This window comes from Aquarana catesbeiana, linkage group LG10 (genome assembly GCF_042186555.1).
Source record: "Aquarana catesbeiana isolate 2022-GZ linkage group LG10, ASM4218655v1, whole genome shotgun sequence".
Taxonomy (NCBI): Eukaryota; Metazoa; Chordata; class Amphibia; order Anura; family Ranidae; genus Aquarana; species Aquarana catesbeiana.
Genome location: NC_133333.1, coordinates 203,857,517 through 203,929,605, shown reverse-complemented (window position 1 = coordinate 203,929,605; position 72,089 = coordinate 203,857,517). Strand labels below are relative to the sequence as shown.

The window sequence follows — 72,089 nt, the reverse complement described above, 5'->3', positions numbered from 1 at the left end:
CCGATCCCGGCTTGTTTGACCCCGCTTCTGCCTGCTCCTTTTGTACCTCTGTTGCCAGCCCGTTGCCGACCTCTGCCTGTGTGTGACCAGCCTAGTAAGCTCCTGCTCAGCATCAGTTCCAGCGTTCCTGAGTTCTACCTGCTGCTTGAAAGACCACCTTTCTCCAGGATCCATATACCAGGCCCTCATACCACTCCGTACTTGCGGGCTTCCTGTCTGCTCTATCAGGGGCCCCGAGTCGGATACATAAGGGAGCCTACCCTCTGCCCAAGCGGACTCACCTGTCTGGTAAGTGAGGGACCTGACACTGGGTGTTGGTCAAGGCATGTGGGCGGATCCCTACTAGGCCCTATCTTTCCCGGGCCTGGACTGGCTCTGTAACGTCAGCCGACAGCAGGCTTTAGCCCTCTGTCTGCTGAAAACGGGTTACGTGGGTGCAGAGCAAATTGCACTTCTGTGTTTCACAGGAGAAGTACAGCCAAACGAGCTTTGGCTGTACTGCTCCTTTAATTGAACAAGCTGAAGTTAGAAGCTGATTGGTTACCATGCACGCCACTCTCCAGTTATAGCAAATCAACCCCACAGGTTAGTTGACTCGCATGTAATAAAAACCTCTGATATGGAAAACCAACAATAATAGTTAATTACTTACAGATAAAGAAGCATAAGTAAATTGTAAACTCCGTCATGTTTTCATTGCTGTTTCTGTTCCCACGGGAATTTAGAGCATGTGCCAAAAGCATCAGTTTGGCATCCATTTGATCAATCAGAATTCACTGGCAACTGCTTTTGACCTGCTTCAAGCAAGTTTTGCATTCCCATAGATTTGTATGAGAATGCAACATCTGTATGATAAGAACAAAAACTTGTCGACACAGGCCCTTACTTGGCCTGGTGACCATTGTCAATTGAACCTGAATAGAGTTAAAACTTCCAATGGAGCACCTGTTTCAGTACTAAGAGGATTTTACATCACTTTGGAGAGATTTCCTCTTACTTCTTGTTGCATCCCCGGGACAGGAAGTGAAGAGGAATATGCCTAACGGGGCATAGACAAAACAAAACACAGGGGTCTTAACAATTCCCCACTCAATTTAAATATGGGTTTTGGCTACATACACTTTAAATCAAATAAAAAAATGCCACTACACTACAATTTTATCTGAATGCTCAAGCTATTTAAACTGTGTAAACCTTAAAATATATTTTTGTGCTATCTGATATAGAATATTTCTAGATAAAAATTTGTAAACAAAAAAATATAAATTTTTGTGAAAAAAAAAAAGGTACTCCTTGTTCTGTACATCCATGTAAATATGTTGTATGCAGAAGAACACATCTATATGCACAACCAGTGTTAATTTTGGCATCATATTTCGTTTTAGTTATAGTCTTTTGACTAAAACGCTATTTTAGTTTTAGTCGTATTTTAGTAATCTGTAATTATTTTAGCTTTAGTCGACGAAAATCTGCAGTACATGTTAGTCGAGTAAAATCTCCAGTACATTTTAGTCGACTAAAATCTAATCTAATAATCTTATTATTTATGGTATTAAGGTTTGAACAAACTGCACAGACACACTGGAGGGGGGTCTGAGGAGGCCTGTAATGCTGTACAGGGCTCTGGACCGTGGTCTGAGGAGGCTTGTAATGCTACACAGTGCTCTGGAAAGGTGGTCTGAGAGGCTTGTAATGCTGCACAGTGCTCTGGACAGTGGTCTGAGGAGGCCTGTAATGCTGCACAGTGCTCTGGACAGTGGTCTGAGGAGGCCTATAATGCTACACAGTGCTCTGGGACAGTGGTCTGAGAGGCCTATAATGCTGCACAGTGCTCTGGACAGTGGTCTGAGGGGAGGCCTGTATTGCACAGTGCTCTGGACGGTGGTCTGAGGAGGCCTGCAATGCTACATAGTGAACTGGACGGTGGTCTGAGGAGGCCTGTAATGCTACACAGTGCTCTGGATAGTGGTCTGAGGAAGCCTGTAATGCTACACAGTGCTCTGGATGGTGGTCTGAGGAGGCCTGTAATGCTGCACAGAGCTCTGGGACAGTGGTCTGAGAGGCCTGTAATGCTGCACAGTGCTCTGGACAGTGGTCTGAGAGGAGGACTGTAATGCGCAGTGCTCTGGACGGTAGTCTGAGAAGGCCTGTAATGCTACACAGTGCTCTGGGTGGTCTGAGAAGGCCTGTAATGCACAGTTCTCTGGAAGGCCGGGACTGTCGGGACTCAGTAGACTTGTAATGCACTATGCTCTGGATGGTTGTCTGAGTCTGTAATGCTACACAGTGATCTGGGGGGTTTGAGGAGGCCTGTAATGCACAGTGCTCTGGACAGTCATGTGAGAAGGTCTGTAATGCTGCACAGCGCTAAGCACACCACACCACTAGGCATGATACCTTGCTTGCACTCGCAGGCTTTATAGGCGGAGCTTCAAGGAAACCCGATGTTCATGTAGGTAAATGACCCTCCCTCACAATTTCAATCAATTTTTTTTTTGTTGACGAAAATGGAATTGATTTTCATCAAAGTTTTCCTCAAATTACCAAAATCTGGGATAATTTTCGTTTTGTTATCATCACTGGAAATGTGCCTTTGACGAAAATGATGACGAAAATGTTTACGTCAACTAAATTAACACTGTTGTTAATTTACACTACAGCAACAGAAGACCACATTAGGTTCCACTACTGTCAGCTAGGAACAAGAATATAAGGTACATGGGAGCCCCATAACCGTATGCTTAAAAACTGGAAAATCAATGCCAGGTCTAATACATTTCCATATCTGCTGCAGGAGGAAGGTGTTAGGTCATAATTTTGCCTAAACAGTATGAATTGATTGAATTATATGACTCAGTACTTTTAAATTGAATGATTTACATGATCCTCCCAACCCAGAAGGATCTGGTATGTGTGGCCAAAATTTGATTGGTCACTAGTGCTGCATCATGGGAGGAGGTCACAGGTTCCCCCATAGCCAGAAGCACTGGGTATTTAGCACTAACTGCAGTTGATGAGTACTGTGGAGGTGATGGGTCTGGGGCTGCTTGAAACTGATGGTGTCATTTTGCTATGAGTGGAAAAAACAGCAGTGTCTCCCTATCCCACGGACCTCCCCCATCCCACAAGAAATACTGCCTCTGTGCAGCCCATGTTCCTGCCCCTGCGCTGCCATTTTGAAAACTATGTCTTTTTGCTGTATGATTACACGCATCTGTAAAAAAAAAAAAAAAGAAAAAAAAAAGCCCTCCAGTGAGATATCGGGAAGAGAGTTTTTTTTAACAACAAAACACAGGATGAAGCTCATGATATTATGTGCTTCATCTTGCACATGCACAGTATGAGAATGCTGTGTAATCTGGCAGCTTAGGTACTCTAGCCACTAGCGACATTACTTTCCCATGTGCATTAAATAAGCTACATACCAAGGGTAAGTTTGTATGCTGCCATGGATTTTTGCCAGGACTGATAAATTACGGTAAATATTCGATACAATTTTTCATTTTCCTGGTGCCAACATGGCAGCATACCTGTGATAAATAACTAGCTGACCGGGTCGGTAGATGCCAAAACAGAAAAATCTATTGTAAGGAGAAAAACTCTGATAGCTTTTCCTACCAAAATCCACCATAGACAAGATCCCTGGATCCACTTTGTAATAGCTCAGAAAGGTATAATGCAATGATTAAGAGGTAGCCCTGCAAAATGTCTCCATGGAGATCCTGGAATAAACCACTCAGGAAGCTGCGACAGACCTCGTCAAATGTGCCAACATCACCCCTGGCAGGTCCACTCCTATAGCCCTGTATGCCCCTTTGGGTAAGATCTACAATCCATCCAGCTAAGGTTCTGGAGGTAGCCTTCTTATCTCTGTTCTTCTTGTTTGGTATGACAAACAGCCTCTTTGATTACAGATGAAGCTGTGGCCAAGAGGTTTTTCTTAAATGTTCTGAAATCAAGAGTTTATGTAAGGCACAGATAGATCCCATTGAGGAAATGATCTCATCCTGGGGAGATGGATTTTGATCATGACACTGAGGAACTAGATTACTAGCTTTCTTCTGCCCATTTGATCTTAGCTATTGCTGAGATGGCTGCCACCTGTACCTTCATAGAGGTCAGGCTCAGACCCAGGTCTAGTCTAGTCTGTAAAGAGTCCAGCAGATGTGAAACAGATGGAGAGGTAGGAGTAAAGTCCCTTCCTGTTGCAAAAGCGACGCATTTATCCCAGATTTTAGAATATGTGTTATTAGTAGAGGGTTATCTGAACTTTAGCAATGTCACGGTTGCTTGGGATGAACATCCTAGGCCCTCTAGTCTTTCCCTCTCAACAGCCACGCTCAAAGGTATAGCCTGTATTAATTCGGAGGAGCCAGTTCCCCTGTGAAAGTAGGTTTGGCAGGGCTGGAAGAGGAACCAGGACTTGAGTGCTGAAGTGAAATGTGAGAGGAAACCAGGGTCTGCAAGGCGAGTATGGCAGGTTGGCTTTTAAAAGACCTCCTATTTCATCAGTCTTGACAAGAATATCATTATGAGGGCCAATGAAGGGAAGGCATATACCAGGCTGAAAATTCTCTGTGAGTCAGAAACAGTGTAAGTTTTTTATTGCCCTAGGAACACCCCACCTATGGTTCAATGAAGGAAGACTCATTGGTAGATGCAGTATACAGCAGAGGTGATCAGCTATCACCAAAAGAAAGCTCTATTTGTGGGGGGGGGGAAGGACATCAATTTTATTTGGGTACAGCGTCGCGCAATTGTCAATTGAAGTAACGCAGTGCCACATCGCAAAAAATGGCCTGGTCATGAGGGGGGGGGGTAAATCTTCCAGAGCTGAAGCGGTTAAAGTGTGTCAAGCATTTGGGCATTCATTTTATTGGCCAGAATATAAATTATTCTGGCCATTGAAATGAAAGAACATTTAGGCTCATCAAACGCTCCTCTCCTGAGAGAAGTGAAAGTGATTTTTGTTTCCTTTCCAGCATCTAAACGCTCCTTTTCTAAAACGCCTGTAAACGCCTATGTGTGGATGGTCACAGGGGGTTAATATAGTGAAGCGTTTAGAGGCAGAAAAAAAAGTGTCAAACACCCAATGTACATGACACCTAAAGGGTTCTTCCATGGTGTGTGTTTTTTGTTGTTTGCAAGTGATTCAAAGCCTCCCTCCAGTCAGGATCAGTTCACTACCACATTATACACACTATATCCTCCCCCACTGATTTCATTTTTTTTTTTGCTGACTCTCAGTATATCAGTATATATCAGTGGTGGCTGGTGATAACATTTTTTTTGGGGGGGGGGGCGTAAACAAACCTCTTCAGGTCCTTACCTGCAAACGGAGCCTCCAGTCTGGGCTGTCACTGCTCCCGATACCCTGATTTTTTTGGGCACGTTTTTCGCACGAAAAACATGTCAAAAAGCGCATTTTAGCGTGACGCCCATTAATACCTAAAGTGTTGTGTCCCTGGAATGAAGTGGAGTGTCCCTGGAATGAAGTGGAGTGTCCCTGGAATGAAGTGGCGTGTCCCTGGAATGAAGTGGCGTGTCCCTGGAATGAAGTGGCGTGTCCCTGGAATGAAGTGGCGTGTCCCTGGAATGAAGTGGAGTGTCCCTGGAATGAAGTGGAGTGTCCCTGGAATGAAGTGGCGTGTCCCTGGAATGAAGTGGCGTGTCCCTGGAATGAAGTGGCGTGTCCCTGGAATGAAGTGGCATGTCCCTTTGTCCCTGGAATGAAGGGGAGTGTCTCTGGAATGAAGTGGCGTGTCCCTGAAATGAAGTGGCATGTCCCTTTGTCCCTGGAATGAAGTGGAGTGTCCCTGGAATGAAGTGGCATGTCCCTTTGTCCCTGGAATGAAGTGGAGTGTCTCTGGAATGAAGTGGAGTGTCTCTGGAATGAAGTGGCGTGTCCCTGGAATGAAGTGGCGTGTCCCTGGAATGAAGTGGTGTGTCTCTGGAATGAAGTGGAGTGTCTCTGGAATGAAGTAGAGTGTCTCTGGAAAGAAGTGGAGTGTCCCTGGAATGAAGTGGCATGTCTCTTTGTCCCTGGAATGAAGTGGAGTGTCCGTGGAATGAAGTGGAGTGTCTCTGGAATGAAGTGGAGTGTCCCTGGAATGAAGTGGAGTGTCTCTAGAATGAAGTGGTGTGTCCCTGGAATGAAGTGGCATGTCCCTTTGTCCCTGGAATGAAGTGGAGTGTCCCTGGAATGAAGTGGAGTGTCCCTGGAATGAAGTGGAGTGTCCCTGGAATGAAGTGGAGTGTCTCTGGAATGAAGTGGAGTGTCCCTGGAATGAAGTGGCATGTCCCTTTGTCCCTGGAATGAAGTGGAGTGTCTCTGGAATGAAGTGGAGTGTCTCTGGAATGAAGTGGCGTGTCCCTGGAATGAAGTGGCATGTCCCTTTGTCCCTGGAATGAAGTGGAGTGTCTCTGGAATGAAGTGGAGTGTCTATGGAATGAAGTGGAGTGTCCCTGGAATGAAGTGGAGTGTCTCTGGAATGAAGTGGAGTGTCTCTGGAATGAAGTGGAGTGTCTCTGGAATGAAGTGGCGTGTCCCTGGAATGAAGTGGCATGTCCCTTTGTCCCTGGAATGAAGTGGAGTGTCTCTGGAATGAAGTGGAGTGTCTCTGGAATGAAGTGGAGTGTCTATGGAATGAAGTGGAGTGTCCCTGGAATGAAGTGGAGTGTCTCTGGAATGAAGTGGCGTGTCCCTGAAATGAAGTGGCATGTCCCTTTGTCCCTGGAATGAAGTGGAGTGTCCCTGGAATGAAGTGGAGTGTCTCTGGAATGAAGTGGAGTGTCTCTTTAATGAAGTGGAGTGTCTCTGGAATGAAGTGGAGTGTCCCTGGAATGAAGTGGTGCCTGGCAGTAGTGAACCGTCCATAGGCGCAACCCCCCCAAGCTATTCACAAAAAAATTGGGATTTGTTTTTTCAAAAAAACATGTAGCAGAATACATATTGGCCTAAATTTAGGAAATTGGATTTTTTTCGATTTTTATTGGATGTTTTATAGCAGAAAGTAAAAAAAATTGTAATTTTTTCCAAAATTGTTGCTCTTTAAAATAAAATAAAAACCGCAGAGGTGATCAAATACCACCAAAAGAAAGCTCTATTTGTGGGAAAAAGGGACATCAATTTTATTTGGGTAAAACGCTGCACGACCGCTTAATTGTCAGTTAAAGCGACGCAGTTCCGTATCGCAAAAAATGGCCTGGTCAGGAAGGGGAGTAAATCTTTCAAAGCTGAAGTGGTTATACGGGGACCTGGACAATGCCATACACAGTAGTGGATGAAGGAGAGGGACTGGTGTCCACGTCAGGGACTATGTACTGTGACATGCTGTGTATACAGTGGGGGGAGGGGTCTCTCAGCATGCAGCCAGTGTTCTCCCATGTCTCAGTGTAGCACACACACAGGCACTAGACAGTAGACAAACACACACACTGACTCCTAAGGACTCTCGGTCCCCTCACAGCCGGGTGTGATTGTTCCAGCACTGCCACGGCATTCCAAGCAGGCAGGTTAGGGAGAGGGGGAAGTGGAGAACGTGAGTGAGAAAGTAAGAAGCTCCACACTCATTGCTAGCTTCATTGTTTCACCTCTCTATAGACAGTGCACTTGTTCCCCAATCCGTCACCTGACAATCTTATCTGTCCATTTTGTAGAGAGCAGAGGCTGGCGAATGAGTGGAAACTCCATCATGCATGTTTCTACGAGATGCCCAGTCAACAGCACAGTGAGCCGGGAAACTGGAAGTGACGCCGTAAAAGGACTGCCCACCGTCCTCTGGTCCCCGCCAATAAAAAAAAACAAAAAAACAGGTGGCCAGAAACAAATCATTGAAGAGTGGGAGTGTTTGCGGGCGCATCGCTTGCGCCCACAAACACGCCCTGAACACGGGCAAATCAGCTTCCCAGCTTGCAATCAGCTGATTGCAAGCTAGATAACTTCCCATAGACTGCCGTGTGTCTGGCGCTTGGTCACTGTATAAGGTGACCTTTCTTTTTTTTGTGTGAATAGCTTGGCGGTGCGGCGCCCATGCGCCCCCTATAGACAGGCCGCCACTGGTGTATTTGTTTATTTGCGGTAACTTGTCATTTTAGGGATTTTTTTCTCAGAAAACCTGTTGTAATCTTAGGACAAGCTTTCTATAAGTCTCATAGGCAGGATGTGGCTTTGTAGACACAGGACTCTGATGTAATTTGTGTTACTAACAATAAAACCGCAGTCACTTGAGAAATGTCAGATTTCACAAAGGCTAAAAAAGCATGGGTATTTATGCTTTATTACACCTTCTGTGACCATTTCTTTTTTCTATAGCTCACATTCTTGTTTGTATACTTGTGAGTTGAAGCTATGGAACTGATAGCAGGGAAAATGGATTTGGCATGCATGAAACTGGTAAAAACACATTCAATGGAAAGAATAACTTAGATGGCAACCATCAAACTACAAAAAATAAAAAATAAATTATATATATATATATATATATATATATATATATATATATATATATATATATATATATATATATATATATATATATATACACACACAGGGCTGGTATAGAGCCAAACAATCAAAACAACAAAAAGAAAGGTGTTTAACCACTTCAGCCCCGGAAGGATTTTCCCCCTTCATGGCCAGGCCATTTTTTGCGATACGGCACTGCGTTGCTTTAACTGACAATTGACAAAATTGACGTCCTTTTTTTCCCCACAAATAGAGCTTACTTTTGGTGGTATTTGATCACCTCTGCGGTTTTTATTTTTTGCGCAAGAGCGACAATTTTGAAAAAAAAAACAAAACATTTTTTTAACTTTTTGCTATAATACATATCCAAAATAAATAAATATATATATATATATATATATATATATATAAAAACACATTTATTGATCAGTTTAATCCGATATATATTCTTCTACATATTTTTTGAAAAAAAAAAATCGCAAGAGGCCTATATTAACCACTTGACCACTGGGCACTTAAACCCCCTTCCTAACCAGACCAATTTTCAGCTTTTGGTGCTCTCACATTTTGAATGACAATTACTCAGTCATGCAACACTGTATCTATATGAAATTTTTGTCCTTTTTTTCACACAAATGGAGCTTTCTTTTGGTGGTATTTAATCACTGCTGGGTTCTTTATTTTTTGCGCCGTAAAAGAAAAAAGACCGAAAAATCTGTAAAAAAATAAATTTTTCTTTATTTCTGTTATAATATTTTGCAAATTAGTAATTTTTCTTCATATATTTTGGCCAAAATTTATACCGCTACATATCTTTGGTAAAATTAACCCAAATTGGTGGATATTATTTGGTCTTTGTGAAAGTTATAGAGTCCAAAAGCTATGGTGCGAATATCTGAAAATTGATCACACCTGAAGTACTGACGGCCTATCTAATTTCTTGAGACCCTAACATTCCAGAAAAGTACAAATACCCCCCAAATGACCCCTTTTTGGAAAGAAGACATTCCAAGGTATTTAGAAAGATGCATGGTGAGTTTTTTGAAGTTGTCATTTTTTCCCACAATTCTTTGCAAAATCAAGGTTTTTTTTTTACTTTTTTTTTTTCCCACAAAATTGTCATATTAGCAGGTTATTTCTCACACACCGCATATGCATAGCACAAATTACACCCCAGAACACATTTTGCTATTACTCCCGAGTACGGCGATACCACATGTGTGAGACTTTTACACAGCGTGGCCACATACAGAGGCCCAACATGCAGGGGAGCACCTTCAGGCGTTCTGGAGCACCCAGGCCAATTCTGACATTTCTCTCCTACATGTAAAAATCATCATTTATTAGCTAGAAAATTATATAGAACCCCAAAACATTATATATGTTTTTTTAGCAAAGACCCTAGAGAATACAATGGCGGTCGATGCAACTTTTTATCTCGCATGGTATTTGCGCAGCAATTTTTTAAACGCGTTTTTTTTAAAAAAAAAACTGTTTTGTGCTTTACAAAAACCAAAACAATAAAGTTAGCCTAATGTTTTTGCATAATGTGAAAGATGAAGTTACGCCGAGTAAATTGATATCCAACATGTCACCTTTCAAAATTGCACGCGCTTGTGGAATGGCGCCAAACTTTGCTACTCAAAAATCCCCATAGGCGACGCTTTAAAATTTTTTACTGGTTACAGGTCTAGGGCCAAAATTATTGCTCTCACTCTACCGATCGCAGCGATACCTCACATGTGTGGTTTGAACACCGTTTTCATATGTGGGCGGGACTTACATATGCATTCGCTTCTGCATGCGAGCACACAGGGACAGGGGCGCTTTAAAAAATTTTTTTTTTTTTTATTGTTCATTTTACTTTATTTATTTTAGTTTGATGCTTTTTTCCAAAAAAAAAAAATTTTGACCACTTTTATTCCTATTACAAGGAGTATAAACATCCTTGTAATAGGAATATGGCATGACAGGTCCTCTTTACAGTGAGATATGGGGTCAATAAGACCCCACATCTCACCTCTAGGCTGGGAAGCCTGAAATAAAAAAAAAAAAAAACGATCCTGGCTTCGATCGTAGCGGTGAGTCGGTAGAAGCGTGGGGGGGGGGGACATCCCCTCTCGCCTCCCGTAAGAATGATCAAGCAGTGGAACAGCCGCTATGATCATTTCTATGGTGTAGGGAATTGCCGGCTGAAAAAGCTGATATCTGAATGATGCCTGTAGCTGCACCCATCATTCAGATATCCCCGCACAAAGTCAAGGACGTCGTATGACGGCCGGCGGGCGGGAAGTGGTTAAAACGCTTTTTTTTTTTTTAACACAAAGTTGTCCATTTATACAATATTTCTACCACATAACATGTACATACCAAAAATGACACCCCAAAATAAATTCTCCTAATCCTCCTGAGTAGGGCGATACCACATGTGTGAGACTTCCACAGCCTGGCCACATACAGAGGGCGAGTACAGCTGAGCATGGCTCAGCATGGCAGGGTATGGCGGGGTATTGCGGAGTATGGCGGGGTATTGCGGAGTATGGCGGGGTATGGCAGGGTATGGCGGGGTATGGCGGAGTATGGCGGGGTATTGTGGGGTATGGCGGAGTATGGCGGGGTATGGCGGGGTATGGCGGAGTATGGCGGGGTATGGCGGGGTATGGCGGAGTATGGCGGGGTATGGCGGAGTATGGCGGGGTATGGCGGAGTATGGCGGGGTATGGCGGAGTATGGCGGGGTATGGCGGAGTATGGCGGAGTATGGCGGGGTATTGCGGAGTATGGCGGGGTATTGCGGAGTATGGCGGGGGCATGGCAGAGTATGGCGGGGGCATGGCAGAGTATGGCGGGGGCATGGCAGAGTATGGCGGGGGCATGGCAGAGTATGGCGGGGGCATTGCAGAGTATTGTGGGGGCATTGCAGAGTATTGCACAGCATTGGAGAGTATTGTAGGGGGTATTGCAGAGTATTGCACAGCATTGCAGAGTATTGCACAGCATTGCAGAGTATTGCACAGCATTGCAGAGTATTGCACAGCATTGCAGAGTATTGCACAGCATTGCAGAGTATTGTGGGGGCATTGCAGAGTATTGCACAGCATTGCAGAGTATTGTGGGGGCATTGCAGAGTATTGCACAGCATTGCAGAGTATTGTGGGGGTATTGCAGAGTATTGCACAGCATTGCAGAGTATTGTGGGGGTATTGCAGAGTATTGCACAGCATTGCAGAGTAGTGAGGGATGGCTGAGCATGGATGGATGGATGGCTGGATGTCTCTGTGCAGCGCTGTGGGCACTACACATCCAGCCCACAGCGCTGCAGACATCCATCCATCCCCCTCCCCGCTCACTGTGTACCGATCGGTACACAGGAGGGGAGGAGAGGAACCGGCATCATCAGATGACGCCGGTCTGTTTACATGTGATCGCACCGTCATTTGATGGCGCGATCACATGGTAAACGGCCTCTGGACCCGGCGGTCACGGATGTGTTCGGGTGCGCGCCCCAGGGGGCGCGCGAGAGGGGAATTCCGGGAGGACGTCATATGACGTCCTCCCAGAGTTATCCAACCGCCCTGCAGCCGTCATTCGGCTATGGGCCGGTTGGTAAGTGGTTAATAGGTTTGCGCAAAAGTTATCGCGTTTACAAACTATTAGATAGATTTAGGGACTTATTTTTTTTTAATTGTTTGTACTAGTAATGGTGGCGATCTGTGATTTTTAGCAGGACTGCAACATTGCAGCGGACAAATCTGACCCCAGATTGCACTTTTTGGGGACCAGTGACATTATTACATTGATCGGTGCTATAAAAATGCACTGAACAATGTAAAAATGACACTGGCAGGGAATGGGTTAACACTAGGGGGCGATCAAGGGGTTAAATGTGTTCCCTAGGTGCGTTCTAACTGCAAGGGGGATGGGCTCACTGGGACATGACAAAGATAGCTTTTCCCAATCACTGGGAACAGTAGATCTCGGTCCCCTGTCAGAACTGGGAATCGCCTTGTTTACAAAGGCAGGGATCAAGTAGGAGTGAGGAGGTGATATAACTCTTCCTGTCAAATACCCTCTGAAAAGCGCTGTGACTGAAAAGAGAGAGAGAGCCTGAGATTGGTACAGCGGGGATTTCTCATGCAATGCAGACTTGCTGCAATTGTGCAACAAACGTGTGAAGCCTGTCAAGTCTACCAATAGTTTAGCAAATCATTTTCAAACTTTTCAAACTTGCAGCACAATTGCTTGATATCTGGGAGGAAAAATTTATAAATGCATTATTTTTTTGTTCGGCAAAAAGATGTTTATTTATGTTTTTTTTCTGAAAGATGAACGTATCCTTTATGAATCGAAAACAGGCCTGTAGCATGATCACAGCATACATTTATCTAATTTCTGTAAATCACCTTAAGGCTCGGTTCACACTAGGACGACTTGTCAGGCGACCTAGGTCGCCTGACAAGTAGCGTCCCGTTCAGTACAATGGAACCGTTCTAATCGGAGCGACGCAAGAAAAAAGAAACAGGCACCCAAGGCAGTGCTTAATTCCATCAAATGTATGGGGTTTAAATATCCCTCCCCATGGCACCAAAATGCAGCGCATGACGTCACGCCGCACCGGCACCAAGCCCATACATTCGATGCCTGCGTTGGCAGCTTGGGAGCTCATGTTGAACACGGACGTCGGCACTAGGTAAAACTACAATGATTGATAGCTGGTTCAGTATCTTGCGGTGTATCCAACTGGGAATTAAGCACTGCCTTGGGTGCCTGTTTTCTTTTTTCTTTTTCTCAGATTATCACCAGCCATCTCCTTGCTCTGTTTGGAGCACAGGAGCGGACTATCCTTTGATGCTTATTGCCTTTGGGTTCCTTTCCAGCTGCACCAGTAGGAATATGCTATAGCCTCTTACACAGCAGTGTGATATCTTTAAGGTGAGCATGTGCTCTTAAGGATTCAGAGACACACTACATATATATGTTTTCCATACAAGATATTGATGCAGGCTTATATATACATATATAGTTTCAGAAACTATGAATTAGCTGTGTCCTTTTTCGGATATTCGTATAGATGCATCTTTACATTTGGTATTGTGCCATCAGTCTGCATGAGCTCCCAATATAAATATTTGATTGTTTTTATTGGATAACGGTGAGTACGGTCCATTGACTGGGTGATGCTGTGGACTTATGCCCCCCTCATTCTTAATATATGTTTTTTACTATCTATGATATACATTGCAGATACCGTTATGATTTTTCTTTCTTGGATGGCTTATTAACTACAAAAACACACATCCCTCCCTACGGGTGATCTGGCAACTTCTCTGGACTATAGAGGCAGTGTACTCTGAGGGTTCCCCCTCCCCTCCTCTCCTCTTACCCGACACCCCGGACCCTGCGGTTTCCCCAGAACTCACATTGAGGTATGGAGTTGACGTAGGGGTGGTGCCTGTGTTAGTTTGGGGTTTTTTTTTTTTTTTTTTTCTGTTTTGACGATGATGGAGTCACGGTTGTGCAAGCTATAGAGCTACTAATATGTATAAATACAAATGTTATGTGTTATTTCTATTTAATTATTCATTCTTTGTTTTTTCTTTATACATCCAAGGTTGATCTTATCATGTGTATTGTTATTGAAAAATCAAATATCCTCGTCCATTTTCCTGATGAAGCCTTCCTGGTGAAACATGTTGAAACTTGTGGACGTGGCTACGTTTAGATCTATGTGATTACAGTTTTTCCCTTCATTTGTCAATATTTGGTAATGGATGTTCAGCTTTGACTATGAATATAAACTGTTTTCACTTTTCATTGTCTTTTTTTAAATTGTTTCAATAAATATTTATATCATTTTTAATTAATAGTGTTTTTCATATATTGGGTGTACCTCTAAAGTCCCACATTCTACATATTTTTGCTCTACTATCTTTAGGGATGTTGGTACAAAAAACTTTCAGTATCTTTTGAAAACTGATCTCTACCCGTTCTGCTTGTCTGTTCTGTTTATGTCTGCAGGGGTGCTCTGCATAGAGTATGTGTATTTTTCTTACATAGGCCCTGTTCACACCAGAACACGGTGTGGGAAACCAGTTTTCTGTATGCGTTTCCCACGCGGTGTTTAAAATGCACTGCAGTTGTGATCTGCAGCAAGTGCTTAACAACACCCCAAATTCAGGTTGTAAACACAGTGCATTTGCCTGTACCACATCACATGGTACAAAAGTACCATATGATCTGGTTGCAGTGAGTTTCCAAAAGTAGTGCATGGACTACTTTTGCTGCGGTGCAGTACGATTTGACCCCATTCAAAATGAATAGGCTCAAATAAACCCGCACTGAATCCCATGTGAACTGCAGAGGAACACACAGCGCGTTCCTGTGCGATTCCTAATGTGAACCAACCCGTAGGCTTTCTCTAGCTGCAACAAATTCCTAACACAGCCAAAAATATTCCGATAGATTAACTGCTTTACACCCAAAACTGAGATTGTGTGAAAGATCCACTCTGTAAGCATTGCAGAATCTATTCTCCAAGTCCAGTCTCGTTGGATGCCCCACTATGGAGTCCAAACTTTCCATAGGCTGGACAGGTAAAATATTTTAGGAGTTTTATGTCTTGGCAGTCCCGAAATTTCCAAAAGTACCCAGCTAAGTCATTAAAAGACCATCTGCTTCCTTAAAGGACACTCTCCTTTATAGGGATCAAATACTTTAGCAATTATCTGAACATTTTAAAGATATTATTGCGGAATGACCAAGCACATTTGAGAAATCAGACAAATAAAATGAGCATAACCAATTAAGTGAAAGAAGGATGAGAAATGGGCACTACAATTTAGGAATAGGTTGTGAAAGATGATGCAAGTCAGCAAGGAAATGGGTGAATATCAGTTCTTGGCTTTAGTGAAACTAGACAATGGCTTAGGTGAATAGACAGTGTGAGGTGGAAATATTTAGATTTTATGAGGAAAATAGGGGGAAGTACACTATAATTAAAATTGTTAACTGATCAATAAAAAAGTGAGAAGGAATCTTAGCAGATAAAAATTGCCATATTTTGAACTAATATAAGGGATACACTTAGTGCTACAACCCTATTCAGAATTCTAACCAAGAGGCAAAAAACGCAAACAGCTTTACAGCAGATCGAACAGCATGGAAAGGAGAGTTTCCAATGTGCTAATGGTTGACCTTAAAGAAGACTTATTGCAAGCATAAAACCCTTGTTGAATATCTCAGGGGGCCCATTGATCATAGCACTTAGTCCCGTTTAAATCAATCCAGTGGTTTTGAAATCAAATTACATTTCATTTCTGTCACTGTTGGCTGTTACTCCACCCAAGGCTGAAGCCGAAATTATGGCATTGAGCCCACCCCCTCAACATTCTGCAGCACAATTAGATGAAGACCTTCATCTTAGTATGTAGCCCTGTATTCTCCTCTGCCACCTTCTTTGTACAAAAAAAAAAATACAGCCCATATGACTATAGAGTCACACATACGGGCGTATACACAGTGGTAAATGACAGTCCCTTCCCTCTCTTCTCCTCCATACCAACTAAACAGCTCTACACACTATGGGGAAAAAATATTATATGTTGGTTGATGGAGGCTTCACCTTTCTGTAATTCCAAGGACATGCAAGGCTGGAGGGTTGTGAACCAGGCTGTGACTGGCAGAACCTCCCCCTAGATAGCCCATACTATCTTTTTTCACAAAAATCCTGAAGATTTGAGATCAAATACATATTTATGTGACAATTTAAAACATTTACTTTGTAATTATTATGTATTTTTCCGTTGTTTCCAAGGCTGTTTTTTTTTAACATGTGACCGGCAGCAGAGGACTAGAAGCTCTTCTAGCAGATGTTTCCCTGCAGATTGGCTGCAAAAGTGCTGGGTCACATGACAGCTGTATATCGATTAGGAAAACAGACACTTTTAATATTTTTTTTAAATAAATACACTGTCATTACCCATATGCATAAGGAAAGGGTGATATAAATGAAAAAGTGTTTGTTTGGTATCACTTTAAACAGAATCCGCTAGTTAAACTGGCTTCTGTCGAAAAGGACCTGGCTAAAAGAAAATGAAAAATGAACTACAAGAGTGCTCACCAGTGCCCTCACAGCTCATTGAGAAATACAGTTTACTACTACAACTTCTACATTAAAGGATAACTAAAGGTTTGTGTTTTTTTAAACATACACGTCATACTTACCTCCTCTGTGCAATTGGTTTTGCACAGAGTGGCCCCGATCCTCCTCTTCTGGGGTCCCTCAGTGACACTCCTGGCTCCTCTTCTTTTTGAGTGCCCTGTTGGAAAGTCGCCCTCCCTCAGGGCACTCGTGCGAGCGAGCTCCCATTTCCTGCTGCTGCGTTTATTGACACAGACAGCAGGACTCGGCCCCGCCCCCGGCTCCCCGTGTCATTGGATTTAATTGACAGCAGCAGGAGCCAATGGCTCTGCTGCTATCAATCTATCCAATCAGGACCCGAGACACTTGCTGGAAAGAACGGGTTCAGGTAAGTAAAAGGCGGGCTCTGGGGGGCAGCTGCATCACAGGAGGTTTTTCACCTTAATGCATAGAATGCATTAAGGTGAAAAACTCTGAGGGTTTACAACCCCTATAAAGCTGAAGCTTGTCCTGAAGAATACCCAAGTCCTCAAGTGTACATAGTTCTCGTTTTTGGAGTATCCCACCTACTTCCCTCAACCCCATCCAAGATCTCCAAAAATAAAACAACCACCTGAGACTGGTGATTGAAGAAACGTGTGAATGAGCCTGTGTGCCTGGCTGCAGGGCAAAGCCTGTAGGGAAGACTTGGACAGTAATCCTCTTGCTCCTACAGGAGTAGCACTACAATTCTATCTGGCAGTAATTTTTAAAGCACTGACATTTATAAAGGAAAAATAATTTTAACTTGCCAGCAAATTACATTTCCCTTCCTGCTTCTAGTTGAGAAAACGCACACAGACCCTCACAAATGTAGCGCTACCCCCACAGGAGCCACTGATTTGTGTTCCAGGTTCTTTTCCTTCTATGTATCAGCAGTTAGGCAAACAGCAACATTCACTTCTTTGGCTCAAATAAACAATCTAGGGGTTGCCTTTTTTCCAAGTTTATTGTAGAGTAACTTAAGGAGGCTGTGGGACACTTCAGAACACTGAACAAGATTGTGAGGACACTCTTCACATTGTAGCTACTTCTCAGAACAGTCCCTTGAGCAGGTGTACATGAAGTGGACATCACTGGGACACCATAAGCAATGTCCCAGGCCAGGCAAGCCTCAATACGAGTGTACCAGGGGTTAACAGCAACAACAATCATTAGGATCCCCCTTTCAGGTCTGTACTTGAATGTCCCTAGAACTTAGATGTCTCCAGACTCAGGCAGACAGTCTCCTCAGTGAGCCTCCAGACTGGATCCTTGGTGAAACCCCTCTTTTAGCTCTCTATGACCTTGCAGCAGAATAGGCCCTCCAACTATGCACAGCTGGGGCACAGCTGGGACCTCAGTGAGACTAGTAAGAGCTTTAGGTAAACCCCCAGAATGGGCAGCAGCTTGTCTAGATGGGAAACCTCTCCTCTTAGGGAAGATTACTGCTGTCCCAGGCTATTTTTACACTCTCTTGGCCACAATCTGGGCACCTTGCCCAGGGATTGGCTGGAGCTGCATAAATATTCAGACTGTTAATTTGCTTCTCCCATCCACTATATTCTGGAAGTCTCCAGGAGGTAGCGGGAAGCAATCAAACTTGCAGTCTGCAGAGCCCAGAGCAGACCAAAGCAATCACATGCTGCTCTGCCGATTACAGAAGAGCCACAAGAACTACATTTGCCAAATCCTTACTAGAGGCCTATCTAGGAGGGTGCTACACAAAGGTCCCCCAAATATTAAAGATAAGCCATCCATGAAAGGTCATTTCCTTGTGAGTCTTGATTTGCTGCTTAATGGTGGAGGCAATGCACACCATGGCATACTTTGAAACGCCATCTGGAATGCCAGTCTAGGGTTTTTCAGTGTTTACCAGTTTCAATGACCAGCTATTTAACTGGCTGAATTCCGTATCTCTGGCACAATACTGCTGTTTACATTTTTTTTTTTGAGACCTGAGGCTCCGTCGCTCTTCAGTGTGGTTTGTGCACTATCCTGCAACGAATATTGTAATTGTGAGTATATCTCTTATCCCATGTCCTGATTTGTTCTTCTATGTTTATACAATTGTTGCTATTTTAAGTAAATATACATATATAATATCCATTGTATGTTTTATCATACTGAATTACAATTTTTTTTCTCATTATTAGACATATAACAGTTCGCTTCTATTTAACCCCTGAGGAAGTAAATGGATGTTTATCCCTATTTCCCTGTATTTCTGAAACATGTTGGGATTTTTTTTGATCATATTGTCTGCATGACCCCTTTTTTTAGAGTCCATATGTGATACAAGCAACTGTATATGCATATATATGCTATTCTATGATTTTAGGAATATCTAATTGTATTTTGTAATTGTCATTTTGTAATAAAATGTGTTTGTTTCTTTTTATATACTCTAGTACTTTTTGCTTCTATCCCTTACTCATACTCCTACCCATACAGTCCCTTTAAGGACATCCTCTTTTCCAAATTGTTACAATATGGGATGTGGTAGGAGTTTTTCTGGGAATTAATTCTTAGGTGATTTCTCTTGATTTATTTATTGTTCATGTTTCTCGGGTAGTAGATACCTACAAGTCCCTTTTTGAAATCCCTTTTTTTGAGTTGTAGCATCGATTGTGCTGTTAAAAACAAAACATGGCTGTTGGGGCTGGGGTCTCAGTAACCACCACAGATAACTCGATTCGCTCTCTTCTCTTTTTATACTCTGTAGCTCTTGATGGATTTTGCTTCTAATCCCCTTGTGGAGGCTTCCATTTGTGGATGGACATTTTATGGTTACACAACCTGGTCACATTGCTATAATCTTTTTATATGGACTATAAACTGAAGGACCTATAAATAAATGGTTGTGGAACAAATCATTTGAGTTTCCATTATTTCTTATGGGGAATTTCGCTTTGATATACAAGTACTTTGGATTACAAGCATGTTTCAGGAACGCATTATGCTCGCAATCCAAGGTTTTACTGTATATTACACAAAACAGACAGATGCAATCACTATGTACCTGGGGAGGTTGATTTACTAAAGGCAAGTATGCTGTGCACTGCAAGTGCATTTGCTCTAGATCTGAGGTGAAGATCTGAAAAGAGGGGAAGCACTGCTGATTTCTATCATCCAATCATGTACAAGCAAAGATGCTGTTTTTTGTTTTACTTGCATGTGTTTGGGTATTCTTTGCAAAGTGAAGCTTTACCTCCATTTACTAAGATCTGGTGCAAGCGCACTTGCAGCGCATAGTATATTTGCCTTTAGTAAATCGGCCCCATGGCGTGCATTGTAAATGTGTGTCTGAATATTTTTATTTTTTTTAGTCCAGGAAGCTGGTAAATTCTGAACAATTTTTCAACTTGCTAAACAGATTTAACAAAATTGCTTTCAATTTTATATTTATGGAGTAAGTAAGAGAAGATCATTGTTCGGGTTTGTTAGAAGATTTTGAGTCAATTAATATTTTAAGTGATTTATTTATTTATTTATTTATTTCAGGTACTTATATAGCGCCGTCAATTTACGCAGCGCTTTTACATATACATTGTACATTCACATCAGTCCCTACCCTCAAGGAGCTTACAATCTAAGGTCCCTAACTCACATTCATACATACTAGGGACAATTTAGACAGGATCCAATTAACCTACCAGCATGTCTTTGGAGTGTGGGAGGAAACCGGAGTACCCGGAGGAAACCCACGCAGGCACAGGGAGAACATGCAAACTCCAAGCAGGTAGTGTCGTGGTTGGGATTCGAACCAGTGACCCTTCTTACTGCTAGGCGAGAGTGCTACCACTACACCACTGTGCCAAGTGATAAAAGTTTCTGAAAAATATATGAAACACATGAATGTTATATGTAATTAGTGATGGTCTCTGAAGGTTACAGTACGGAGGACAGAGGACAGAGAGAAATGATTTTGCTGTATAGATACGTCTATTCTGAGCTACTATGTCAGGACAATGGGTGGCGTTATGCTACTTATCTTTAGACTATAACCATTTAAAGCATATGTGCAAATATGGGTGTTACTAGGATATGCTGACATAACATTATGGAACAATATAAGAATTGAGTAGCGTTATGGTAGTTAGGAATGGAAGAGAGGTGAAAGGGAGATGGGAAGTAACCCTACGCTTTGGAGAATGTAACATCCGAAGTCTCCTCCTCCTCTTGAGGCCATCACCATTACCATATGTTGCCAGATGTCTTGTCTTTGCTTATCTTTCTGAACAATAAACAACCTTTCTGGAAGCTTTGCATGAAGGAAGGGTTCTTCAATCTCTACTAAGAAACAAATTCCTAAAAGTTAGTTGGAAATGTGGCCTTGGATAAAGACAGATACATATCTCCTATACACCCTACCCTCTAGGAGAGAGGACACTGACATATAACACAAAGACTTTGCTATACATCCATAAACACCTCTGAGAACAAGAGGATAGTAGAATTATAGTATTTATACTTTTCTTCAGGGTTTTCATTCACCTCAATAGAATATATTACACAAAATAGACAGTTGCAATCTCTAAACATCCGTTGGGTTTCACACACATGGAAAATGTGTTTAGTTAGTTGTACAGCCAGACACAGTTTGATCTTTAATTATAAGATAAGCCAACCACTTGGCATGTTTCTAATTGCAGTGCTGAATGAACCATGGTTATTTGTGCAAAAAAAGGGGATGCAAAGCATTCTTGTGCATAATTGCTCAAGACACATGGGAAGTGAAATGGCTAGGGCAACCAATTTTCTTGTGTTTGAGACACAAAGTACAAAATGTACACATACAGGCTCATTCACCATGGCAAAGACCAAAATACAGCAATCTATAGTAACAGAGGAGGACTAGAACGTTTGGCCTAGAGGACAAACACGTCCAGCTAATCCTACTATGGTAGGACCAGTTTTCTGAGAGCTGAAGAAAGGGCGTCACAAAAAGTGAGTCATGGGCAAACACAACCATTTCATACTTTTATGGTAGGACCAGTTTTCTGAGAGCTGAAGAAAGGGCGTCACAAAAAGTGAGTCATGGGCAAACACAACCATCTCCTACTTTTATGGTAGGACCAGTTTTCTGAGAGCTGAAGAAAGGGCGTCACAAAAAGTGAGTCGTGGAATTGCTGGAAATGGTGGGTGCTGTTTTATGCATCTAATTTTATTGTGAACCAACCTTTTAGAATATATAATAAAAAATGGCTATTGTAAAGAATGCATTGTAAATGAAGTACTGTGGGAACTGAATAAGGGTACTGCTGCTTTGTGAAAATGATACTGATTCCCCGAAAGAAAATATTATGCCATTATAACAAATAATCCCTATTAGTCAGCTTCCGCTAACAAATGAGTACCACGCATTTCACAGTTTTGTCATAGCAATCAGAAAAACTGCTAGACTGTGGCAAGCAAAGTATGCAACAGAAAATAATGTTTCTCCAAGCAGAACACCTATACAGAACTGAGCAAAACGATTAAAGGAGAGGTACAAGTCCCTCTGGACTTAAGCCGCCTCCCCCTTCTCTCTGTTTACATCTACACAGGAGGAAGAAGTTTGAGGGACACAGCACTGTGCATATACCGCGATGTTCTGAGGTCTGTACAGTGTATTGTCGTGCAGATGGACATGTGCAGGGGGGGCCGCTATGGGAGGGGAGAGGGGGGTCTACTAGCACATGTACTGAGGGGGGTCTTCACTGAGGGGGTCTATACTGATAGAGGAGGGTCTGCACTGAGGGGGTCTATACTGGTAAAGGAGGGTCTGCACTGGAGGGGGTCTGCACTGGAGGGGGGTCTATACTGGTAAAGGAGGGTCTGCACTGAAGGGGGTCTGCACTGGAGGGGGGTCTATACTGGTAGAGGAAGGTCTGCACTGAGGGGGGATCTATACTGATAGAGGAGGGTCTGCACTGAGGGGGTGTCTATACTGATAGAGGGGGGTCTGCATTGAGGAGGTGTCTATACTGATAGAGGAGGGTCTGCACTGGGGGATCTATACTGATAGAGGGGGGTCTGCACTGAGGTGGGGTCTATACTGATAGGGGAGGGTCTGCACTAATGGAGGGGCGTCTGCAGTGAAGGGGGGGTCTGCACTGAGGGGTGTCTAAACTGATGGAGGGGGTGTGCACTGGAGGGTCTGCACTGGAGGGGGTCTGCACTGGAGGGGGGTCTATACTGGTAAAGGAGGGTCTGCACTGAAGGGGGTCTGCACTGGAGGGGGGTCTATACTGGTAGAGGAAGGTCTGCACTGAGGGGGGATCTATACTGATAGAGGAGGGTCTGCACTGAGGGGGTGTCTATACTGATAGAGGGGGGTCTGCATTGAGGAGGTGTCTATACTGATAGAGGAGGGTCTGCACTAATGGAGGGGTGTCTGCAGTGAAGGGGGGGTCTGCACTGAGGGGTGTCTAAACTGATGCAGGGGGTGTGCACTGAGGGGGATCTATACTAATGGAGGGGTGTCTATACTGCGGGGGGGGGGTCTGTACTTAGTGGGGGGGGTCTATACTGAGGAAGAGGGGTCTGTACTTAGTGAAGTGGGTCTGTACTGTGGGAGGAGGATCTATACTGCGGGAGGGGGATCTGTACTTGGTAGGGGGTCTATACTGAGAGAGGGGGGTCTGTAATGAGGGGGGGTTATAGTTGGTGGTGGGGGGGTGACACCAACCCTAGTGACGCCACTCACAGGAGTGCAGTTTGTTTTGTACTCCAGTGACCCATTTCAGCAGAGTGGGCTGAAGTCCGCCCTCTGCTGACGTCACAGACTTGGTCCAGGCTTCGCGTCATCACGACCTTGGAGTCAGGATCCGCCCAGATCCCTGTACCGGCATCTGGCTCAGCCTCTCAGCGAGCCGCTGACAGGCTAAGCCGGCTGAGCTAGCTATTCCCACCCCCTCCACAGCCCAGCGCTCCAGTGAGCAAGGAGAGGGTAGAGTAGAGAGCTGCGACTGACAGTCACAAGCTCTCTGCTCAGGGAGCTGTGAGAACCAAGCAATCGGCAGTGTTCGATCGTTCGGTTCTCCGTGTAGAGTGGCTCCTCCCCCCACCAAGTGCCCCCATAGCAAGCCGCTTGCTTTGGGGCACTGGCGCATGCTCACTCATGAGCCATGCTCTTTGTGTTCATTGGCCCCTCTTCACTGGCTGTGATTGACAGCAGCAGGAGCCAATAACTTCCGTTGCTGTTTCTGATCCAATGAGGAAGGAGAGAGCCAAGATCGTTAGATAGAGATCAGTCTCAGGTAAGTAAAAAAGGGCCGGGGGGGGGGGAGCTGCAGGCGGGAGGTCTTTTACCTTAATGCAGAGACTGCAAAACCTTCTACCTTTAGAATCAATTTAAAGGGTTCAGACCTTTGATTACAGTGAATGACAAAGTGAAGCTTTTCAGCACCAACTTCATTTGAATTCAGGGGTCTCAAACTCAAATTACCTGAGGGCCACAGAAACAAGTTTTCATATCCCATGGGGGCTGCATGCAGACTTTCAAACTTCAAAAACAACAATACTGGTGTCAGCGGACGCACTATTAACTCCCAGCACTGGTGTCAGCGGACGCACTATTAACTCCCAGCACTGGTGTCAGTGGACGCATTATTAACCCCCAGCACTGGTGTCAGTGGACGCATTATTAACCCCCAGCACTGGTGTCAGTGGACGCATTATTAACCCCCAGCACTGGTGTCAGCGGATGCACTATTAACTCCCAGCACTGGTGTCAGCGGATGCACTATTTACTCCCAGCACTGGTGTCAGCGGACGCACTATTAACCCCCAGCATTACCCCCTACACCCTACAAATACCCCCTCTTCACAAATCTCACTCAGCCTCAGTGTGATGGCTCACTTAACTCTCCTCCTGGCAGTCAGCTGGTGGCCTGATCTTCTGCCTCCAGAGTCCTCTCCTCCTGTCTGGCTCAACCAAGGGCACCCCGAGAACGCCACGATCTCCCGCCCTTAGGTGACATCAGGACCCTGGATCCGGCACTCTGGTCTACCATCAGTGCCTAGGTGGGCGGGGCAATGGACGGACCCTCCCTCTGCTCTGTTCTCTCTCTGCTCTCCTGTGCGGTGTCTGTATCCAGCTGGGCTGCAGCAGCATGCGGCAAAAAGGACACAGGAGACGGAGAGATAAAGCTCTTCAGCGTGGCGCGGTGCGGCGCCCCCCTTCTGCGGCGCCCCCCCCCGTCTGCCTGCGGGTCATTTGTAACTGGTCCGGCCCAGGGCCGGTACTTTGAGACCCAAGGAGTAAGACCTCTTTAAGGCACTATATCACAGGTCTGAACAGGGTGCAGGTAGCTATATATGTTCAGTTGCTGTCACTGACTACAGATACTTCTCACATTTATGTCTGAATGAGGGGAACACCTCCACTCAGGTCCTCCAGCTCAACACATCTTATTGTAACTGGCTTGATGCCTCATTCCTCCTATCTTCAATAACCAATCCAGCTTTCAGTGGTCTGTTGCTTTGGCTTTGGGTCACTGTACTTTTCACTTCTGCTTTGCCCTTAAGAATTGATAAAATATCAACCAATCAAGCTTCATTTTTTTTTTTTAAAGGAAGCTTAAAATCTGCTTTAAATGCTTAACTTTTGCTCCATTTTCTTCTGCTCATTTACACTGCCTGATTAAATAAGCCAAAAAGTGTTCCTACTATTATACAGCATTTTTGTTTCTACTAGCTCTGTGTCTGTGTGGCTGTGTGGATGAAAGCCATATGCCCCGTACATACGATCGGATTTTCCGACAACAAAACCGTGGATTTTTTTCTGAAGGTCTTTTTTTCTGTCTGTCCTTGTGGATATTTACTATTATAAATATATTGGTAAAATAAAAATGGACTGGTCATTTTCCCAATCAGCACATATTAGAATTATTTGCATGGGACCTTTCAAATTTATATAGACATCTATACAGTGGAACCTTGGTTAACGAGTAACGCGGTTAATGAGCGTTTTGAAAGACGAGCAACTTTTTTCAAATTCTGACTCGGTTTGCGAGTGTTGTCTCGCAAAAAGAGCAGAATTCATGAGGTGTGCAGTACCACATTTGGCCAGAGGTGCGGGGGCGCCGGTGACACTCGGAAAGGTTCAGAGCTGTTTGGAAATACTCGGAAACACTCGGAAATACTCTGTTTCCGAGTTCAACCTAGCTGTCCCCGAGTATTTCCGAGGCTCTCTGGTGCCCCCCTACCTCTGGCCACATGCTGTATTGCATGCAATAGAAGTCAATGCGGAACAAATTATCTTCATTTCCATTGACTTCTATGGGGAAACTCGTTACAAGCATTCTCCTGGAACGGATTATGCTCTAATCCAAAGTTCCGCTGTATATAGATTTATATAGAATGACATTGTATAAATGACATTGTTACAGTCTGACCAGGAGACCAATATGTTAACCAACACTTTTGTAAAAGTATGCTCTGCATCATCTTGATGTGGATAGATTCACATTTATGAGCATTAAAAATCAGTGCATTTTTCCACCACTTCCTCCAAAAGATGTTTCAGTTATGGTGCCTTTTATATTTCCATCTGTAGTCAGGCTCTGTTTCTCTTGCTTTACAGTTGTATTTTTTTCCTGCTGTATTCTTAAATTTGGAAAAATCCAACAGGGAGAGTGAAAGTCCCTTGTAGTGACTAAGCTAGGTGGACAGGCGTGAGAACTCTAGTGCAGAAACCTGGAGTATGGGGGTAAAAGAAGTTGGGTGCTCTATCTCTCTAGCATCTTCTAACATTTTATATTGTATATCGGCTTAGATCTGGATTTGTTGTTTTTTTTGTGTTTTTTTTTTATTGCCGGGAAATTACTCAAATATGTAAAGGTTTCATATGTATTTTTACTTATCATGATCAGGTCCAAAAACCGAATGTCACTTCTCCTGCCTCCTGCTCACCACCAGTTCATTCATTTCATGTACTTATATAGCACCGTCAATTTAAGCAGCACTTTACATATTTATTATACATTCACATCAGTCCCTGCCCTCAAGGAGCTTACAATCTAAGGTCTCTAACTCACATTCATACATACACGGGCCAATTTCGACAGGAGCCATTGAACCTAACAGCATGTCTTTGGAGTGTGGGAGGAACCGGAGTACCTGGAGGAAACCCACGCAGGCACAGGGAGAACATGCAAACTCTAGGCAGGTAGTGTTATGGTTGAGATTTGAACCAGTGACCCTAGTGCTGCTAGGCGGAAGTAATGTCGTGGAAATTCCACTATACGCTGCGCGTGATCCATGTCTCCTGCGCTAATAGAGCGCCCTTTCAGCTTCTTGGTATAATGCATCTTAGTAAACCCCTGTTTCCCGTATCTTCCCAAGTAAACAGACATGACCTCCATCCTTAGCTCCACAGCCCGACTTGTTTCTCCAGAGACTGTGTTCTGTTTATTTAGAGTACTTAACAATAGCGCTTGATGGTTTCACAATCGGCCAATCAAGCAAGGGCATTCCTTCAAACAGGAGGAGTTATACAAATCTCAACCAATGAACAATGACTAGGGGAGTCTATGGGTGTGCATATTGCCCCTTGAGCAAGATACGGAAAACCCCTTGTATCGACACGCGTTGGGGAAGGGGACAGGATGCAACGCTAGGCAGAGGACCTACCGGGAACGATCAGCACACCACCCAGTTATCGGCCAGCTTATCCGGCTAATTCACGCTGTTTTAGAGTGGTGCCCTGACGCGCCATGCTATTGTGAGTACCCTGTGTGGGATTTATTGTGTTTTATAAATAAATGATTTTACATACTATACCATGAAGTCCTCCTCTCTCTATTAATATACCGGGGCACAAGTGACATTCCACTGATACACTGAGGCATAAGTGAGACCAATCCAGGATTCCGGATACACTGCTGAACCCTTAAGTGTTTCTAAGGCGTGCATTGACCAAGCTTAACATCAAGGTCACATGCCCTAAGGTGAGTGGCTAATACCTAGGGCGAAGCACCTGAGTGTGAATACAGTACCTTATTATTGGATCGGTTTCACAGCATCCACTGAATCGCATGGATTATTTTGGAGCACTTATGGACTGATATTTTAAATATTGCACAGCACATCGCAGCACTTTTTATTTTTATTTTTTAAATATAGTATATATTCATTATATATTTATATATTTTTTATTATCTATTTTATATATATATATATATATATATATATATATGTGTGTGTGTATATATATATATATATATATATATATATATATATATATAATTTTTTTTTTTATGGACGTTATATTTACAGAATTTCTCACGTGAATGCACATTGTCACTTTATTTGCAATTTTGCATATTTGTTTATGGACTGCACGAATATCACTTTATTGCTGTTGGTTTATAGCACAATGTTTTTTACTATTTAGATTTATATTTTGATAGCGCAGTGTATTATATATTTGATTTGATTACCCCTGCATGATTTATGAGACATGTGCAACGCTAGCAGCTGATTCAAAATAGAAGCACTGGTTTTAGACATCTCATTGGTCTCAATGAGTGGTGGTGGCTCACAGGACGTTACATTATTTATGTCACCACCTGTGTTCACTGATGCGTTTCGCCTCTCCAACAGGGCAAAGATACCGTTTGATAACGACCCGAGGGAGGGCCGAAACACGTCAGGTGACGGCAGGTGGTGACATAATTTCCGGCCGGTGAGAAGCAAGTTGAAGCGAACTTCTGGTTCTACATTTTGCTTGCATTTTTTCATACACAAGTGAGTGTAATTGCTTTTAAATTTGTTAATTATTTTAATAAATGGAATTACGCTATTTGGATCTCTTTTTCCATCCTCTTTATGTCCGCCTATAGCTAAAAATACTGCATTATGGCATACCACTGGGGAACATAACCAGCAAGGAGGACTACAAGTTTCAGTATATCCAAGACAATATAAAGCACTTGTGACTCTTATAATATAGGGATCCACACCAGTCGGTGAGTGAGCGGGGACGTTGAAGAGGAGCACGATTTGCACCTTATTTAAAGACACAGCCTTTGGCACTTTAAAAATGTGCACGATTGATCATCACATTCTGCATGTATGAAGATACAAGGATATGGACTAATTTATGAATGACATTTGTTTATTTATGTATCTATCCATTCTTTATTTCACATTATTATTTTTTTTCAATTGTTTATTTGCTTATTGCAAATGTATTTATCACAAGTACACAATTTGTTTTTATGTAACACCTACTGTATGTATGTAATCTAAGGGTACAGTACCTTAATAGAGCAGCAGCCGGTTATTTGGTTAATTCACATTGGTTAAAATCCTAAGAGCAGGAACATATAATTAGTTCTATTGTCTAAAACTTGCCTAAAACTTTTTAACTGAAGCCTGTACAGAGGTACGGGCAGCAGACCTGCAGGCAGTGTGTGCAGAAGCCTGGCATTGCAGGCTCCCGTGAAAAAAAAAAGAGTAATAGTCCCCTTCCCTTAATTCTTTTAGGCCTCCCACCTTGTGGTGCATAAATGGGAGATTATGCAAAATGATTCTGCATGTTCTTTAGAAAATGGATCTGGAGATGCATAAAGTTTAGAGTTGAAAAGTAAATTCATGTAGGATTAGGTGTGGGTTTTGAGTGAGCAGACCATTGCTAAGATGTAATTTTGGTGGGACCCTGCTATAGTACCTAGGGGTCAATTTCCTGGCTAAGTGCTGGAATTATTGTCCAGTGTTTAATGTCTATGTCTGGACCACCTAAGGTACTTTTCAGCTATTGTAGTGAGACTTAAATTTAAAGCAGTGCATGTAGGGTCTATTTAACATTTTTTGTGTGATTTTTTAATATATATATATATATATATATATATATATATATATATATATATATAATTACTTTTTTGTTATATTTATACTTTAACCCCCCTAGCGGTATTCCCGAGTCTGGCTCGGGGTGGATTTTCAGTACCAAAAGCGGTAACCCCGAGCCAGACTCGGGATTGCATTGCAGGATCCATGTAGAGGTTACTTAACTTGTCCCCTGCGATGTCTCCCCGCTGTGATCTGCGAGCCGCCATGTCTCGCTAGATTCACAGTGCTGAGCTCCGTTCCCTGCAAGCGCTGCGACGCACGGGGATGGAGTTCGGCGCCAAATTCAAAACGTAAAAAACACAGTATAGATACAGTATACTGTAATCTTACAGATTACAGTACTGTATCAAATAATTACACATCCCCTTTGTCCCTAGTGGTTTGTCCAGTATCCTGCGTGCAGTTTTATATTATAAATACTGTTCTTTCTGCCAGGAAACTGGAGATTGTCCATATCAACCAAAAAATGTCCGTTTACGTCAAAAGTGGCTTTAGACCAGCTAGAAAACAGCAATAATAAATTAGAATCACTCGCAGAATTGAGTGATAGTGATTTGTGGGGAGATCCGTCATCAAACACTGAAAGTAACGAAAGCGACATTTCTGCAACTGAGCAAATTTCAGTGTTTTTGATTTGATTACATTATTGAATATTTTTTAATATTATTATATTATTATTATTTTTTATAAATATTTATAGTTATTTATTATATTATAATTTTTTATTTCGTTTTTCAAACTTTATCATACCCGGGATGTCTACTAGACTCTTGTTTGGACAGATTTAAGTGAGTTATTCCTAAGAATTACAGGCCTACGATATAAAACGCCAAATTTCCATGCAAAATAATTGTACCGCTTTCAGCATCAAAAATCTGAAATAATCATACCGCCAGGGAGGTTAAAGCTAGTATTGTTGCCCTTTACAGTGTTGATTATTTTCTGAGATGCACCCCCAAAAAACAATCTACATTTGACAGGTTTCATCTGAGTTGATAGACTTGTCCTCTCTAATGCCCCGTACACACGGTCGGATTTTCCGATGGAAAATGTCCGATCGGAGCGTGTTGTCGGAAATTCCGACCGTGTGTGGGCTCCATCGGACATTTTCCATCGGATTTTCCGACACACAAAGTTGGAGAGCAAGAGATAAAATTTTCCGACAACAAAATCCGTTGTCGGAAATTCCGATCGTGTGTACACAAATCCGACGGACAAAGTGCCACGCATGCTCAGAATAAAAAAAGAGATGAAAGCTATTGGCCACTGCCCCGTTTATAGTCCCGACGTACATGTTTTACGTCACTGCGTTTAAAACGATCGGATTTTCCGACAACTTTGTGTGACCGTGTGTATGCAAGACAAGTTTGAGCCAACATCCGTCGGAAAAAATCCTAGGATTTTGTTGTCGGAATGTCCGAACAAAGTCCGACCGTGTGTACGCCCTATTACCATGGGATGTGGTGAATGGTAATGACACACTCCAGCATTTAAAGGGTAAATAACAGCTACGCCAAATATGCAGGAATTCTCGTTGCATTCTTTGTAGTGAGGGAGGGTGTCAGCATCGGGTTTCAATGTAAATTGTGCTTAGAAATTCCACGGCAATTCACAAGTAGGACGCCTTCAGCTGAGCAGTGCGCACCAAATTGAGGTAAGGAAGCCATTCTAAAACCAACACCAAAGGATTTTTTTTTTTAGAATCTGAAATGCATCAGTCCACTCAGAAATTGCACTTGTTATATTGTTTACAGTTTTGCAACATTTAACTTATCAAGTGGTAACTGGTGCATTAGTAATAAGTAATAATGGATTGTGATTCATTTTTTTTTAATGCAGACCTAAGCATTAAATGTATTATTAGAGGCATTTTTGTATGCCTTTTATATTGCCCACATTACATTAGACCTAACCAGATGTACGGGGTATTTTTTTTTTTTTTTTTCTGTTCACAATTTCATTCAATATTTTTGGTGGAATTTTTGCAAAATAACACTTTTCTCAGTTTGACTAAATTGCCTCTAGAAAAAACATTTTTGTATTTTTTTTTTTGTTAAAGAGGAAGAAAACTCAGCCACTCAAATGCTCCTTTTTAATAAATCCAGTGTATTTAAGCTTTCCATAACATTCTGCATTATTCTTCCCCTCCAAGAATGTTTCTTACTTTTTTTGCAGTTGATTTGTAATTCCTACTTCCTGGTTACAGCCAGCACCATTGTTTCATCAGATTTGGTGACCTGCCAGAATGTGTAACGGAAGTAACGTTTCATCACCGCCATCTTGCTACACCTCACACTCCTCCATAGTAAGGATACACTGAGAAGAGGGAAAGTGGACATCTTGTTAAACCCACCGGAGTTTTGCATTTTAGAAATATTTTCAACAGTAAACTGAGGTTATATCGTGAAATACAGTACTTGGAACTCCATATGAATGTTTAAATGTTGAATTTTAAAAGCAGCGAACTTCTGTCAGATTAGCCAACCTGTGAGATGAGCAGGCTTGCCGCTGCTTTAAAAATTCAACATCTAAACATTCATATGGAGTTCTAAGTACTGTATTTCACGATAAGTGTAAAATGCAAAACTCCGGTGGGTGTAACAATATGTCCGCTTTCCTCCTTCTCAGTGTATCCTTACTATGGAGGAGTGCGGGGTGTAGAAAGATGGTGGCGACGGAACGCCACTTCCGTTACATTTTGCTAGAATGTGTCAGAATTTTTGTTACTTAGTGTAAGATTACAACACCGCACAGGGCCGTTTTTAAGGCAGGGCAAAAGGGGCAGCTGCCCTGGGCCCTGTCATTGTTGTGGGGCCCAAAGCAGCTGCCTCATACTTGCCGACTATCCTGGTTTAAATTCCCTCATCCCTTGAGGTTTTAGTCCCGTGCTGTGTCCCAATATCTCAGTGTGAAGTGCTGCTACTAACGCTGCCCAGCTCTGCCCTTTTTGTTGTGTACAGATGACTCACCTGCAGATCTTGTGTTTACATGTAAATTACCGGCATTCATATGTAAATAGTGGTGGCATTCATATGTAAATAGCGGCGGCCGGCGGCATTGATATGTATATCATGCCCTCCCTGAGGTCATATCCACAGGAATCTCTAGCAGCCAATCAACAAGCAGAAATCATGTGCTGTAACCTCTAGCAACTAATCAGTGAGCCATAATGTGTGCTGTAACCTCTAGCAACCAGTCAGTGAGCGGTAATGATACACTGTAACCTCTGGCAACCAATCGCAATCGCTGCCTGATCTGATTCAGCAAACTGATTTTAAGTCTAGCTGCTATTTATTGTATGTCTCAGAGCAGGTGGAGAGCAAAACTGCATGGAACAGGGGGCCCCAAGAAAAGTTTTGCCCAGGGTCCAATCAATATTAAAGACGGCCCTGACACCGCATAGAAGGCTTACAGCAGAAGTCTTTTAGACTTAGGCTACTTTCACACTGGGGCATTGGTGGTAAAGCGCCGCCATTTTTAGCGGCACTTTACTGTCGCTTCTGCGGAGGTTTTTGGTTGCTAGCGGGGTGCTTTTAACCCCCCGCTAGCGGCCAAAAAGTGTTAAAACCGCCCGCAAAGTGCCGATGCAGCAGCGCTGCCCATTGATTTCAATGGGCAGGGGTGCTTTAGGAGCGGTGTATACATTGCTCCTCGAGCGCTGCAAAGATGCTGCTTGCAGGACTTTTTTTACCGTCCTGCCAGCGTACTCAGGCTTTCACATTGGAGTGAGAGGAGAGGCTCTTCAGGAGCTATTTTTAGCACTATAGTGCCTGTAAAGCGTCTCCAGTGTGAAAGCAGCCCTAGGCTGTCATTTCCAGGTATTTAGCAGCGGAGAATCAGCTCTTTCAACTCTTTTTCTTTAAATCTCTGACTTATTTTTCAGAGAGATGCAGAGGCATTGCACAGAGACAAAAATATGACTCTCTTCTTTCTCTGATCACTGACAATAATTATTCAACAATATGAAATAATGCTCTAAGGAGCAGGGCCCTCGGATTCCTACTGTATTAAAGTGTATTGTATTTGTACTTGCTACCCTCAAGTTGTAAAGCGCTGCGTAAAATCCTGTATAATAATGAAAATGAAAGTAAACCGTCACAAAGGAGCATGTATCCACTATCCCTCAGCGCTCATGAACCTATTATAGTAAAAGATCACAGACCCTTAAGCTGCTACTATTAAATCAATCTAAATGTAATTGATATGCTTAAACCCCCTAAGGCCCCTTTCACACTGGGGCGGTGGGTGCGTCGGCGGTAAAGCGCCGCTACTTTTAGCGGCGCTTTACCGTCAATTTTGCAACGCTATTCAGCCACTATTGGGGCTATTTTACCCCCCCGTTAGCGGGCGAGAAAGGGTTAAAACCAGCCGAGAAAGGCTTAAATCCACCCGCAAAGCGCTGCTGCAGCAGCGCTTTGCCGGCGGTATAGCCGCGCTGCCCATTGATTTCAATGGGCAGGAGCGGTATACACACCGCTCCTTCACCACTCCAAAGATTGACTTTTTTTAGCGTCCTGCCAGCGCACCGCTCCACATTGGGGAGACAGGAGCGGCTCTTTCAGGGCACTTTGCAGGCGCTATTTTTAGCGCTGTATCGCCTGCAAAGCGCCCCAGTGTGAAAGGAGTCTAAGAGAAGTGTAAACATCAGCAGTGCTAAACACCTTCCCTAAGTATAAAGTGAAGGGTGTGGAAACATTATTGAACACTTTATACTTGGTGAAGGTGTTTACACTTCTCTTAGGGGTTAAACCCCTATCATATCATTATCAATTACAATTTTTCAACAATACTGCATCCTGTGTGAACTTGTTGTTACACTGTAACCTATATGAATACCAACACTGATAGAACCTGATGTACTAACATTGGGGTTTATTTACTAAAGATGGAGACTGCAAAATAAGTCTCACTTCTGCAGAGAAACCAAACCGCTTCTAATCTCAGCTTGTTCAGTTAAGCTTTGGCAATAAAAGCCTGGAAGCTGATTGGGTTCTATGCAGAAGTGAGCCTGATTTTGCACTCTCCATCTTTAGTAAATAAATCCCATAATGTGAGAGTTTACATTGATTAAGTAAAGGTATGTGTTGTGACAGGGCTGCACATTTCCAGTGTTGGAAGGGGTATATGTCACACAGGGTTCTCAGTGATGCAGGTCGAGCAGCTCCAGGATGTCCATTCTGAGTGGAGAAACTGGTTTTGCAGGTTTTCTCCAGGAATGGTAATTCCTGGATTGTGTTCTGGAGTCTGGAGACTTTGAGGAGTTTTGTGAGGGATGAAGCCTCTAACACTGTGTCCACATCTTACTGGAGATCAGTAACCTGTAATTGTGCAGGTGTTCACAGCCTTGAGGTGCAGTCTATGGTTCAGGACTCCTTCCCCTATAGAGAAAGTGCTGCTGGAGGAGTGCGTGCATGAAGAGACACTAGGAGAGTGTCTTCGGAGAGGCTATCTAATATGATCAGACTGTCACCCACCGGTGGAGCTTGAGGGGTCGCAGGGCTTGCAATGGCAACTTCACCAATGCTACAGGGGGCCCATGTGGCCTCCCTGTTGCATTAGGTTTTACACCAGATGTTGGGAACCCATCAATTGCGATCTATCCCTCGATCATGGGCAGGCGATTGGTAGATCGCTTCCCCTCCTGGCTGACCCCTGGAACCTGGACAAGAGGGCAACAGGGGTAGAATTTGCTGGAACCTTTCCCCTCTATTTACCTCCTGCAGCAGCTGAAAGGTGTCTTCTCTTCCTCCCTCCACATTCAGCTGCTGCAGGAGAAAAATATAGGGGAGTAGTTGCAGTAAATGCCACCCCCGCCGCTCCTCCTGTTCAGGTTCCCCTTCCTTCTCTTGTCCGTGCCCTGAGTGATTCTCAATCTCCCTTCTCTGTCTCAAAAGTGAGACTTCAGGGGTCTAACTATTTCACCAAAGCCCCACCAACAGGGATGTTAAAAACAATTGTAAAAAGATAAAATAATGAAACAATAATTTAAAAACTACTGACACCATCCACTGCCCCACTGACACATACCTCTAACCTACTGACACCAAACACTGCGCTGCTGACACCATTCACTGCCTTACTGATATAGTTCTCTACCCTACCTGCAAAGTCCACTACTCTACTGACACCATCCACTGCACTACTGACACCATCCACTGCACTACTGACACCATCCACTGCACTACTGACACCATCCACTGCACTACTGACACCATCCACTGCGCTACTGACACCATCCACTGCGCTACTGACACCGTCCACTGCATTACTGACACCATCCACTGCTCTGCTGACACAGTTCTATACCCTGCTGACCCCATCCACTGCGCTACTGACACCATCCACTGCTCTACTGACATCAACCTTTGCCCTACTGACATGTCCACTGCTGTACTGACACCATCCACTGCCCTACTGACACTATCCACTGCCCTACTGACACCGTTCACTGCTCTACTGACTGACAATATCCACTGCCCTACTGACACCAACCTTTGCCCTACTGACATGTCAACTGCTGTACTAACACTGTCCACTGCCCTACTGACACAGTCCACACACTATCCACTGCCTTATTGACACTGTCCACTGTTCTGTTGACTGACACTGTCCACTTTTATGGTAGGCTAAGATTATATTTTTACAGTGACATTTATTTTATTATGTTTTTCTAGAATTTCTTTACTATTTATTTAGGTCTTGCTAGTTAATTTATTTTTTACAAAAAGGGTGCCAAACCACGATGATCTTTGATCTCTTTCAGGTTGTTCAGGTAGATCTTGGACTCTCAAAGGTTGCCTACCAGGCTGCACACTGTGTTGCTGGGGAATAGCGCTTGCTATATCACCCTGTGTAGGTAATTCAGTAAATTAAGAGGGCCCGGGCTGGTTGGGCAGGGGCCCACGCAGGCCCATCCCAGGCCCTCTGAGTTTCTGGTTTTACCTACACAGGGTAATGGGGGAAGCCCTTTCTCCCAGTGGAACACTCTCTGCTCAGTCCAGTACAGCCCCTACCTCCCCGCTCTGCTCAATTGTGCACGTGCACGCAAGGTGGGGGCAGGCAGGCCGCACCCTGAACTCCTGGGTAAAAGCAGTGGGCTAACTTGTATGTGGATCTGAATTCAGAAGACCCACCCGGGTGGTAGTGGGAAGTAATAGAGGAACCCCTGGTTGTAGTGGGGATACCCCTGGTAATAATAGGGGAGCCCCAGGTCACCTTTTGCATCAGGGCTCACAAGCATAAAGCTACGCCTTTGCTGTAATCTGAAGGGGTACTAAGAAACTGTGAGAAATTGGACAGGAACCTGTGCAGCCCAAGTTTTTTTTTTTAAAAAATCAGGATTTTATTTTGTAAAAGAAAACACATAACAAGACATGTCCAACAGTCTATGTAAAGGTAAGAACTCCGACCTCGCAGGGTCTCTTATACATAACTAGGTCAATTAAACTGGTTGAACAGGGATACATATCACAAGAGCAAATGTTTCGGGTCTCGTGTAAAATAACCCAATGGTGTGTACCGGTTGGGGAATTATTTGGAGGTACAGGGAAAGTAGAGTCTAGGATAGCTGTGGAGACACGAAATGTTAGTAGAGTGTTAGCCTGTCATGTCATGGGCAGAATAGTTACCAGCAATGAGCTGGGAGGTGGGCCGTCTACCAAAATGGTTTGAGTATGCGGTCCCCCGGCCTGCGATCAGGGCAGAGGGGGGGCCCAATGGCCTCCATCAAACCACCCCCTGCCCCCCACACGCCGGCGGCACCGAAAAAACAATGGTGTGTACTTCTAACGGATCCACCAGTGCCCCTTTAACTTCAGGGGGCTATCCCGTGAGTATGGAGGTTTTGTGTGATTATGTCTACCAACAGCGGGTCAGTTATTTCCCCAACCGGTAACAAAATAGTAATGAAACGTTCAACTTTTGTAGAGTATAGAAGAGAGACAAAAGAAAAGGAAAGGGGGACATGGAAAAAAGGGGGGGATTAGTGGAGGGAGCGTTCTAAGCGTACCTGTGATCCAGGAGGGAGGTTCGTCTATTTCCACATCGAGCGCACCGCGTCATGACCATTTCCTCTATTCGGCCGAACTCAGTTTTTGTAACTCATGAGTAAGTTGGGTCTCAGCCCTCTAGGGTCCTGTTGGCCTACGGGTTTTGAGGGAAGGGTCTGCTAGCTCTAGTAGGGCAGTATCTAAGCTGGAGGGAACCCAGTTTGGGTCGGAAACAAATTCAATCCAGGGTGCCCAGATCATAGAGCACCGTTCTTGTGAACCTCGGCAGGTCGCTATCCAGTCCTCAGCCTCTCGCACCACATTTACCCCATTAATCCACTGTTCCCGGGTAGGGACACTGGATTTTTCCAGTAAATTGGGAGCAGGTGCATTGCTGCGTTTAGCAGATGGGGCAGCACAATTTTTTTGTATTGGATAAGTGAAGTTGGGGGTATATGCAGAAGAAAGTGCTTTGGAGAGAGAGAAACTTCCGTCCCTGTTATATTTTTTATTTGGTATCGTATGTCTTCCCAGAAGGGTTTGATTAAAGGGCATTCCCACCATATGTGGATAAGTGTACCTCGGTGTCCGCAGCCGCGCCAGCATTGTTCTGACATAGTTGGATAGATACGGGCTAAGTCTGCCGGTACCCGATCCCAACGAGACATTATCTTAAAGTTAGTTTCTTGCGTTTTGGAACCTTTAGAGGATGAGTGAGTTAGGTAATATAAGTGATTTAATTTTGTATCTGTGAGTTCCTGTCGTTCTCCCACCGCCAGATGTAAATGGGTTTAAGTTGGGGAGCAGCAGAGCCCAGAAGTTGATACAGTTCCGACACCATATGAGGGACAGGTTCTTCGTTGGTGAAGAGACGTTCATATGGGGTGGGGGCGGAAAGGTCTCTAACTGTGCGGCTATGTTTCTCAAAGAAATCATGTAACTGTCTTTATCTCCAAAAGTTAAGTTGTGGGCCTCTGCGCCCTACTGGTAGTTCTTCATAGCTCATGAGCTTATCGTCTTTCATGAATTTACCATAGCTAGCATTTCCACCATCCACCCACAGCTCAAAAAAGGCCATCTGTTTGCCTGGGGGGAACCACTGGTACCCACCTAGCGGTGCCAGCGGGGACATAGGGGGGGCCAATTTCAGCAATGGATTAATCCTGTCCCAAACTAACAGCACCTGAGCCGTCAGTGGGGAGGTCGTCTCGGAAAGCCCCCTATATTCCCGGGGCAGCCATGGTGCATAAGCCAGGTTCCTACCTGCCAGGCACTTCTCCAGGATGACCCAGAGTTTCGAGTGTGTGTGGAAACGCCAATTAAGTATCCTCTGAAGGACTATGGCTCGATAATATCATTTTATGTCCGAGATTCCCAAGCCCCCCTCCCGCTTCGGGCGCCGTAGTATTCTTAGTGCTATTCTGGGTTTGCGGGCGTTCCAGATGAAATCGGATAACATGCTAGACAAAGGGTCAAAGAAGGCTCTGGGTAGGGGGATCGGTAACATCTGTAAGTAAAAAAGTATTCGGGGCAAAACATTCATTTTTATAATGTTCACGCGGCCCAACCACGTGAAGGCGGTCTGCGTCCAAAGCGAGATGTCCTCCTTGACCGTGGTCAGCAGCTGGGGATAATTAGCTGCATACAAGGTGTCAAAACGATCTGTGAGTCGCACCCCTATGTTTCATAAGAATGATGTGGCCCAGATGAAGGGAAAGGCAGATGGGGAGAATTTCTGACTTTGTGAGATTAATTTTAAAGTTGGAGATTGACCCAAAAAGCTTCAGTCCCTTCATTAGGTTGGGCAGTGAGAGTGAGTCATTCACTTTGACCTGTGCACATGGCGTAGAGTACAGGGCCCAAATCAACGTCAACATTCCCAGGCCTAGGCCTAGTGACTCAAGTACTGCTTTCAGACAGGATCAGTCAACGCGGTCGAAAGCTTTTTCCTCGTCTGTAGATAGAATCAAATAGGGCTGCGGGTCTGGAGTGAATGAGTGAATGAGCTGGACCGCTCTAGGGCGAGTTGTTTTTATACAAAGCTGGATATGATAATGTTGTGAATCTGTGCAGAGACAGGCTCAGGGACTACAGAGCTTGGATAACCAGGAAGCTGGAAATTTTTCAGTTTTGTCGTTGTGATGCTGAAAACCCCTGTGAGGCTAACCCTGTGTGAGTTCAACCCTGGTTATATAAAAAGCCCACTCTGGTTATAAATATGCTATGATTCATGGTGAGCAATTGCCTATCCTCTGTGGCAAACACCTTTTCAAACTGGGGTGATGAACTGTCCAAACTGCTTACCTAAAACCTATATGTATTTTTTTGGGGGGGTGGGGGTATGGTGTTTAGCATTTGTACACAGGCAAGGGCATTGCTAGGATTGTGAAAGATCTGAAACGCTCTTAGACTTATCGCACTGTGGTGAAAAGTAGGTGTGACCACACTTAACTAACAGTAGGAGGGGCCTAAAAGGGTGTGGTTACATAGAACCTGGACCTACTCACTGTATACGTGGTACACATATTCCATAGTTCTTTTACTCTGAAACTTTGCTTTAATTACTGAGTAACAAGAAACAGACACACATAAACCTCAGCAAATAATTTTTTTAAAAGGGTCTTTAAATACATGTAGCGGAACCACTGTGAGGGCTGCTGATTGACTCTATACCCCACTGGCTACCCCGACTCTGCAGATCCTCTCTTACCTCTGACACCTTGGGTTCCATTCTGCAATAGGATGTTATCAATGAGAAACTCACACAATGTCACTGAACCACTCAGAAAGTTTACTAAAATGAATGATAGAACACAATGAACAATGTGAATAAACACAATCAGTAAATGACAGTTGGTATAATTCAATTTAGATAAGCAAACTGTTGACTGTAAAATCACCGCTGGGAGTATATGTAGACAGGTATACAATGGGATAAGTGTTCAATATCCTTCAATACCTGTATTAAACACCTTCTCACCGAGGCCTCAATACACACACCAAATTTCAGTACAATATTCTTTACATTCAATAACACAATGCAATGTCTAATATGTACTCAATGGCTCCCCCTAGGTGGTAATTCAAAGTTCAAACCACAAATAGAGTAACCGTGCCTGGTAGAAAGAAAGGGAAAGGGTGCCTGCACCGAACAGGTAGGGGGATCGCCGCAGCGTGGAACAATTACAGGAACCATACCCTGTATCTGTGTCCATCCAGCAGCTGAAAGCCCTGCCATCGCCCCCCTTCCCCGCTGAACGGACACAGGTACAGGGTATGGTTCCTGTAATTGTTCCTCGCAGCCTCGTCTCTGTCAAAGTCTTGTGTCAGGCGGAGTCTTCTCTGCCCGACACATCACATAAAGTGTTGCTGATAAAGAGAACAGGACCTGCGGGCGGAGGTAGCGGGACTCGGGAGCCCTGGAAGAAGTACATGCACAATAAGTAGAGGGCTGTGTGTGAGTGATAGAGGCAGAGGCTGGGCGTGACTACCGGACTACAATCTCCAGCAATGTCTATGGAGGAGGAGCACATAGTATGAGGCTGGAGGTGAAAGCATGGTGTATCAGTCCCACTTGCAGTGTAGGTGAGATCACATGTGTCTGGATGGCAGGAGGAGGAGCTTAGAACACACATATATCTGCAATCAGTGGTGGCTGGTATTTTGTTTGGGGGGGAGCGGCAAACAATCCACCCCCGCCTGCCCCTCAGTCCCGTCATGTCACGGATGGCACAGAGGCCCCCCCTTAGGTTGCGGTCTGCACCCCCAGGTCGGTCAGGTTAGTCAGTTAGGGTCTGCACTCACCCCATCTCAAAGGCAGCGACAGCGGCTTCTCTCCAGGCTGCGGGCATCTCATCCCTCTGTTCCCCAGCATCTCCTCCCTCTTCTTCCTTTCGGCCAATTGGGTGATGGGTCTCATGACCCACTTCCTGATTGGCCGGGAGGAGGATCAGTGTGAAAATACAACTGGGTGGGCTTGGAGCGCAGTGCTCTGTGCCCCAAGACCACCCTTTTTTGAAGTCTATCCTCCGGGTCTAATCATGTGCTTCAAAACCTGACATTGGAATCCATGCATTCAGCACTGGGTATGTAGATCAGGGTGCTGGGCACACGTATAGGGGGGCGGCCCCTCTGCGCCTGTAATGAATGGGCCGCCACTGTCTGCAATCCTACAGTGGTACAACACTGCCCACATATCCTAATTATCACATCAGCCCCTCCCCCTTTTCTCCTTCTACCTCCCCTCCTACCTTGCCCTCTATCCACCCCTCCCTCTGCCCTCTAACCCTCCTATGCCCCTTGCTTTCTCTTCTCTCCACTCTCTCCCCCTCCCGCTCTCTATCATTCCCCCCCATATCCTCTATTGTTCCTTCCCATGTCCTCTCTACCCCTCCTTCTCTCTATCCTCTCCACCCTCCCCCTCTCTCCCCTCTCCCCCCTCCTCTCTATCCTCTCCCCCTCCCTCTCTCCCCCCCTCCCTCCCTCTATCCTCTCCTCTCCCACCTCCCTCTCTCTCTCTCCTCTTCCCCCCTCCTTCTCTCTCTCTCTCTCTCTTTCTATCCTCTCCCCCTCTGTCTAACCTCTCTCCCCTCCTTCTGTCCACACTCCCCCCCCTCTACCCTCTTCCCCTCCCTCTGTCCACTCTCTCCTCCCCACCTCTCTCTGTTCTCTCTCTCCTCTCTCCCTCCCTTCTCTTTCCCTGTCCTCCCCCCTCTGCTCTCTCTCCCCCGTCCTTTCTCCCCCCTCCCTCCCTGTTCTCTCTCCCCCTCCCTCTGCCCTCTCACCTCCCCTCCTGTCTTCTTTTCCCTACCTATATCCTCTCTACTCCCCTTTTTCTGTCCTCTCCCCCCTCCCTCCCTCCTCCTCTGGGGGGCGAGGGGCATATATTGTGTAAAGACCACAGCCTTTTACACCGGAAGCATGGGGTCTCATGGGCACTATTAACAGCGAGGGTCAGAGGGGTGGCCAGGATACTGGGAGTTAGTTCAGCTTTTAATTTTTTGTGAAAAGGTGAACTTGCCCTTTAAGCCTTCCAAACTATCTCAGGGCATAAAAGAGGTCCTATAGGTGCTGTTTTCCTCTTACCTACCTGGTGGAACATTCAGGAGACCCGAGTCCCCAAAAACTCTATTATATACAGATCTAGACCAGCCAGAGGACGTGGTAAGGCTCCAATGGTTGTTTTTGGCTTCTAACTTTGATGGATGGCCTCCTTTACCAGTAGGGTGGAGAGGACGGGCCCAAGCTTTCTACAACAGTGGCTGGTCAAGATTTGCATAATGGAGCACTCAAGGTTTAGGGGTTCTGAGGTATGTGACCTTAAAACTGCCAACAACAGATGGGATATGGGAACCTGTGGGTGGTGTCACCGCTCCAGGCTTTACCATCCATTGTCAAGTGCTCTCTCCTCTCCCCTGCAGCCACCGCTGACTGAAACAGGGGATCATGTGACCAGACTGGAGCTAAAAGTCCACAGATAAGGGGGCGCAAATTACTTGCCTTGCCCCAGGCGCTGACAACCCGTGCTATGCCACTGGAGGGGAGAGCCCAGCATCGGGAAGAAGGATGGCGCTGCCACCTTGAGCTGTCAATTTTATCTCTATGTGTCGCTCCCAAATGGCGATCTGCTGACAAGACACATCCAGGGGAGAGCAGAGTACAGCCCGGGAAAGGGAGGAACGGTCTGGGTGAGCTCGCTGGTGTGATATGATCCAATAACAAGCTGGAATCCTTGAGGACTGGCCATGGGTGGATTGCCTTCAGTTTATTGTACTCTGTACATTGAAATGTAGTATTCATTTTTATCACTTTAATTATTCTTCCAATTATGGGCGTGAGAGGGCCTCATGTCCATGAGTAGCCCATTCTACTCTATAGAGCCCACTCTACTCTTTTTTCCTGGCCCACCTTACGTCAGCACACAACGGGTTAACACCGCCTCCAGAGCCCCACATGACCATCTGTATCTAGCTGAATAAAAGACAGCCCCTCCCCCAACTAAGATGTTGTTCCTTTTTGGTCTGCTCCAGGCTACCTGTTGATTGCAGTTGGTAAGTCATTTGTTTGCTGCATTCCCCCCTGCCGAACCTGCCCATCCATGTTCAGCATCTCATGGAGATTAAGACCCTGAATGCAAATCCTTCCTAAAACTGGGTACCTTGTGCCAAGGAACGTGGGCAAAATGATGCTTAAAGAGCATTGATATTGTACAGGTTGGGTATTATAAGAGCTCTGCACTGTCATCATTGCCTCTCTCTTGGGTTTTTTTCCTGTCTTTTTATATGCAGCGCATTGCACTGCTCTCCTGGCTTTATTGTCAGTCTGAGAGCGGCTGTGAATGGTGTCACAGGGTGCAGGGAGATGGACAGCACAGGATGGGAACTGCCAGACATCATGCAATGATCTTGGAGGTCTGCAGTTGGGAGGTGTGACGGGAGGGCCCGTGGAACCCAGAATCCCTTGGAAAGGTTGGGAAACCCTTGTTTCAGCTCCCCATGCACCTCTTATGTCTAAGTCACCCTGTGCCATCCTGGCACAGGGTGACTGAGAAAATATATCTTGGATTACTTAAAATGAGACAGTAATTTTTATCCACAATATCTCCCAGGATATATGTAAAGACTATTCTTGGTTTGTTTGATTCTGAACTCAACATGTTAGTTAAGAGAGCTGATCACCTTGGCCTCTGTACAATGTAGGAGACGGGCCGACTCCCGCTGGAGCTCCTGCTATTGTGAGAAGGTGTCCTGTGTTTATACTTATGATAATGTATAATCTACTGTGTGAAGCTCGGTGACAACAAGTCTGACCTATAGTAAAATCCTGATTAATCATAACAATGCTCAGGATTGCACAGAGTCACATCGGCTGCTTTAGGGGATTAGTTAATTAGCCCATGTTAATTAGGTATTTGTTACAGGTGTATTGTTAGAGTAATATGGGCAGGAGGGGGGGACCTCCTCTTCCATTGTATATAAGACTTGTATTTTGGTTCTAATAAACAGTTCATGTTCAGCAACTAAACAAGTATCGTCTTGTTTTGTGCTTGTGAGTAGTTGGAATATCTGATATCTATATTCAGACTGGGAGGAAGCAGTATATGACGAAAGCACTCAAGTGGAGTGTGGGATGTTACGTTACAGGTGGGCTTCACTTCCTCTCTCTCTCTCTCTCTCTCTCTCTCTCTCTCTCTCTGCAGTCCTGCCAGGTAAAGGACTTCCCTCAGATTCTAACTGAGTCTCCTGTCTGTCTCTGGATGTGCTGCCCTGGCTCACTTGCTATGCTGTGTACTTCTGTGGGTTTGATAGTCTGGCTGGTTTTTGTCTCAGACTCTAACTGTGTCTGCCTTTGGAAGTGCTGCCTGAAGCTCAGACAGTGTAACTGTTTTTTGATAAGAGGTAATATGCTTTTCTGCTTTTATTTTCTGCAAATATGACCTTGCCACACCTGTTAGTGGCACAGCAGATTAGCAAAGGTAGGAGGGGGAAATGTGGGACATGGTTCTTAAAAGAGTGCCCAAGGAAAATATGCAAATTAAGGTGTCATGTAATATTTTAGGAGCAGAAACCCTGAACGCAAACGCTCCAAAAAACATAAGACCGGCCAACGATCACAGGATGACGAAACCTAACAGGTTGTCACATTCATTAAGCATGTGGTCAATACATTCTAAAGGAGTTGTTTCCATATGCCCTGTGAAGGCACAGGATCCAGCAAATTGGCACATGCATTTATGCCAGCATGATAGAAAATGCCTTGCCAAGCTCAGGGTGCATTTTTGCATGCAGTCTGCAGTGGCAGAGAAATGAAATTGCACAGGTTGTCTCACAAGGATGTGGTTTGTGCAAAATTTAAAGCCCTATTAAGGTGGCTATAGCAGAAAGTATGCTGCAAATATCCACGCCACAAGCAACACCCATAATGATAGAGCGTAAATCGCTCATTGATGGAGGATGGTCTTTTCCCACAATAATAGAGTATAAAGCCTCGTCAGAAGACCAATTTACAGTAACAGGTTCTCTAAGCTTTATCCAAATAGGATAGCTGATGTATGTTTATGCACTGCACTTCCAGGGGTGGATGCTGCCCTCTAGTATCTGGGGCAGCGAGTGTTTTTGCCTTGGCGCTAGAGGATTAGACGTCAACACGCATCAGCTGGCTGGCGTGAGCCGCGGCTGGGTTTCTTTCGCTCTAAAGTGCCTGCTTTTTTCTATGTTTGTGTGCAGTGTTACAATAAAAAAACACTCTTTTTGAAAAAAATTACTGCACCATGAAGCCCTCCTTTTTGTTACTCTGAGTTATCCCTTGGAAGCCCCTATTTCCACTTGCTGAACGCGGGTGCTACGGAACATATTTGAGTCTGATATATCAGTGGATGAGGGGATCCGGACGAATGTGTGAAGTTGCCGCCCGTGACTGACTGTTCCCTCCTGTTTGTGCCTATTAGACCTCCGTAATAGGGGTCCTACAGTTCTGGTAAGCGTCCACCCGGCCTCCCCTTTTTTCATTCCTTGACCATTCTGTGGGACCATTTGCAGAAAAGGATTTATTGGGGCTCTTCACTGGAATAATCCATTTCTATATTGAATGCACTATGGACTTCTCTTTGTGTTTTTGCTAGCACTGAGGTTTTCCTCCTTTTTTTCTTTTCTGTTCCAGCACAAGTTTATTCATATGTATGCGGATAGAATTTATTTGAGATTCATCCGGACATTCACTATATTTTTATAATATATTTATATATTTTATTTCATTTGCTTTAATTTTATCATTCAGGTGCACATATTTCACCTTTTTTGTTTTTTGTGTCTTTGTACACATCAGTGCTTCTTTCCTTTTTTTGGTTGCGCTATTACTTACTTTATCCACATTTACAAAATTGAATATTCCAGTTTTCTTTTAGATTGCAGCACCATTGCATATATATATTTTTAAATATCTATTGCATATTTTTAGATGTTTTTATATATTGTTTTTTTCATTTTTGCACCTTCTGGGGTAGCGCGGATTGTCACATTACACATTGGATCTGAGAGCACCCGTTGCTCCAATAGGTTTCATTTCCATTGAAGTACCTCACGGTAAAACTTGTTCTCCTGACAGCAACTACTTCAGACAGATTGTAACACTTTCCTGCAAGGGCCCTTTGGTGTCCTTCCCTTTTTTAACCAGAGATAGGTATACCATGTCTATCTCCAAAGTTCAATTTTAAAATGGTATTCAGTTTCCAGAAAAAAACACGAAGTAGTCCGTCTGAGCTTCACACGAGAGTCACTGAGTGCACGGCAGGAAGACTTCAGTTTTCTTACACATGGTCGAGTTATTAACAGTGTATTTGGTCCAGTGTTGCCAACCTACCAAATTGAAATTTACTGACATAACACCCAAAATTTACTGGCACAGTCACGTTTTTACTGGCATATCCAAAAAGTTACAAAATGACAGTTTTAAGTGCAAATTTCAGAATTTAGGCTACAAACAAGTACAATATGCAATTAGCAAAGTGATTTAAGATAGATATTAAGGCAAAAACATATTTCTTATTTTATTTTCGATATAGTAAGTAGCTCAGGGACAGGAATCAAGAGGGCAAGAAATTAGAATGGGCGGCACACACACGAAATTGACTCTCAAAATGACACTGACAGCAGTGTGCAGCAGCACAGATGATGATGGCACCTCGCCAACATGACACGCAGTGGCGTCACTAGGAGGGAGCGGAGGGTGCGGTCCGCACCCGGGTGACACCCTCCAGAGGGGTGACGCGTGGCACTGGATTGAGAGAGGTGCCGGGGCTCTCTTCTCTTCCTGCATCCCCTGAGCACTCCCGTATCTCTGCTGTGGCTCCTTAGCTCCCCGCCATGTTCGGGGAGGAAGGAGGAGAAAGATGAGGCAGACAGCTCTGCAGTCCCATAGCCCAGTGCCCCCGGCGCCCGCATGTCCTCTGGGAACCAACACTGCAATCACCTATTATTGTGACAGGCAGGCGGGGAGAGGTGCTGGATGCCTATCACAATTACACTCCTCAGAGCCTAGATGGAGGGACATTTGTGTGGACAGAGCCACGCTGAGGTCTGTAAATGTAGGAATGGGAGATATACATGGGGGGGTTACATTGGGGGAATTGCACGGGGGGGTTACATTAGAGGGATTAGACGGGGGGGGTTACATTAGGGGGATTACACAGGGGGATTGCATTAGGGGGATTACATGGGGGGAGAGGATTACATGGGGGGGAGGCTTACATTAGGGGGATTACACGGGGGAGAGGGTTACATTAGGGGGGATTACACTGGGTGGAGAGTTACATTGGGGGGATTACACGGGGGGAGGGTTACATTAGGGGGATCACACGGGGGGAGGGTTACATTAGGGGGATTACACGGGGGGGTTGCATTAGGGGGATTACACAGAGGGGAGAGCTGTGCTGATGTGCTAGCCTGGTCAGTGGCCCCGGGGGGGGGTGACACCAAATTTTACCGCACCGGGTGACACCAACTCTAGTGACGCCACTGATGACACCTCCCCTCCTGAGTCACAGTGACCCTCTCTCTGCATGCCAGGTGATCCCTTCAGTCCACTCCCGGCTTCCCGTTCCACAGACCTGCACATGTGGCTCCGGCTACTCCATTCCCTTGCACTATGACTTCACATGAAACACTGCCGTTCCAGTCCGAACACACTGTAGCAGGCACTCGGATGGTCTCGGCCAAGCGTCACAGCCATATTTTTACTGGCAACATTTTTCTTTCACTGGCATTTACTGGCAGAAGAAAAGTGCCCATTTTTTACTGGCTGCCAGTAAAAATACTGGCAGTTGGCAACACTGATTTGGTCAAAAGAGGAAAGTGTACAATCTTTTCATTTAGCCATCAGGCCCTCAAGAGTCATCCACTCTTGGGTTACCAGGGTGATTAGATTGGCATGCAGGAAGCGTGCTTTTCTGCTCTGAAACAATTGCAAGCTTATTTGACTAGAGAGGTGGCAGCCTTTTGGGGCAGTTATGCCAGGATTGCTTGAAAGATGTAGGTAAGGGCTAGCTTGAATGTCTGATGTGGCCTTCATTCAACCTTACAAACTAAAAATGCGACCAGCAAATTTGGGACGAGATATCAATTCTTTCTGGCTTCATCAGCTTTTTTTGATTGTCAGTATCTCTTTTCATTTGTTCTCTCCCACCCTTTATTAGCTTTGGTATATCCCGTTGTGTGCTGACGTGGGGTGGGCCAGGAAAATTGTTATCACATACTTACTGTAATTTTCCTTTCCTGGCCCATCCTCATGTCAGTCCACGACTCCCTCCCTAGTGGCCTGTCGCAGGCTAAGTTATCGAACATCTTAGTTGGGGGAGGGGCTGTCTTTTATTCAGCTAGATACAGGTGGTCATGTGGGGCTCTGGAGGAGGTGTTAACCGTTGTGTGCTGACATGACGATGGGCCAGGAAAGGAAAATTACAGTAATGCCGCATACACACGATCGGAAATTCCGCCAGCAAAACTCAGATGAGAGCTTTTTGTCGGAAAATGCGACTGTGTGTATGCTCCATCGGTCTTTTGCTGGCGGAATTCCAGCCAGCAAAAGATTGAGAGCAGGTTCTCTATTTTTCGGTCGGGGAAAGTTCCTATCCGAAAATGCGATCGTCTGTACAAATTTTTATAATATATTTATATATTTTATTTCATTTGCTTTAATTTTATCATTCAGGTGCACATATTTCACCTTTTTTGTTTTTTGTGTCTTTGTACACATCATTGCTTCTTTCCTTTTTTTGGTTGCGCATCTATTACTTACTTTATCCACATTTACAAAATCGAATATTCCAGTTTTCTTTTAGATTGCAGCACCATTGCATATATATATTTTGAAATATCTATTGCATATTTTTAGATGTTTTTATATATTGTTTTTTTCATTTTTGCACTTTCTGGGGTAGCGCGGATTGTCACATTACACATTGGATCTGAGAGCACCCGTTGCTCCAATAGGTTTCATTTCCATTGAAGTACCTCACGGTAAAACTTGTTCTCCTGACAGCAACTACTTCAGACAGAAGGATGTTGAAGATTGCAACACTTAACTGCTAGGGGCCCTTTGGTGTCCTTCCCTTTTTTAACCAGAGATAGGTATACCATGTCTATCTCCAAAGTTCAATTTTAAAGTGGTATTCAGTTTCCAGAAAAAAACATGAAGTAGTCCGTCTGAGTTTCACACGAGAGGCACTGAGTGCACGGCAGGAAGACTTCAGTTTTCTTCACATGGTCGAGTTATTAACAGTGTACTTGGTCAAAAGAGGAAAGTGTACAATCTTTTCATTCAACCATCAGGCCCTCAAGAGTCATCCACTCTTGGGTTACCAGGGTGATTAGATTGGCATGCAGGAAGCGTGCTTTTCTGCTCTGAAACAATTGCAAGCCTATTTGACTAGAGAGGTGGCAGCCTTTTGGGGCAGTTATGCCAGGATTGCTTGGAAGATGTAGGTAAGGGCTAGCTTGAAGGTCTGGTGTGGTCTTCATTCAACCTTACAAACTAAAAATGCGACCAGCAAATTTGGGACGAGATATCAATTCTTTCTGGCTTTATCAGCTTTTTTTTGATTGTCAGTATCTATTTTCATTTGTTCTCTCCCACCCTTTATTAGCTTTGGTATATCCCGTTGTGTGCTGACGTGGGGTGGGCCAAGAAAATTGTTATCAAATACTTACTGTAATTTTCCTTTCCTGGCCCATCCTCATGTCAGTCCACGACTCCCTCCCTAGTGGCCTGTCGCAGGCTAAGTTATCGAACATCTTAGTTGGGGGAGGGGCTGTCTTTTATTCAGCTAGATACAGGTGGTCATGTGGGGCTCTGGAGGAGGTGTTAACCGTTGTGTGCTGACATGACGATGGGCCAGGAAAGGAAAATTACAGTAATGCCGCATACACACGATCGAAAATTCCGCCAGCAAAACTCAGATGAGAGCTTTTTGTCAGGAAAATGCGACCGTGTGTATGCTCCATCGGTCTTTTGCTGGCGGAATTCCAGCCAGCAAAAGATTGAGAGCAGGTTCTCTATTTTTCGGTCAGGAAAAGTTCCTATCCGAAAATGCGATCGTCTGTACAAATTCCGACGCACAAAATTCCTACGCATGCTCAGAAACAATTCAACACATGCTCGGAAGCATTGAACTTCATTTTCTCGGCTCGTCGTAGTGTTGTACGTCACCGCGTTCTTGACGGTCGAAAGTTCAGAGAACTTTTGTGTGACGGTGTGTATGCAAAGCAAGCTTGAGCGGAAAATCCGCTCGTGTGTGCGGGGCTTTAGTATTTGATAATAATTTTCCTTTTTGCGGATCGGATTGAAGGTAGGAGTTTGTAAACGGACACAAGTCCATTTACATCTGCCACTCCTTAGAGGTGAATGGAGGGTCCGATTGGGTTGCACCGACTATGTGAAAGGGGCTTAAGGCTGCTTTCACACTGATGCACTGTTGTTTACCTGCAACGCGAGTGCAGCACAGCAGGGCCGTCTTATCAGTTGGGCACACCCATGAATAGGTGCAGCCACTGGCAGCTAAGATCTGCAGGAGGTACTGCCGTTACAAATTGCACCAGCCCTAATCACCACCAGTGTGGTGAATGTAGCCTAATATACACTATATACAATGACAGATGTTTTACTGGATTGTAAAATGTCTGTCACGTCAGGGACACTCGGGAAGCAATTGTTTCTTATGTGTCCCATTCACCCTGCAATGCAACATATGTCTGCACTTCAGCATGCTGCATTTTATCGCAGCACACCATGCCAAATCGCACTGCACTCTACAGCAATGCAAGGCGTTTGACTGCTGTACATTGTCCTGAATGAAGTGTACGTTTTTTACACTTCAAATAAAGTTCCTACAAAAAAAAGGAGTAATGTGATGCACTAAATCACGCACCACACTGCCCAACCACAGCCAGAAACGCAGAGCTGCCAGTTCAGTGAATCGTTCTGGCAGCTCTGTATTGTGTGTGATTACAGCCTGAAAAAGGCTGCCACTCCTCTGAAAAACAATCCACACATGGCAAAATCACCTCTTCACCACTTGTTATAACTCCCTAAATGCTGCATCACCCCACCACAACAACGTGCATTGCACACGGTTGCGGGTAAATTGCAGCACGGACCTATCAAATCTAATAAATGAATAATCTAATAAATCTATCAACTTTTTATACTTTAAGAACCCGTTCACATTGGGCCGATTTGACATGTCAAATGGCATGCCAAAGCGGAGCATATTGCCAGCAATGGCACTGTCTGAATTGCTGCGACGCGGACTTTGCGGCACCGCATCGATTTCCAAAAGTAGTTTCTGCACTACTTTTGGGGATGATTTCAATCGACATCTGTGCATAAACCCGCACAGATGTCTCTCAAATCATCCCCAATGTCGGGCTGAAATGCCGGTTTGAGCTGAACTCGCACGATTTCAAACCTGCTCTCAGTGTGAACCTGGGCTTATTCTGGGGAGTAGGTGCAAAAATTGGGGCAGGCTTGTAGGGGCTCCAGTGCATTACTTTGCCCAGGGGCCCATAATTCTATTAAGATGGCCCTGCAGCACATTTCCCCTGTGGCTTTCCTGCAGGTTAGCTGCACTTTGCCATAGACTTCTAATATATCTTGTAGGTGTGGTGCTCTTTCAGAAAGCACACCAAACTCGCAGGTAATAGAAGTCTATGGCTCAGTGCAGGTAACCCGTAGGTGCACTGCGCTGCACCTGCGGATCAGTTTAAAAGCAGCCCCGTAACCACTGCAGAATAGATATGCCCATATATACACTGTGATTTTAGTAATAAACTTACCTGTTAATAACCATTATTCTAATCCATCCCAGAGCAGAAGGGTGCAGGCCACATTACAGGGCTCCGCGGGCCACATGTGGCCCCCGGGCAACTGGTTGGGCACCCCTGGCAAAGAGATTAGGGTAAAGCTTAACTCTAGACAAAAAGCTTTACAGTTGATATACAGTGGGGATCGAAAGTTTGGGCACCCCAGGTAAAAATATGTATTAATGTGCATAACGAAGCCAAGGAAAGATGGAAAAATCCTCAAATGGCATCAAATTACAGATTAGACATTCCTATAATATGTAAAAAAAAGTTAGATTTTATTTCCATCATTCACACTTTCAAAATTACAGAAAACAAAAAAATGGCGTCTGCAAAAGTTTGGGCACCCAGCAAAATTTATAGCATGCACTGCCCCCTTTGCAAAGCTGAGACCTGCCAGTGTCATGGATTGTTCTCAATCATCGTCTGGGAAGACCAGGTGATGTCAATCTCAAAGGTTTTAAATGGCCAGACTCATCTGACCTTGCCCCAACAATCAGCACCATGGGTTCTTCTAAGCAGTTGTCTAGAAAACTGAAACTGAAAATAGTTGACGCTTACAAAGCTGGAGAAGGCTATAAGAAGATAGCAAAGCGTATTCAGATGTCAATATCCTCTGTTCGGAATGTAATTAAGAAATGGCAGTCATCAGGAACAGTGGAAGTTAAAGCAAGATCTGGAAGACCAAGAAAAATATCAGACAGAACAGCTCGCAGGATTGTGAGAAAAGCAATTCAAAACCCACGTTTGACTGCACGATCCCTCCAGAAAGATCTGGCAGACACTGGAGTTGTGGTACACTATTCCACTATAAAGAAATACTTGTACAAATATGGTCTTCATGGAAGAGTCATCAGAAGAAAACCTCTTCTACGTCCTCACCACAAAAATCAGCGTTTGAACGTTGCAAATGAACATATAGACAAGCCTGAGGCATTTTGGAAACAAGTTCTGTGGACCGATGAGGTTAAAATAGAACTTTTTGGCCGGAATGAGCAAAGGTACGTTTGGAGAAGAAAGGGCACAGAATTTAATGAAAAGAACCTCTGTCCAACTGTTAAGCATGGGGGTGGATCAATCATGCTTTGGGGTTGTATTGTAGCCAGTAGCACAGGGAACATTTCACGAGTAGAAGGAAAAATGGATTCAATAAAATTTCAGCAAATTTTGGATGGTAACTTGATGCCATCTGAGAAAAAGCTGAAGTTAAAGAGAGGATGGCTTCTACAAATGAATAATGATCCTAAACACACCTCAAAATTCACGGGGGATTACATCAAGAGGCGTAAACTGAAGGTTTTGCCATGGCCTTCACAATCTCCTGACTTCAACATTATTGAAAATCTATGGATAGACCTTAAAAGAGCAGTGTGTGACAGACAGCCCAGAAATCTCAAAGAACTGGAAGACTTTTGTAAGGAAGAATGGGCAAAGATACCTCAAACAAGAATTGAAAGACTCTTGGCTTGCTACAAAAAGCGTTTACAAGCTGTGATACTTGCCAAAGGGGGCAGTACAAGATATTAACTCAGGGTGCCCAAACTTTTGCAGACGCCATTTTTTTGTTTTCTGTAATTTTGAAAGTGTAAATGATGGAAATAAAATCTAACTTTTTTTGACATATTATAAGAATGTCTAATCTGTAATTTGATGCCATTTGGAGATTTTTCCATCTTTCCTTGGCTTCGTTATGCACATATTAATACACATTTTTACCTGGGGTGCTGAACTTTCGATCCCCACTGTATATATATTTGATATATATTTTTTTCTCAAACAATAGGTGCTGGAACTCAACCACGACCGCCCTAAACTCCTCCCCCCACACACACCCTACAAATCACATCAAAAAGTGGGTGTGGTCAGATTTCACAAACAGCAGGAGGGTCTTAAAGGGGCATTAAATACCAGGATTGCATTACAGAGTGCAGAGTTCAGGTTTGTTACAATCAGAGTGCAGAGCTGTCACTTGTAAACACAGAAACCAGACTTCACCAAGTTCCACCTGAAAAAAAGCCATATATATATATATATATATATATATATAGGTCCATGTGCATAGCTCCCAACTGCCCCTGATTTGGAGCAATGTCCCTCTTTCCCTCTCATTTGTCCCTTATTTTGGTCTGATCCTCATAGTTGTATATAAAATGCACTTTTTATCTTTCAAATGTGTTTCCCAGAGCTAAACCTTTCATCTAAATTCTAAATTGCTGCATTTGTATTTTTCTAAAGCCAATATAAAGGAATAGTAGTGGTAAAAAAAAAAAAAAAAAAAGCTCTTATGGATTTAATTAACTTTTTTTTTTTTTTTTGTTCCTTTAATTCTCCTTTAAGGGGGTGTGTCGTATGCCTACATACGTTTTCTAGTAGGTGTCCCTCATTCCCATCTCAAAATGTTGGGAGGTATACATGTGTTAAATTTTCTTTACTGAAATTAGGCAATAGAACTTGGTCATGTCCCACTCCATCTCTGATTGGACCGAGAAGGAGCAGCATCACCCTTATCAGGTCACTGCCTGTTTTTTGCCATGTCAGGATGTTCCTAGTGCATATATCTGGTCTGATTGGCTCAGAGTACTTCCTCTCTGTGTCCCATTCTGAGTTCTGTGGTACATTGAATTACAAGAGGCTGATATCAAAATATTGGTTTGCATTTTGAAGTATGCTTTATAACGTATAATGAAAACAAAACTGCATTAGTGTTTTTATATAAATCTAGATTTCAACTTGAGGGTTAAGAATCAGGCCACACAGGAATTTTTTTTTCACTTTTTGTGGTAGTAATACCCCCGGGCTGAATTCTACTTTTGGCACTGGAAGGTATTGGTCTGCAAAAAAACGGACCCACAGACAACAATAAAGTACCATACCCTGTACACGTGCGGTTGACTCATTCTCACTTTTGTACACACAGGGTGGTTGACGAACAACATGGAGGTTTCATCAAGGTCAGAATATCAGGAAAATTACAATGGTTTTGACCCAAGAAAGTACCTAAACCAGTTTTACGCAGTAGATGAAGAGCATGAAATGACAGAGGAGGCCATTTTCCTGTTCACCTTTCTGAAAAATGCATTTTCATCTGGTAAGTAATACTGTTGCTGGATGTAACCATAGGAATTATTTTAGTTTTGAAATGTCCCATTCATTTATTTAAAACTTAATCTCCCCTTCAGCACAAAAAATCAAATTCCTTCATAAATCATGCCTAATGCCCCGTACACACGGTCAGAAAATGTTCGATGGGAGCCCTTTGTCTTAAATTCCGACCGTGTGTAGGCTCCATCGAATATTTTCCATCGGAATTTCCGTCGCACAAAATTTGAGAATCTGGTTCTCAAATTTTCCAACAAAACCAGTTCACGGAAATTCCGATCGCGTGTACACAATTCCGACGCACAAAGTTCCACGCATGCTCGAAATCAAGCAGAAGAGCCGCACTGGCTTTTGAACTTCCCTTTTCTAGTGCCGTCGTATGTGTTGTACGTCACCACTTTCTGGACGTTCGGAATTTCCGACCAACTTTGTGTGACCGTGTGTATGCAAGACAAGTTTGAGCCAACATCCGTTGGATTTTGTTGTCGGAATGTCCGATCGTGTGTACGAGGCATAACATTCATGACAATCTTAATGTGTATAATATTTTTTTGTAAAAATGACTCACCCCTGCGTTCTGGATATCCCATTTTTGTGAGTCATTTCAAAAAATGCACCGAAAGCTTCTCTTCTTCTTCTTCCTTCTGGCAATGCCTTCTGGGATTGTAGTTCACTGAACAAATAAGAAACTACAAGTCCCATGAATCATTGCCTTTGTGGCTGTATAGGAGGGGCTGGCACCAGGGTTGCCAACCTCCCGCAGCATTTTTTTACTGACAAAACATGGAAAATTTACTGGTGGAGCACATTTTTTACTGGCAACCTGAGAAATTACAGGACTCCTATTGAAAACTAACACAGTGAATATTTAAACAGTATAAGCATGATATGGAAACACTGACAATACCTAGAACAAAGTAATTTGCTTGATTTACACTTAAAAAGTCAACACAGCATGAAATGATCAGCCCCTGCTATTTACTGGCAGTTGTAAAAAAATCACAGATTTTTACAAACTGTCAGTAAGTTCACTGGCGGTTGGCAACCCTGGCTGGCACGTGCACTAGCATTTCACTGCTCAGCTTTCTCCTCCTCCTGTGAGCTCCACGCTGCTGTGACTGGGGGAGGAGAACCGGAGGAGACGCAGATATTCTGTCTCCGCAGTCTCTGATTCTAAAAAAGAATAAGAATAGGGAGTTGAAATAAATATAAGAAAAACTGCAAAGCCCCATATACACGTCTATATTGGTGGCGGCCGAGGGAAAATTTTTTTTTTGGAGGGGGGCGGCAAACAATATAAAACCACCCCACCCCCCCTCCAGTCGGTAGCACTTACCCAATCAACTGGGTGGGATGGGAGCGCATTCTCTGTGCCCCAAGCTCACCCTATTTTGAAGCCTATTAATCAGGTGCTTAAAAAAAACCCTGTCCGCTGTAATTCATGCGCCCGGTGCCCCGAAAAGGGCTGGACACATGAATAGTGGTTGCGGCGGCCATGGATAGATTCATGCTATGCATGAATCTATCCATTGAATATAGGGGGTGGCCTGGAGAGAGGGGGCGGAGCCCAGGCATCTCTAATGGACGGACCGCTGCTGATCTATATATATTGGATATCAAAACTATTTCTGCTCTCTCTCACTCTTTCTGTATCTGCCTCTCGCTCTCCCTCCATATCGCTGTCTATACCTCTCTTTCCTCCTCTCTCCATTTCTCAGCCCCCCCCCCCTTTCATATATACCTCTCTCCATTTATCTCTATTTATAGCAACATGCATTATAATAACAAACATACAAATCCCATGTGTTTTAGTGTCGGTCCACACACTTGTGTGATGCCAGACATCGCATGTGATTCGCACCGGATTGCTGTGCAGATCACATGCGATGTCTGTGAAATCGCATCACATTCCCACCAAAATGGTGCAGAACCCTTTTTTTGGGCCGCACTGGAATCAGATCACATGGGTGTTCACACCTATATGATCCGATTCCAGCACCATTTCACAGTTCGCACTGCGATTTGCGATCTGCGAACCGATCTGGGGGTGTCATTAACTTAGTATTGACACTTGCAGTCAGGGCTGGACTTACCATTGAGCTTGACTGGGCTCAAGTCCATGGGCCCCGGCCAATAGGGGGCCCCATGGGCCCGGCCTGTTTCGAAAGCCGCTGAAAGCCCCCCGAAAGCCGCAGAGAGCAGCCGAAAGTCGTCAAGATACACAGGATATCCGGCTCTGTATCTCGGCGGCGCCATTTTTAAACTGAAAGGCTGCAATGACACTGGAGCAAGGCTACACAGACAAGTCCGCAAATGACACTGGGACAAGGCTACACTGACACTGACAAGGCTACACTGACACTGACAAGGCTACACTGACACTGACAAGGCTGCAGATGGACACTGATAAGGCTGCATTGATGGGCATTTAAATGTTTTTTTCCTTAAACTTCCCTCCTAAAAGTTTTTTCCTTAAAATTCCCTCCTAAACTTGGGGTGCGTGTTATACGCCGATAAATATGGTAATTATCATTTTATCAATCTTTATTGCTTTTATTAATCGTGGACCCAGGATTAATACCAGTACAGTATCCCCCACTTATACGCTTATATATTATCTACTTTTGTGAGTAGCCATTTGGCTGTTTTGTCTTATCCAATTAAACTGAAGTTCTTTAATACTGCACTGAGTCTGGCGCACCTTGTCCTTTTCTATTTCTGTTTTATAGAGCTGTGCATATGTATAGAAGGGTAGGGCCCGAAAGTGACTCAAGCCCAGGGGCCTCCACCACCCTAAGTCCTGCCCTGCTTGCAGTGGTTCACAGATCTCAGTGTGAACTGCCGGTGATTCGGGTGCGATGCAGGAACCCACACAGGAATCGCAGGGTTTAGAGCCTTAAGGCCCATACACACGATACGAAAATCGGAAGTACAATTTCGTCCGACCGATCTGACGATTTTCGGACTGTTAGTACGGTGCTTTCAACAGCCGATTCAGATTTTTCGCCCGACAAAAGCTGGATGTGCAGACTAGAAGATTTGTGTCTCGTACGTGAACTCAATGTCTGATTTTTAGTTTAATTAGTACGGTTTTTGTCTGAAAAAAAAGGTAAGAGCAAGACTAGGCATGCTCAGAAACAAAAGATTACATACAAAACTATTCAACACATGACGTCACTTCTGACATTGTGTTCTGTCTTACGAGAATTTTTGGTATGGTAAGTAACCTCTTCATTTTGAGACTAGCATGTGACAAAAAAACGGATGAACGGTGTGCGAAAATCTGATCGTGTGATCGAGGCTTTAGTGTATACATATGTGCAACATCATCTAAACATAAATTGTGCAACGTAATGGGTGAGACTACCCAAAATGATTCCCTTTTCAATTAGTATGTGGAAAACACACACACACATACACATACACACACACATACACATACACATACACACACACATACATACACGTACACACACACACACATACACGTATACACATACACACACACACACATACACACACACGTACACACACACACACACACAGATACACACACACACATACACGTATACACATACACACACACACACAGATACACACACACACATACACGTATACACATACACACACACACACATACACATACACACACACGTACACACACACACAGATACACACACACAGATACACACACACACACACACACACACACACACACACACACACACACACACACACATATATATATATAGAGTAAACCATTTCCCAGTAATCCTCTTAAAGTGATTAGTAAAAAAAAAAGGAAATTAAAATACAATGTTTGGGAATGCTGATATAACCAGAAAAAAATCCCTCTTCAACACACCACATACAACAACAAGGATATGTGCTCACACCATTATAAGAGGACTGAGAAGTGCCTGATATATCAGTGTTACCAAACACTGGATTTTAATTTTCTTTTTTTTCACTAATCGCTTTTGGAGGATTATTGGGAAATTTGTTACTGTATATGTGTGTGTGTGTATTTCTTCCACTTACTAATTGAAAAGGGAATCATTTTGGGCAGTCTCACCCATAACGCTGCACAATTTATGTTTAGATGATATAGCACATATGTATACACTTTAATACATGAGATTTGTATGTTTTTTTCTTATAACACATGTTGCTACAATATTTTTATTTTTTGAAGATTAGGTAGTCTCCCTATTTCTCTTTTCATATATATATATATAATATTTTTTTTTGTTTTTTTGTCTTTCTTCTGTCTCTCTTCCCTCTTTCTCACCCCATCTCCTCTCTCTTTCTCTCTACTCATTCACAATGAATGACTTTTTAGCTGCTGCATAGATAAGCAGGTAAACACACAAGCTGTTGTTCCATGCTGAGGGGGGCATCAAGTACAGGTGTAGGAAAGGTGACAAACACACAGAGGTCTCAAACTGGCGGCCCTCCAGCTATTGTGAAACTACAAGTCCCATGAGGCATTCCAAGGCTGACATTTACAAGCATGAATCCCACAGGCAGAGGCATTATGGGACTTGTAGTTTCGCAACAGTTGGAGGGCTGCCAATTTGAGACCCCTAGATGTTTGTGAACGAGCTTTGCTGTTCTGGTGCGGAAGGGGTGGGATCGTCACAGAAGTACAGAACGCGCAGGAAGAGAGAGAGAAGGAGAACAGCAAGGCATCATGGGATGCAGGAAATCCCACAGAGAACAATCTAAAGGCCCGTACACACAATACGAAAATCGGAAGTAAAATTTCATCCGACGAACGATCTTCCGATTTTCGGAATCGTTAGTATGCTTTCGACAGCCGAATCTGTTTTTTCGTCCGAAAAAAGCTGGATGTGCAGACTATAAAATTTTTGTCGTACGTGAACTAACTTCCGATTTTCGTTTAATTAGTTCAGTATTCTTACGAAAAAAAAAATCGTAAGAGCGAGACTACGCATGCTCAGAAACGAAAGAATACATACAAAACTATTCAACACATGACGTCACTTCTGATGTATTCTGTCTTACGAGAATTTTCGTATTGTGAGTAACCTCTTCACTTTCGACATGAGACTAGCATGCAGCAAAAAACGGACGAATGGTCGGCCCGAAAATCTGATCGTGTGTACGAGGCTTTAAACGTACAGCGTGAGGAGGTGCAGATCAGGGTAATCTAAATGCGTCTTATATGATAATGAAAGAAGCTGTTTTTTTTTTTAATCTGCACAGTGCTTTTTGTTGATATGGGTCCTCTTAATTTGAACATTGGAAGTTTTTTAAAGGTGAACTAACTCTTTAACTTTGTCTTACCTTTTCTGTTTTTTATTGAGTTTTTACATGTTAAAAAACAATGCTTAACCACGGAGACAGCAAAAGACCTGGCATTAGTCAAGGATACAATCAAACCAAATATGTCAATACTTTAAGGCCTGGTATAGCCACATCAGTCAGATCATCAGTACAACTGGTACATTAATTAGTTAGTGTGGTGACCCACCTGCCAAGTCATCGTCATCTTGATTAGTTCCAATAGGTGCAAATGGTTAAACAGTAGATTGTAGGACACGAAAAAAGAGAAAAGGTAAAGAAAGATGTACATGAGGGGTGAGAAAAGTTTACAAAAGGAAAGGAGGGAGGGAAAAGACTTCAGGACTGGGGAAGCCCCTTGGATTTTTAAGGATTAATTCAGTTAAAGGCTGTTAAATAGTAAATAGATACTACGAAAGATAATGAGTTATCTATGGGTCCCAAACTTTTCAGAAGCTTTGCTTGAATTCCCCTAGTATGGCTACATAGTATGCATGAATTCCCCTAGTATGGCCACATAGTATGCATGGATTCCCCTAGTATGGCCACATAGTATGCATGGATTCCCCTAGTATGGCCACATAGTATGCATGGATTCCCCTAGTATGGCCACATAGTATGCATGGATTCCCCTAGTATGGCTACATAGTATGCATGAATTCCCCTAGTATGGCCACATAGTATGCATGGATTCCCCTAGTATGGCTACATAGTATGCATGAATTCCCCTAGTATGGCCACATAGTATGCATGGATTCCCCTAGTATGGCCACATAGTATGCATGGATTCCCCTAGTATGGCCACATAGTATGCATGGATTCCCCTAGTATGGCCACATAGTATGCATGGATTCCCCTAGTATGGCCACATTTTCTGGGTACTCAGATTTCAAGTCATTTTGTTCTTGACTTAAGCTATGGTAAGCTGAGCAAACAACCAGGCTTTTGAGTCATTTCCTTTGACTCATGCAAGCTTCAACACATAGATTGAGGAGGGTCTCATATGGTCTTTCTATGTGTGCCCCTGTCTAGTACTGTGTATACCATATAGTGGATGTTGATCCAAAAACATAACATTTTCAGACGGCCCCACCACGTGTTTGAGGGTACCTGACTCCCTCTGAAACATTGATCTGATGTATCAATAAGGTATTTAGCCAACCTCTGAGGGACCATATGCCAACATAATAAAGAAAAATTAATTGAGCCATAACCAGAGTCTATTTTTATCTTGCCTTTTAAAATTGCTACACTTATGTCAGGGTGATATCTCACAGATGATTTAATGGGGATAGCTTACTAAAAATAGTTAAATATTACTCACAAAGTAAACCTTCACTTAGCTTAGTAAAAAAATGTCGAAGGTGTGTTCACTTCGATTACGCAAATGTGCATGGAATTTTTTTTCCAAAAATTACTCTTTTTCTCCTATATGACTGGGTCATTGAAAAAAAACACAGCTTTGCCTTATTTGTTACACTAATGCCGCGTACACACGATCGGAAATGCCGCCAGCAAAACTCCGATGAGAGCTTTTTGTCGGAAAATGCGACGTGTGTATGCTCCATCGGTCTTTTGCTGGTGGAATTCCAGCCAGCAAAAGATTGAGAGCATGTTCTCAATTTTTTTGGTCGGAAAAAGTTCCTATCTGAAAATGCGTTCATCTGTATGCAATTCGGACGCGCAAAAAAATCACGCATGCTCGGAAACAATTTGACGCGTGATTAGAAACATTGAACTTCATTTTCTCGGCTCGTCGTAGTGTTGTACGTCACTGCGTTCTTGGCGGTCGAAAGTTCAGAGAACTTTTGTGTGTCCGTGTGTATGCAAGACAAGCTTGAGCGGAATTCCGTCTGAAAAACCATCCAAGTTTTTTCTGACGGAAATTCCGATCGTGTGTGTGCGCATTTATCAACATTTACTTTGCAAAATGATCAGTCTGTAATCCTTCACTACATCCACAATGCATACTGAAAGAAAAAACAATGGCATATGAGGAGATTAGTTAAAAACGACTGAAAATTTAAGGTAACACAAAGTACAGAGCATATGTTTAAAAGTTCGTGATTTTTTTTTTTTTAATTTGTGAAATAAAAAATGGAGTCCAATTTGGCATTTGTTTCTGTTATTGTTTATAGTCAATTTACCTGCATTTTTGCGTGCAGATTTGTCCATATTTGAATTCAGAATTTTATTATTCTGCAGAGAATGAGTGTACCTATTTACGATAATTGAAAAAATATATATACATTGTATTGTATACATTTAATACTCTTTTTCAACGTAATATTTGCAAATTATAATGTATATTTTATTCAAACTTTCATATGTATTACTTGATTGGTATATTTTTATGTGCAATAGCAATATGTCTCTTTGGTCCTAAATGGTAAGAATACTGGGTTCACAAGGAGTCAGGCAAAGCCATTTCTTATAGCATGTTCTTTTTTTGCCCATGCAAGCAAAGTAACAGGTTATTTTGATTCTGCTGGTGATACCAGTAGCACAGCCCATCCTTTTTTATTTTTTTATTTTTTTTCATTTTTTGCTCTCTCATTATTAAACTATCAGAAGATAGCTGAATAAAGCCATGGAGAACAAAAAAGGTGCTACAATGAAATCTGCCTCCTATTCTCCAAAACATAGAGAATGCAGTAGAGGCAGAGAACAAGTTATCAGCTGTCAAAATTTCAAACCGATATGAAAAAAAAAAATATTTTAATGGTAAATGTAACAAACCAAAAGGAACCAAATAACATAAGTTCATTGTTGGGGTTTACATGTCCTTTAAAATTGTGAGCATGTTTGATTTCTTTTTTTAGGTCATGTGGAAGGCAATATTCTTATAGAGATTGGTGCTGGTCCCACCATATGTCACATTCTGTCTGCTTGTGAAAACTTCAAGCAAATATACCTTACAGATTATGTAGAAAGAAACCTGCAAGAAATAGAGAAATGGCTAAAAGGTGATAAGGAGGCCTTTGATTGGTCTCCACATCTGAAGTGTGTCTGTGACATTGAAAACCACAGGTATGTACTAAACATCTATTAATGCAAACTAGATATAGATGAGTTCACATGAGTCTGGAATGCCAAAAGAGTTGCTCATTCCATCAATTCGCTGAAAAATCTGAAAACTTGTATTTTATTAAAAGTTTTTCTTTTCTCCCTACAATATTAATCAAGTGCTCTCCAATCCTATCCTGCTGCTCCCTCTTGCCTACATGCATTTTTGCATATTGACAGCTGATCTGATAAATTATATAGAATATGGTACTTTAATCACTGATCTAATATCATACGTTTAGGCACTTCCATTGGCCCCCTGATCACGGCGTGATTTTGCTGCGATTGTCGCCCAACATGAGGTCAGGCACTGATGTTGGGCGAGAAGGCCTGGCTCGCAGTCTGCGCTCTAATTCATCCCAAAGGTGTTCTATTGGGTTGAGGTCAGGACTCTGTGCAGGCGAGTAAAGTTCCTCCACCCCAAAAATACACTGATGGTTGGCAGTGATGGGCACTGGTAGGTGCAGGGCTTTTTTTCAGCGGGAACGTGGGGAAACGCAGTTCCGGCACCTCCAGCACTAAATGTATGTAGTAGCATGGGGTGTGTGGAGTATGCTGGAGGGTCTATTGATATTGGCTGCTGGGGAATCTATTGTCACTGGTGGGGATCGGATTTTGTGTGAGGGTCTATTGTTGCTGAAGGGGGGTCTATTGTTGCTGGGGGGGTCTTATGTTGCTGGAAGGGATCTATAGTTGAGGGAGAGGTCTATTTTTACTGGCTGCTGGAGGATCTATTGATTCTGGCTGCTGGGAGATCTGTTGTTGCTGCTGGGGGTCTAATGTTGCTTGGGTGGATGTTTTGTTACTGGGTGTGATATTTTGTTGTGAGTAGTTCACTGTTGCTGCAGGGAATCTATTGTTGTTGGGGTGGAGTCCATTGTTGCTGGGGGAGTATATTGTGTGGGGATCTATTGCTGGGATTCTATTGTCCCTGGCTGCAGGGGATCTATTTTACTGCTTTTCTTTTTATCATCAACATGTTCCATACAAATGATTTAGCACCACAAAATGATACTTGGTTTTGTATTCTCTAAACGGGACAGTACTGGTAGGGGGTGAAATCAAGGGACGGTGGTCAGAGGTGGGTAGGGGGCAAAGACAAAGGGTGACTCAGATAGGGGGGGGTTCCTGCACCTATTCTTCGAGAAAAAAAGCCCCGGGTAGGTGACACTGATAAGCAGCACTGCTAGGTGGCACTGATGAGGAATTGATTGGCACCACTGGTGGGCATTGATGGGTGGCACTTGTGGGCATTGACAGGTGGCACTGGTGGGCACAGATGAGGTGGCTGTGCCTCTTCCTCTTCGGGACCGATGTCCCTTACACAAAAGCCGGTTATTGGCTTTTCTTTTTCTCTTCACGCTGTCAGTGTGAGGAGAAAAAATAAAAAACGATTACCGATCTTCTGTTTACATCACGTGATCAGCTGTCATTGGCTGACAGCTGATCATGTGATATGGCTGGGATCGGCCCCTTACTCCGATCTGTGACCACCCGAGTCTCATTGAATGGGTGATCACAGTGCGCGCCACACAGCCTCTTGGCAATGTAGGTCCACACTGTAGCCGTCATTCGGCAAGAGGTTAAACAGTGGGTGATCACATAAAAGTGGTTCTTTTTATTAGTAAACGTAAAAACTTCGTCGCCATTCCACGAGCATGCGCAATTTTGAAGGGTGAGATGTTTGGAATCTATTTACTCGGCGTAACATCTTTCACATTTTAATTCATGAAAGTGTCTTTTTTCCCAAAAAATTGTGTTTGGAACACGGCTGCGCGAATACAGTGTGACATAAAATATTCTCTAAGGTCTCTGCTAAAAAAAATAAATATAATATTTGGGGGTTCTGAGTAATTTTCTAGCAAAAAATGCTAATTTAAACTTGTAAACAACAAATGTCAGAAAAAGGCCTGGGCCTTAACTGGTTAAATTTGTGGTACAAGTAAATCATGGCTCAACAGCTGTATTCTGTATACTAACTACATCTAAGGAAGCTGTTTTTAAATAAAGCTCAGATATTCATTTTAAATTTGTTATATACGTTGTGAGACCTTCTTTTTTTCAAACAGAAAATGATTGGTCAGGTTATGTGTAGATTTTCTGACTAGTTGTAAAATCCCCATGAGTCATAATGAGAATGAAGCCTTTTTTTTCACCTGCTAATGGTACCCCCTAAACACCCCCAATGTTGTATAAGTATCACATTGTACAGATCAAAGCAGGACCTAGCCCTATAAGCAGTGGCGGTGCGTCCATAAGGGCGTATGGGCGCCGCCCCCTCTCTCCAGCCACCCCTCTATGCCCAATGGATAGATTCATGCATTGCATAAATCTATCCATGGCTGCCGCTGCCACCCCCTATTTAGGTGTCCGGCCCCTGAATTACAGCAGCTGGTTTTTTTTTTTTTGAAGCACCTGATTAGAGCCATAGGCTCTAATAGGCGTCAAAAAAAGGTAAACAGCGAGCGCTATGCTTGGCGCCCGCAGTTCACTCAGCTGTGTTAGGAAAGCGAATGAATATTTGCTTTATAACACTGAACCGCCTCTCCGCCAATCAGGTGCTCGGGTCTGTTACCTGTCAGCTGATTAGCTGAAATTGGACGCCTATCAGGAGGAGAGGATGGGAGATGAGGACGGCAGGAGACGCATAGAGGACCCCGCTTGTCGCCGTCACCCGCTGCCCCACCAAGACAAGGTAAGTGCCCTGCAGACGGCGAGCGGGCGGGGGTCACATTCAAGGGCACAGTGACAGTGTTTGATGGGCACAATGACAGTGTTTGATGGGCACAGTGACAGTGTTTGATGGGCACAATGACAGTGTTTGATGGGCACAGTGGCTGCAATTGATGGGGTTTTTTTTTGTTTTTTTTTTGCGAGCCCCCCCCCCCATAAAAAAAAAATTGAGCACCAGCCGCTACTGCCTATAAGACCAATCATTGTGATGTATTTATAATTCAGTCCCCTCTGTCTGTCTGAATTGATTGATTGATATTCTGACATGTGGTAATCGGCTGTATAATATATGCTGTAATTGGAGTTCCTTGCTGCATTTGCAAGATCTTATACACATGTCTAATACAACATAAATAAAACAAATGAACCTTTTTACTGTGCTTCCATTACAGATATGTTGCAGAAAACAATATGTGAAAACCAATATGCAATAAAATCTTGTGTTTCTGTGACAATAAAGTACCTGTTTCACCCCCAATAAACAATCATCTCAAAACTCATAGCATCATCTGTATATCAAAAGTCCAACAATCCAAAGTGTGAATGTTCTTAGAAATCTTCATCACAGTCCGATGCAAAGACTTCGTGTACTCTTATAAACAGTTGTGTTTCTGCATCGCGGTGCGCTCCAATCAATCAACCACCTTCCAACCGCCTCTCGTATGAGTACAGCGGCAGAGTGCCTCTCCTGTGCCGAATCACATACCTAGTACATGATCCGGCACTTCCGGGTAGGGGGCGCATGTGTGCGGTGCTGCTGTTCTGTGATTGGACACAGCACAAACCGATCAGTGGGTGCCGGCCGATCGATGTCCGCTGGCACCCGCTGATCGGCGGGGAGGAACACAGAACAGAACTCTGCCTATGTAAACAAGTCAGAGCTCTGTCCTGACTGCAGGGATATGCTGGATTTTGTTTCCCTGCAAAGCGGAGAATAAAATCCAACACATCCCTTAGTAAAAAAAAAACAGCACATAGTAAACACGAAAACACTGGCTAGGCACACATTCAGCCCTTTGAGCCCCTTCCCTGCCAGTGTTATTAGCACAGTGACAGTGCATTTTTTTTAGCACTGATCGCTTTATTAGTGTCACTGGTTCCCACAAAGTGTCAGATTGTCCGCCGCAATGTCGCAGTCCTGCTATAAGTTACTGATAGCCATTACTAGTATAAAAAAAAATTACAGTATATACCATAGTTTGTAGACGCTATAACTTTTGCACAAACCAATCAATATATTCTTTATGAAGAAATTCGATTATTTAATTTTTTTTTATTGGATGTGTTTTATACTGTAGAAGAAAGTAAAATATATATATTTTTTTCAAAAATTGTCGGTCTTTTGTTGTTTATAGCGCAAAAAAAAAAAAAAAAAAAACCCAGAGGTGGTCAAATACCACCAAAAGAAAGCTCTATTTGTGGGGAAAAAATGACAAATACAATTTATGTACAGCGTTGCATGACTGCGCAATTGTCAGTTAAAATAACGCAGTGCCAAAAAGCAAGAAATGGCCTGGTAATGAAGGGGGGTAAATCTTCCAGAGGGCAAGTGGCTAATGTAAATCCCTCACCTTGCCCACATAAAAAATTCACAAGAATGAAGTAACCTTTTAAAAACAAAAAATAAAAGCACTTGTTAATGCTTCTCCTGGGCTTTGATGAAATGTACGGACAATTCACAGAACTAAACGACTATTAATTAACCACTTGTGTACCAGACTGTATTTACCCCTTTATTGCCAGGCCATTTTTCAGTTGTCAGTTCTGTGATATTTTGACTGACAATTACTCAGCCATGCAGCACTGTATCCAAATTATTTTTTTTTTCATAATTTGAGACAGACATTCTTTTGGTGGTATTTCTATAGTGGAAAAAAAAACAGTGGTTATTAAAGGAAGAAACTGGTCTCCTTTTACTTTTGTTATAAAAAATATCAAATAAAATTGCCAGAACAGAAGGAGCACCCCTGACATCACCCCTTTTTGAATGGTAGACACCCCAAGATCTAATTGTTAAGCCACATTTTTGGGAAATAAAGAAACCTGTTGGCATTGAGGTGGATAAAAACATGAAGATTGGTAATAGTGCACTGGATACAGCAGCGTCGTAGGTCATACACAGAGGGAGGAGTGGAAGGGGTCAAGGTACTGGTCACATACATGGAGATGAGAGGTTTAATGTTCAGATGTGCAGGATAGGGAAGGTGAAGGGTTAACCTCCTTAGCGCTATTCCTGAGTGTGGCTCGGGGTGGATTTTCAGTACTAAAAGCGGTAACCCCGAGCCACACTCGGGATCGCATTGCATGATCCAGGGAAAGTTACTTACCTTGTCCCCGGGATCCTGCGATGTCTCCCCGCTGTGTGTGCGAGCCGTCCTCCGCTCGATCTATCACAGTGCCGAGCTCCGTTCCCTGCGAGCGTTGCGACGCACGGGGACGGAAACCGGCGCCAAATTCAAAAAGTAAAAAACACAATACACATACAGTACACTGTAATCTTACAGATTACATTACTGTATCAAATTATTTCACATCCCCTTTGTCCCTAGTGCTCTGTCCAGTGTCCTGCATGCAATATTATATTATAAATACTATTCTTTCTGCCTGGAAACTGGAGATTGTCCATAGCAACCAACAATTGTCCGTTTACATCAAAAGCGTTTTTAGACCAGCTAGAAAAAGCGATAATAAATTAGAATCACTTGCAGAATTGAGCGATAGTGATTCGTGGGGAAATTCGTCATCAAACACTGAAAGTAATGACAGCGACAATTCTGCAACTGAGCAAATTTCAGTGTTTTTGATTACATTATTGAATGCATTTTATTATTATATTGTTTGTTATAATTATTTATAGTTATTTATTATATTATAATTTATGAGTTTGTGTTTCAATCTTTATCATACCCCTGATGTCTACTAGACTCTTGTTTGGACAGATGTAAGTGTAATTCCTAATGCCACGTACACACGACCGGTTTAGGCGACGGAATTCCATTCAAGCAGTCTTGCCTACACACGGTCAACCCAAAGTCCGACCATCCAGTACGCAGTGACGTACAACATGTACGACGGGACTAGAAAAAGGAAGTTCAAAAGCCAGTAGCCAATAGCTTCCGTCTTGTACTTGCTTCAGGACATGCGTCGTTTTTGGTCCGTCAGACCAGCATACAGACGAGCGGTTTTCTTAATAGGAATTGGGTTCGTTGGAAATATTTAGAACATGTTCTATTTCTAGGTCTGTCAGATTTTTGGAAAAACAAGTCCGATGAGGCATACACACAATCGGTATATATGATGAAAAACTTCCATTTGACTTTTTCCGCCGGACATTCCGCTCGTGTGTACAGGGCATTAGAATTACAGGCCTACAATATTAAATGCCAAATTTCCATGCAAAACATTGTACCGCTTTGAGCATCAAAAATCTGAAATAATCATACCGCCAGGGAGGTTAATATACAAGTCAATAAAGACAGGATGGATATCAGATTTACAGGGTAGGAGGGGAAGGTGAAAAGGTTGAAATAAAAAAAATGATCCCACAATCGCCCCACCCCTTAGACCCTTATGCAGCGTACACACGGTCAGACTTTTCGACCGGACTTGTCCGATGGACGCCGACGGACCAAGTCCGGTGGACAATGCGATCGTGTGTGGGCTTCACCGGACCTTCAGTGGACTTTTGCAGTCGCAAATCTGACGGACTTTAGATTTGGAACATGCTTCAAATCTTTACGTCGTAACTCCGCCGGACCCAGAAATCCGCTCGTCTGTATGCTAGTCCGGCAGGAAAAAAAACAACGCTAGGGCAGCGATTGGCTACTGGCTATCAACTTCCTTATTTTAGTCCAGTGTACGTTGTCACGTACGAATCCGTCGGACTTTGGTGTGATCGTGTGTAGGCAAGTCCGTTCGTTAAAAAATCCATCGGAAGTCCGTCAAAAGTCAGTCGAAAGTCCGCTGGAAAGTCTGTCGGACCAGTCTGGTCGAAAAGTCCGCCCGTGTGTACGCGGCCTTAGATGTAAACAGTAATACTGTTTTACATACAGTATCTGGTTCACGGCTCAGTTCACAGACTGTGTACAGCGCAGCTCTGCACCATGTGATTGCTGTGGTGACCAATCACAGCAATCACATGATACAGAGCCGCTCAGATCAGCTCTGTACACTGTGTCTGTGAACTGAGCTGTCTGATGATGATTCTGTTCACAACGAGTGCAATGGCTGCCAGTGAGTGATTTCTGGAGTAACATTTATTAACTTATGATGATACAATAATAATTCATATTGCTTTCCCATTATCAGTGCTGGATTTAGTGCACAAATCTATCTTTTGTGTCCGGTTGCCTTGATAAAATAAATTGGTCAACATGGCCAGTTTTAAAATACCTGTAGTGATTCTGATATTCTTAACTCTAGGTCCACAGAGGAGGAGAAGGCAGAGAAGATACGCAGGAAAGTCTCACTTATGAAGTGTGATGTCACCAAATCCAATCCTCTAGAGCCAAATTCCCTTCCCCTGGCAGATTGTGTGATCGTTGCCGCGTGTCTTATCTGTGCTTGCAAGAATGCTGAAGAATTTAAAACTGCCCTGAAGAACATTGTATCTCTGATCAGACCCGGGGGTCATCTACTTCTCAATGATTATTTAGGAGCCTCGCATTACTTAGTTGGCGAGGCAAAGTTTTCAGTTCTGTCACTTGATGAAAATATTGTGCGAGAGGCGGTGGCTGAGAGTGGATGTGAGATTGAGGAATTTACAACATGTACTGACTTACAATTTCCAGAAGAGGTGTTTAATTGTAACGTTTCTTTCTGTCTTCTAGCCCGAAAACATTAAAGCCATAAAGGGAAACAATAAAAAGAGGCAAAATTAACTTCAATGTCTTTTTTAAGTTGACTTTAAAAGAGAACTGTGGGAATTAAACAAAGCAAACATACATTCCCACCTGGATGGCTGCACCCGAGCTGCAGCTGTCCTCTGCTGGCTCTACATTGAGAACTGAGTAATCAAAGACTGCTGATCGCTCAGTTCAAAGGTCTAGTCTGAGCAGAGAGTGGTGACTGTCAGTCAATGCTTTGTGCTCTGCCCCTCCAGTGCCCACTGAAGCAGTGGGCTGTAGAGGGGGTGGGGGTGGCTGGGTCAGTCTCCCAGTAGCATGCTGAGAGGCTGAGCCAGCTGCCGATCAGGCATCTGGGGAGATCCTGAAATTAATTTTGTGATACCTACAGAGCCTGAACCGGCTCTGTGACATCAGCTGACAGCGGGCTTTAGCTCGCTAATGGCTGAATCAGGGTCACAGGAGTGCAAAACTAAGTGCCCCCCTGTGACCCACAGGAGAAGTATGGTCAAAGGAGCTTTGTCCATACTTCTCCTTTTATAGGTAAATCTAGCCAGATCTTTCTATAGTAATATTTAGTTGTAGTTATTTTAATAGCATTCATTAGTAGATTATAGGCAGCGGCAGATTCAAGGTAGAGGGTTTCAATTACTGTGATTGTGGGATGGTTTTTTAACCCTGTGGTGTTGCATTGGGCAACACCACAATGGCTCTGGTGTGAACTGGCCCTTAA

General features: G+C 43.6%; 1 protein-coding gene across 1 annotated transcript; it reads left to right on the top strand.

The window, feature by feature from the left end:
• Positions 1-30,989: 30,989 nt before the first annotated feature.
• Positions 30,990-71,392, top strand: LOC141111125 (nicotinamide N-methyltransferase-like). Its single transcript, XM_073603161.1, has 4 exons — positions 30,990-31,121; positions 55,225-55,395; positions 63,536-63,743; positions 70,935-71,392. Exons 2-4 carry the CDS (start codon positions 55,242-55,244, stop codon positions 71,353-71,355), a joined length of 783 nt encoding a protein of 260 aa, XP_073459262.1. The 5' UTR covers positions 30,990-31,121; positions 55,225-55,241; the 3' UTR covers positions 71,356-71,392.
• The last annotated feature ends 697 nt before the right edge of the window (positions 71,393-72,089 follow it).

Bases quoted from the DNA above. Each gene is read 5' to 3' on its own strand.
- LOC141111125 (XM_073603161.1), top strand. From the start codon at position 55,242: ATGGAGGTTTCATCAAGGTCAGAATATCAGGAAAATTACAATGGTTTT. The intron at 55,396-63,535 runs GTAAGTAATACT...TTCTTTTTTTAG, and splicing joins GAAAAATGCATTTTCATCTG to GTCATGTGGAAGGCAATATT. The intron at 63,744-70,934 runs GTATGTACTAAA...TCTTAACTCTAG, and splicing joins TGTGACATTGAAAACCACAG to GTCCACAGAGGAGGAGAAGG.